The sequence below is a fragment of the Nycticebus coucang genome, chromosome 12 (assembly GCF_027406575.1).
Source record: "Nycticebus coucang isolate mNycCou1 chromosome 12, mNycCou1.pri, whole genome shotgun sequence".
NCBI classification, from domain to species: Eukaryota; Metazoa; Chordata; class Mammalia; order Primates; family Lorisidae; genus Nycticebus; species Nycticebus coucang.
In genome coordinates, this window is record NC_069791.1 from 94,668,963 (window position 1) to 94,741,051 (window position 72,089).

Here is a 72,089-nt window from a genome sequence, read left to right on the forward strand (position 1 = left end):
TTATCAGGCCTCACCTCCCCCTGCCGGATAGTGGCAGACAGCAGCAGCCTGGCTGAAGAGACATAGATCACCCTGTGACTCAGTCAGGTGCAAACCCCTGGAGCATCTGCTCATTGGAAGAAACTGGGTCACAGATCTGTGGGGTTACCAGTGACTAGGTGTGACCAAGGTGCAAGGTGCGGAAGGAGGCATCCACCTTCCCAGACTAATTTATTTGCTGGGTGGGTCCTTCTGACCTCACAGAGCACCGGAGCAAGTCATACTTGAGCTACCAGTAGACCCCTGCTATCTAGGTGCCAGAGACCTTTTGAACTCTCCCACATAAGACCTGTGCTGTCTAGGACAATTTATTTGGGCCTATTGAACCGGGCCAATCACCTGAGGACCATCCAAAGTGGTACCCTGGGTGTGTGGTTGTGGGACAGTTTGATTTTCCTTTTCTAATTGCTGCCTATTGGGGGTAGGGTGACTTAATTTCTGGTATTTCTCCACAGCTGAGACCTCAACCCAGAGTAAATGATTCACAAGGGTAGGACAGAGACCAGCTGAAAACAAGACACAGCCACTTAGCCCCACCACACCAAGCAGATGCCCTGTCTCTCAGGCCATAGCACTGTACAGGTCCTTGGCAAAGCTCTAGGAGAAATGGTACAGACACCAGTCCCAGCTTTTGGGCAAAGGGCTAGCTAATCACTATTCCTGGAGGCCCCAACCCAACTTCTCCTTATCTGCTCATCTAGCCAAACAGTGTAAAATAATCATGGGGTGGAGTCAGCACAAAAACTCCAGTAACATGAATAACTACAGTAGATCAATCCCACCCCGAAGTAAGGATATGGCAGACATAACTAAAGATCCCATTCATAAACAGATGGCTGAGATATCAAAAATTGAATTCAGAATTTGGATTTCAAATAAGATTAATAGAGGAAAAGTTGGAAGTAGAAATTCAAGGAGCATTTCAAAAGTTGTCTCAAGAAGTCAAAAAATTCAAAGACAAAGTCACCAAAGATTTTGACACATTGAGGCAAGAATATGCAGCCCTCAAAGATCTGAGAAATACAGTAGAATCCCTCAGTAACAGAATGGAGCAAACAGAAGGAAAGATTTCTAACATTGAAGACAAAGCTTTTGAATGCTCCCAAACTCTTATAGACAAAGAGAAATGGAGAGCAAAAACAGACCATTCCTTCAGAGAGCTCTGGGATAATTCAAGGAAAACTAATATTCATCTTATAGGAATTTCTGAAGGCGATGAAGTGGCTTTGCAAAGCACAGAGGCTCTTCTTCATACGAGTATGAAAGAAAACTTTCCAAACATGCCCAGAGATTCTGAAATTCAGATAGAAGATAGTTTCAGAACCCCAGCAAGACTCAACCCAAATAAGATAACCCCCAGACACATCATAATTGACTTCACTAAAGTTAATATAAAGGATAAATTCTTTTTTTTTAATTTTTTAAAATTTCAGTGTGCATACATTTTATTTTCAAATTCAGTGTTTTAGGAATTAAAAATGAAAATTAGGTAATTTTAAATCAGATCACCCTGAAAAATCCCCTAAATAACACATTGTCAAGATAAATGCATTAGAATTAGCTATCATATTTGTATTTTACTTAGTCTTTATGATAGCAGACATATCAAGGTTGAAATTAACATAACAATTTGTCTCTGAATCCCAGGTCCCCCAATCATTAAGTGAACATGTCAACATCAAATTTCTCATTTTTCTCATAGTTATAGGTTATTGAAAGTTTAACATGTGCCAAGTTATTTTACACATAATCTAAGAATAGCTTTAGATCTGAAAATGCCTGGTAGTATTCCCACTTCACAAATATGTCAGAGAAGCCAACCAAGATAATATGATAATTCCATAGAATGTGGTTAGAGACAGACCTTTCTAGTTCCAAATTCCCTTTCCACTCCACTCTGCCATTTCTTTTCAATTGCGGGAGTCTACTGAGCTTATCTTTGCCAGCACTTTCTTAAATCATAAAGTTAGCAGTAATCCAGATGCCTGATCTCCTTGTTTTTCTGCTTTTGTCTAAAAGTAGAATAACAATAGCCTATTAAGGTTAGTAAATTTCTGAAAGCAGCCAGATGTAAGAAAATCATAACCTACAAGAAGAAGAATATTAGAATGACTGCACATCTCTCTCATAAAACCTTTCGAGCTAGAAGAGGATGGTCATTGACTTTTAATCTCCTAAAACAAAATAACTTTCAACCCAGGATCCTGTATCCAGCTAAACTGAGTTCCATTTATGATAAAGAAATGAAATACTTTAATGACATTCACATGTTGAAGAAATTTGCCATAACTAAACCAGCTCTCCAGGATATTCTCAGACCTATCCTCCATAATGACCAGTGCAATCCTCCACCACAAATGTAAACTCACTCAGAAACTTTTGATCAAATTCCAACTTCCACAGTGGCAAAAGGATTAAAAATATCTACTGGACTTTCAAAAAACTCAATACCTAAAATTCTACCAGGCTTATAGATATTCTCAATTAATGTGAATGGCTTAAATTGTCCTCTAAAGAGGGACAGGATGGCTGACTGGATACAAAAACTCAGCCAGATATATGCTGCATACAAGAATCTCTTCTTACCTTAAAAGATAAATATAGACTCAGGGTGAAGGGATGGTCATCTATGTTCCAGGCAAATGGAAATCGGGAAAAAAGAAGGTGTTGCAATTTTATTCGCAGGTACACTAGGCTTTAAACCAACAAACGTAAGGAAAGATAAGGATGGTCACTTCATATTTGTTAAGTGCAATACTCAATATGATGAAATTTCAATTATTAATATTTATGCACCCAACCAGAATGCCTCAATTTATGAGAGACTCTAACAGACATGAGGAACTTGATTTCCTCCAGCACCATAATAGACAGAGATTTTAACACTCCTTTGGCAGTGTTGGATAGATCCACCAATAAGATCCTCCAATAAGAAGCTGAGCAAAGAAATTTTAACCATTCAATTTAACCATTCAACATTTGGATTTAACAGACATCTACAAAACATTTCATCCTAACAAGACTGAATACATATTCTTTTCATCAGCCCACGGAACATACTCCAAAATCTATCACATCTTAGGTCACAAGTCTAACCTAAGCAATTTTAAAAGAATAGAAATTATTCCTTGCATCAGACCATCATGAAATAAAAGTTGAACTCAGTAACAACAGGAAGCTGCATACTCATACAAAAACATGGGAACTAAATAATCTTATGCTGAATGACAGCTGGGTCATAGACAAGATTAAGAAGAAAATTACCAAATTTATGGAACAAAATAACAATGAAGACACAAATTATCAGAACTACTGGGATACTGCAAAGGCAGTCCTAACAGGGAAATTTATAGCACTGTAAGCCTTTCTAAAGAGAACAGAAAGAGAGGAAGTTAACAACTTAATGAGACATCTCAAGCAACCGGAAAAGGAAGAACATTCCAACCCCAAACTCAGTAGAAGAAAAGAAATAACCAAAATTAGAGCAGAATTAAATGAAATTGAAAACAAAAGGATTATACAACAGATCAATAAATCAAAAAGTTGGTTTTTTGAAAAGGTCAATAAAATAGATAAACCTTTGGATAACTTAACCAGGAAAAAAAGAGTAAAACCTCTATTTTCATCAATCAGAATTACAAAGATGAAATAACAACAGACTTCTCAGAAATTCAAAAAGCCTTAATGAATATTACCAAAAAGAACTTTATTCTCAGAAATATGAAAATCTAAAGGAAATTGACCAATACTTGAAAGCACATCACCTTCCAAGACTTAGCCACAATCAGGTGGAAATGTTAAACAGGCCTATATCAAGTTCTGAAATACCATCAACCATACAAAATCTCCCTAAAAAGAAAAGCCGAGGACCAGATGGCTTCACGTGAGAATTCTACCAAACCTTTAGGGAGGAATTAGTACCTATATTACTCAAACTCTTTCAAAATATAGAAAAAGAAGGAATACTACCCAACACGTTTTATGAAGCAAACATCACCCTGATCCCCAAACCAGAAAAAAGCCCAACAAGAAAAGAAAATTATAGACCAATATCACTAATGAATATTGATGCAAAAATTTTCAACAACATCCTAACAAACAGAATCCAGCAACACATCAAACAAATTATACACCATAACCAATTGGGTCTTTCTGAGGGTCTCAAGGCTGATTCAATATACATAAATCTATAAATATAATTCAGCACATAAACAAATTAAAAAACAAAGACCATATGATTCTCTCAATTGATGCAGAAAAAGCTTTTGATAATATCCAGCATCCCTTCATGATCAGAACACGTAAGAAAATTGGTCTAGAAGGGACATTTCTTAAACTAATAGAGGCCATCTACAGAAAACCCACAGCCAATATCATATTGAATGGAGTTAAATTGAAATCATTTCCACTCAGATCAGGAACCAGGCAAGGTTGCCCATTGTCTCCATTGCTCTTTAACATTGTAATGGAAGTTTTAGCCATTGCAATTAGGGAAGAAAAGGCAATCAAGTGTACCTATTTAGGGTCAGAAGAGATCAAACTTTCACTCTTCGCAGATGATATGATTGTATATCTGCAAAACACCAGGGATTCTACTACAAAACTCTTAGAAGTGATCAAGGAATACAGCAGCGTCTCAGGTTACAAAATCAACATTCATAAATTGGTAGCCTTTATATACACCAACAATAGTCAAGCTGAAAAAACAGTCAAGGACTCTATTCCATTCACAGTAGTGCCAAAGAAGATGAAATATTTGGGAGTTTATCTAACAAAGGACGTGAAAGATCTCTATAAAGAGACGTATGAAACTCTAAGAAAAGAAATAGCTGAAAATGTTAACAAATGAAAAAGCATACCATGCTCATGGCTGGGAAGAATCAACATAGTTAAAATGTCCATACTACCCAAAGCAATATACAATTTTATTTTTTTTTTTTTAATTTTTTTATTAAATCATAAGTGTATACAATGATATGATTATGGGGCATCATACACTCACTTCATAAACCATTTGACACATTTTTATCCCAGTGGTTAACATAGCCTTTCCGGCGTTGTCTCAGTTACTGTGCCAAAACATTTATATTCTACATTTACCAAGTTTCGCAAATACCCCTGTAATATGCACCACAGGTGTGATCCCACCGATTCCCCTCCCTCTACCCACCCCCCCCTTTCCCACTTCCCCCTATTGTTAAGTTGTAGTTGGGTTATAGCTTTCATGTGAGAGTCCCAAATTAGTTTCATAGTAGGGCTGTGTACATTGGATATTTTTTCTTCCATTCTTGGGATACTTTACTAAGAAGAATATGTTCCAGCTCCATCCATGTAAACATGAAAGAGGTAAAGTCTCCATCTTTCTTTAAGGCTGCATAGTATTCCATGGTATACATATACCACAATTTATTAATCCATTCGTGGATCGATGGGCACTTCGGCTTTTTCCATGACTTAGCAATTATGAATTGGGCTGCAATAAACATTCTGGTACAAATATCTTTGTTATGTTGTGATTTTTGGTCTTCTGGGTATATGCCCAGCAGAGGAATTACAGGATTGAATGGCAGATCTATTTTTAGATCTCTGAGTGTTCTCCATATATCCCTCCAAAAGGAATGTATTAATTTGCATTCCCACCAGCAGTGCAGAAGTGTTCCCTTTTCTCCGCATCCACGCCAACATCTCTGGTCTTGAGATTTTGTGATATAGGCTAGTCTCATTGGAGTTAGATGATATCTCAAAGTAGTTTTGATTTGCATTTCTCTGATGATTAAAGATGATGAGCATTTTTTCATATGTCTGAAGGCCGTGCGCCTGTCTTCTTCAGAGAAGTTTCTCTTCAAATCCCTTGCCCAGCCTGCGATGGGATCCCTTGTTTTTTTCTTGCTGATGCGTTTGAGTTCTCTGTGGATTCTGGTTATTAAACCTTTGTCAGAGTTATACCCTGCAAATATTTTCTCCCATTCTGAGGGCTGTCTGCTTGCTCTGCTTACTGTGTTCTTAGCTGTGCAGAAGCTTTTTAGTTTGATCAAGTCCCAGTAGTGTATTTTTGAAGCTGCTTCAATTGCCCGGGGGGTTCTCCTCATGAAATACTCACCCAGACCAATTTCTTCAAGGGTTTTCCCTGCATTCTCCTCTAGTATTTTTATAGTTTCATGTCTTAAGTTTAAATCTTTAATCCAATGAGAGTCTATCTTCGTTAATGGTGAAAGGTGTGGGTCCAATTTCAGTCTTCTGCAGGTTGCCAGCCAGTTCACCCAGCACCATTTGTTAAATAGGGAATCTTTTCCCCACTGAATGTTTTTAATTGGCTTGTCAAAAATCAAATAGCGGTAAGTAGCTGGATTCATCTCTTGGTTCTCTATTCTATTCCAGATATCTACTTCTCTGTTTTTGTGCCAATACCATGCTGTTTTGATCACTATCGATTTGTAGTAAAGTCTGAGGTCTGGTAGTGTGATTCCTCCTGTTTTGTTTTTATTTCTGAGTAATGTCTTGGCTATTCGAGGTTTTTTCTGATTCCATATAAAACGAAGTAATGTTTTTTCAAGATCTTTAAAATATGACAGTGGAGCTTTAATAGGGAGTGCATTGAAAGTATATATTGCTTTGGGTAGTATGGACATTTTGATAATGTTGATTCTTCCTAGCCATGAGCATGGTATGTTTTTCCATTTGTTAACATTTTCAGCTATTTCTTTTCTTAGAGTTTCATAGTTCTCTTTATAGAGATCTTTCACGTCTTTTGTTAGGTAAATTCCTAAATATTTCATCTTCTTTGGCACTACTGTGAATGGGATAGAGTCCTTAACTGCTTTTTCAATTTGACTGTTGTTGGTGTATATAAAGGCTACCGATTTATGAATGTTGATTTTGTAACCTGAGACGCTGCTGTATTCCTTGATCACTTCTAGGAGTTTTGTAGTAGAGTCCCTAGTGTTTTCCAGATACACAATCATATCATCTGCGAAGAGCGAGAGTTTGATCTCTTCTGACCCTATATGGATACCCTTGATCGCCTTTTCTTCCCTAATTGCAGTGGCTAAAACTTCCATTACAATGTTGAAAAGCAATGGAGACAATGGGCAGCCTTGTCTGGTTCCTGATCTGAGTGGAAATGATTCCAATTTAACTCCATTCAATATGATATTGGCTGTGGGTTTGCTGTAGATAGCCTCTATCAGTTTAAGAAAAGTCCCTTCTAGACCAATTTTCTTGAGTGTTCTGATCATGAAGGGATGCTGGATATTATCAAAAGCTTTTTCTGCATCAATTGAGAGAATCATATGGTCTTTGTTTTTTAATTTGTTTATGTGCTGAATTACATTTATAGATTTACGTATATTGAACCAGCCTTGAGACCCTGGGATAAAACCAACTTGGTCATGATGTATAATTTGTTTGATGTGTTGCTGGATTCTGTTTGTTAGGATCTTGTTGAATATTTTTGCATCTATATTCATTAGTGATATTGGTCTATAATTTTCTTTTCTTGTTGGGTCTTTTCCTGGTTTGGGGATCAGGGTGATATTTGCTTCATAGAACGTGTTGGGTAGTCTTCCTTCTTTTTCTACATTTTGGAACAGGTTGAGTAATATAGGTACTAATTCCTCTTTAAAGGTTTGGTAGAATTCTGACGTGAAACCATCTGGTCCCGGGCTTTTCTTTTTAGGGAGGTTTTGTATAGTTGATGCTATTTCTGAACTTGTTATGGGTCTGTTCAACATTTCCACTTGATTCTGGTTAAGTCTTGGAAGGTGGCGTGCTTCCAAGTATCGGTCTATTTCCTTCAGATTTTCATATTTCTGAGAATAAAGTTTCTTGTAATATTCATTAAGGATTTTTTGGATTTCTGATGAGTCTGTGGTTATTTTGTCTTTGTTGTTTCTGATTGATGATATTAGAGATTTTACTCTTTTTTTCCTGATTAGGTTGGCCAGAGGTTTATCTATTTTATTGACCTTTTCAAAAAACCAGCTTTTTGATTTATTGATCTGTTGTATTATTCTTTTGTTTTCAATTTCATTTAATTCTGCTCTAATTTTGGTTATTTCTTTTCTTCTACTGGGTTTGGGGTTGGAATGTTCTTCCTTTTCCAGTTGCGTGAGATGTCCCATTAAGTTGTTAACTTCCTCTCTTTCCGTTCTCTTGAGGAAGGCTTGCAGTGCTATAAATTTCCCTCTTAGAACTGCCTTTGCAGTGTCCCAGAGGTTCTGATAGCTTGTGTCTTCATTGTCATTTTGTTCCAAAAAATTGGTGATTTCTTTCTTAATCTCATCTCTGACCCAGCTATCATTCAGCATAAGGTTATTTAACTTCCATGTTTTTGTATGGGTATGCAGATTCCTGTTGTTACTCAATTCAAGTTTTATTCCATGATGGTCCGAGAAGATGCATGGAATAATTTCTATTCCTTTAAATTTACTGAGGTTAGACTTGTGACCTAAAATGTGATCAATTTTGGAGTAAGTTCCGTGGGCTGATGAGAAGTATGTGTATTCAGTTTTGTTGGGATGAAATGTTCTGTAGATGTCTGCTAAATCTAAATACTGGATAGTTAGGTTTAAATCTAAGATTTCTTTGCTCAGCTTCTTTCTGGAGGATCGATCCAACACTGCCAAGGGAGTGTTGAAATCTCCAACGATTATGGAGCTGGAGGAAATCAAGTTACTCATGTCTGTTAGAGTTTCTCTTATAAATTGAGGTGCATTCTGGTTGGGTGCATAGATATTAATAATTGAGATCTCGTCATATTGAGTATTACCCTTAACAAATATGAAGTGACCATTCTTGTCCTTCCTTACTTTTGATGGTTTAAAGCCTACTGTATCTGCAAATAAAATTGCAACACCTGCTTTTTTCTGATTACCATTTGCCTGAAATATGGATGACCATCCTTTCACCCTGAGTCTGTATTTGTCTTTTAAGTTGAGATGTGACTCTTGTATGCAACAAATATCTGGCTTAAGTTTTTGTATCCAGTCAGCTAACCTATGCCTCTTTAGAGGACAGTTTAAGCCATTCACATTGATGGAGAGTAAGGATAAGTCTGGTGGAATTTTGGGTATCGAGTTTTTCAAAGGTCCAGTGGACATTTTTAATCCTTTCGCCAGTGTGGAAGTTGGAGTTTGATCCGAAGTTTCTGAGTGAGTTTACTTTTGTGGTATAGGATTGGGTTGGTCATTGTGGAGGATAGGTCTGAGAACATCCTGAAGAGCTGGTTTACTTATGGCAAATTTTTTCAACATATGAATGTCATTGAAGTATTTAATTTCTCCATCATAGATGAAACTCAGTTTAGCTGGATACAAGATCCTGGGTTGAAAGTTTTTTTGCTTTAGGAGATTAAAAGTTGATGACCAGCCTCTTCTTGCTTGAAAAGTTTCAGCAGAGAGATCTGCAGTTATTCTAATATTCTTACCTTTGTACGTTATAGTTTTCTTTCGCCGGGCTGCTTTGAGAATCTTCTCTTTCATGTTAACTTTAGTGAAGCTAATTATGATATGTCTGGGAGATGGCTTTTTGGGGTTGAATCGTGCTGGGGTTCTGAAGCTGTCTGCTATCTGAATTTCAGATTCTCTAGGCATGTCTGGAAAATTTTCTTTCATAATTTCATGTAGAAGGGCCTCTGTGCCCTTGGCTGCCACATCATCAGCCTCCGAAATTCCTATAACCCTTATGTTATGTTTTTTCGAATTATCTGAGAGCTCTCTGAGTGAGTGATCCGTTTTTGCTCTCCATTTCTCTTCCTCTTTGAGAGATTGGGAGCGTTCGAAGACTTTATCTTCAATGTCAGAAATCCTTTCTTCTGCTTGCTCCATTCTGTTACTGAGGGATTCTACTGTATTTTTCATATCTTTGAGGGCTGTAAGTTCTTGTTTCAGTGTGTCTAAGTCTTTGGTGGTTTTGTCTTTAAATTCGTTAAATTCTTGAGACAACTTTTGAATTTCTCCTCGAATTCCTAATTCCATTTTATTAATCTTGTCTGCAAACCAAATTCTGAATTCGACTTCTGACATCTCAGCCAGTTGTTTATGAATGGGATCTTCAATCACATCTGCCGTATCTTTTCTTGGGGGGGTTGATCTATTCTGGTTATTCATGTTACCAGAGTTTTTCCGCTGATTCCGCCCCATGGTTTACTCCCTTTGGTTTTTCCCCTGGGGTTTTATCGAGGGCCCGTACAGTGTTGTGGCCTGAGAAACTGGGGCCCTGTCTGGTGTGGTGGAGCAAAGTGGTTCTGTCTTGTTTTCAGCTGGTTTCTGTTCGATCCTATTGCAACTTCTACTCTGGCTTGAAGTCTCAGCTGTGTGAAAAAATCAGCAATTAAGTCACCCCGCCTGCCCACCTCTGGCCCCAGTTGGAAAAGGAGAATCAAACCTTCCTACAATCGCACACCCAGGGCACCACCTGAAAAGTCCTCAGTCTATTAGCCCAGTTCAAAAGGTCCGAATCAACTGTCTCAATCGGCACTTGTCTCGGGTGGAAGGGTTCAAGAGGTCTCTGGGAACTGGATCACAGGGGCCTGGTGACTCCTCTGAGACAGCTCACCCCAGTGCAGCGTGGAGTCAGGAGGAGCCACCCCGCAAACAGAGCAGTCTGGGAAGGTTGACGTCTCCTTCCCCACTTTGCCCCTCCGTCGGACCCAGTCACTGGTATCTCTGCAGATGGCTAACCCAGTTGCCTGCAGTGAACAGACACTCCAGGGGTTTGCACCTGCCTGAATCGCGAGGAAGTCTGCCAGGCCCCCGCAGACTGCCGCTATCTAGCAGGAGGAGATGGGGCCTGACATCTTTGAGTGTTTGATGCAGGTGTTGGGAAGGAGGTGTTCACTCAGGCTTAGCCCCGTCCCTGATGGATGCTGCTAACAGAACAGAACAGAACAGACAACTTTGTGAGGTTCTGTCTCTGTTCCTGTCATCGCCTACAGGAGACGGGCTGTTTTGAGTTCAAACGTCTTTGCTGCTGGAGAATTGCGTCTGAACACCTCTCTGGGTCGGCCCCGCCCTGGAGGCTTCTGGGTTTGTGAGCCGTGACACCGGTGGCCTCCTCTGGTTGCCCAGGGAGACAGGGGGTGTGGCCTCAGAATATCCAGAAGTGAGCGTTCTGCCGTTAAAGAAAAAACGGCTGTTGATCTACCTCCAGGGAACTGCTGCTCTGGTGTGGGCACTCAGGCGACCCTTTTCTCCTCTGTCCCGCGCACCAGAGTCAGCACTGAGCGGCTGCAGTTTGTGCTGGGTCCACACCCCTTAAGAGATCCCCCAAGAATCAGAACTCTTGGGGGATGGGCCCCCAGACCCGGATTGGGAGTGGGGCGGGGGGAAGCTAGAGTTTCATTCAGTTTCACGCAATACTACGGTCCGGGGAGGGCTCCTGCACTGCACCGCAGGGAAGTGCCGCCAAGGCTTGATTTCCCCTCAGCGGAGTGCCCTCTCCTTGCTCACGTGTCCCAGAGTCAGCGCTGACCTGACGCAGCTCAGGCACTGTGCACTCCCCTCGAGAAATCACCCAAGGAGCCGAACTCCGGAGGGATAGGCCCTCAGACCCCGAGTGAGAGTAGGGGCTCTCAGCTCTCAGCAGGGAGGCCAGAGTCTTATTCAGTCTTGTGCCCGGGGAGGGCTCCTGCACTGCACCGCAGGGAAGTGCCGCCAAGGCTTGATTTCCCCTCAGCGGAGTGCCCTCTCCTCGCTCACGTATCCCAGAGTCAGCGCTGACCTGACGCAGCTCAGGCACTGTGCACTCCCCTCGAGAAATCACCCAAGGAGCCGAACTCCTGGGGGATAGGCCCTCAGACCCCGAGTGAGAGTAGGGGTTCTCAGCTCTCAGCGGGGAGGCCAGAGTCTTATTCAGTCTTGGGCCCCGTATGCCCGGGGAGGGTTGGTGCACTGCACCGCAGGGAAGTGCCGCGAGGCGTGACTCCCCCTCAGCCCGGTGCCCTCTCCTTACTCGCGGGCCTCAGAGTCAATGCTACCAGTCGCAACTCGGGGACTGTCCACTCCCCTTGAGAAATCACCCAAGGATCCGAAGTCCTGGGGGACAGGCCTCCAGACCTCAGTGGGCGGGAGGGGAGCGCCAGGGATTCAGGGTTGCCGGCAAAGGATTCCCAAAGTTTTATTCAGCCCTATGTCCGGCAGGAGAACGCCACGGCACCCCAGTAGGGGAGGTAGGTCCAGTTTTTAGAAGGTCTTTCCCGTGGAGTGTAGTGGGAGGGCCTTTAATTTCTGCCCGCTTGTTAAATTGTGGGGCTCCAGAGCCGGTCTCATGGGGGAGGGGGACTCCCGTCCGCTTGGTGGTGGATTTTGTACCTTTTGTTTGCGTCCTTGTGATCACAACTTGCCTCAGCGGTGTTGATGTGCGTTCTTCAGCCTTCTCTCTTGGTGAGGCTCAAGTCCACCAGGATACTTACTAAATTCCTGTCCCTTAACTCTCCTTCTGGACGGGAGCCTTTGTTGAAAGCTGGCTTCAGTCCGCCATCTTGTCTCGCAATATACAATTTTAATGCAATCGCTATTAAAGCTCCACTGTCATAATTAAAGATCTTGAAAAAATAATACTTCATTTTATATGAAATCAGGAAAAACCTCGAATAGTCATTACTCAGAAATAAAAACAAAGCAGGAGGAATCACGCTACCAGACCTCAGACTAAACTATAAATCGATAGTGGTCAAAACAGTATGGTATTGGCACAAAAACAGAGAGGTAGATGTATGGAACAGAATAGAGAACCAAGAGATTAGCCCAGCTACCTACTGTTATTTGATCTTTGACAAACCAATTAAAAACATTCAGTGGGGAAAATATTCCCCATTTAACAAATGGTGCTGGGTGAACTGGCTGGCGACCGTAGAAGACTGAAAATGGACCCACACCTTTCACCATTAATGAAGATAGACTCTCACTGGATTAAAGACTTAAACTTAAGACATGAAACTATAAAAATACTAGAAGAAAGTACAGGGAAATCTCTTGAAGAAATTGACCTGGGTGAATATTTTATGAGGAGGACCCTCCCACACCAGGCAATTGGAGCAGCTTCAAAAATACACTACTGAGGCCCAATCAAACTAAAAAGCTTCTGCATAGCCAAGAACACAGTAAGTAAAGCAAGAAGACAGCCCTCAGAGTGGGAGAAGATATTTGCAGGTTATGTCTCTGACAAAGATTTAATAACCAGAATCCCCAGAGAACTCAAACATATTAGCAAGAAAAGAACAAGTGATCCCATCTCAGGCTGGGCAAGGGGCTTGAAGAGAAACTTCTCTGAAGAAGACAGGCGCATGGCCTATGACATATGAAAAAATGCTCATCATCCTTAATCATCAGAGAAATGCAAATCAAAACTACTTTGAGATAATCATCTAACTCCAGTAAGTTTAGCCCATATCACAAAATCTCAAGACCAGAGATGTTGGCGTGGATGTGGAGAAAAGAGCACATTTCTACACTGCTGGTGGGAATGTAAACTAATACGTTCCTTTTGGAAAGATGTTTGGAGAACACTTAAAGAACTAAAAATAGACCTGCCATTCAATCTTATAATTCCTCTACTAGGTATATACCCAGAGACCAAAAATCACATCATAACAAAGATATTTGTACCAGAATGTTTATTGCAGCCCAATTCATAATCGCTAAGTCATGGAAGAAGCCCAAGTGCCCACTGACCCACGAATAGATCAATAAATTGTGGTATATACACACCATGGAATATTATGCAGCCTTAAAGAAAGATGGAGACTTGCCTCTTTCAAGTTTACATGGACGAAGCTGGAACATATTCTTCTTAGTAAAGTATCTCAAGGATGAAAGAAAAAGTATCCAATGTACTCAGCCCTACTATGAAAGCTATAACCCAATTATAGCCCAAGAATATGGGGAAAAGGGAGAGGGAGGGGAGGGGCGGAGGATGGGTGGAGAGAGGGTAATTCATGGGGCCACACCTATGGTGCATCTTACAAGGGTACATGTGAAACTTACTAAATGTAGAATATAAATGTCTTAACACAATAACTAAGCAAATGCCCTGAAGGCTATGTTAACCAGTTTGAAGAAAATATTTCAAATTGTATATAAAACCAGTGCATTGTATCCCATGACTGCATTAATGTACACAGCTATGATTCAATTAAATAAAAATCAACATGTGGTACCCCATAATTACATTAATGTACACAGCTATGATTTAATAATAAAAAATAGTAAGAGGGTCAAAAATAAAATTGTATATTACATGTACAAATAAAAAATAAATAAATAAAAACACCTAATACTAATACTTTGGGAGACTGAGGTGGGAGGATTGCCTGAGGCCAGCAATACTAGGTCTCTACCAAGAATAGAAAATTGGATTAGCAGCTACTTGGGAGGCTGAGGCCAGAGGATCACTTTGATCCCAGGCATATGAGGCTGCCGTGAGCTATGACGAATGCCACTGCACTCCAGCCTGGGCAACAGAGGGAGACCCTATCTCAAAAACAGTAATTAAAAAAAAAGCTTCCTCATGTAATGTTCAAGCTTCCCCTTTGGGATTGCCCTTTCAAGATATTTCCTCCCTTACTTGCTCAAATCTAGAACCTCTTACTCTCAAATCAGCCACTGAGAGGGTTCTGGTCTTTCTCTCCTTCTCATTTTTGATTATACTTTTAGATTAACTTTGCTCCTCTAACTTCTATAATTCACCACTCCTTCTGTCATTCAGTACTTAGAAAACTTAACATCCTTAGGAAGCAGGAAGAAAAGGGGAAACAGTGAATACACACTCAGTTCTCCCTCACCATTATCCCTTACAAGCAGCCAGAGAGGTCTTTTAAAACAGTGGTCCCCAACCTTTTAGCACTAGGGACTTGTTTCATGGAAGACAGTTTTTCCATGGACTGGGGAGATGGCTTTGATATAAGTCTGCAAGCAATTGATTTATTATAGTCTCTATGCATCAAACCTCTCTGCTTATGATATAATCTGTGTTTGCAGCCCCTCCTCAGGGCTGGTCACATCACCACCTCAGCTCCATTTCAGATCATCAGGCATTAGATTTTCATAAGGAGCACACAACCTAGGTCCCTTGCATATACAGTTTACAGTAGAATTGCACACCTATGAGAATATAATGTCACCACTAATCTGACAGGAGGTAGAGCACAAGTGGTGATGTGAGCAATGGGGAGTGGCTGTAAATACAGATGAAGCTTCACTTACCCTCCTCCCGCTATATGGCCCGGTTCCTCACAAGCCACTGACTGGTACTCAGGGCTTGGAGACCATACGGCAGCCCCCTGTCTTGTTGGCTTGTAGTTTATCTCAGCAAAGAGGCTCCAGGTCAGCTGGAAGCAACCACATGTTATCTATATTTCTTAACGCTCCGCGTAAGCCTGAAGCTTTGGGTGGGCTAGACAATGTGCTGATTTCTGAACATGCACTAGTGAATGCAGTACTCTTTTGGTCTAATGGGATTTACTAAAAAGAAGTTGAGGAAAGATTAGATCATTACCCACAGCCCTACACTCCTGACCACACTGCCAAGGTTCTCAGTAATCTCACCCCTGCTACTTTATTCTTCTCTTTGTCATTTTATCTCTAATCGTTCTTTAACCACTGCCTTTCTTTTGAATGCACCTGTTCCTGGCAACCTCAGGGCCTTTGCATGTGTTATTGCCTTTGCTGCTTTTAGTTAATCTCACATCTCAGCTCGAGCATCCATCTCTTCCTCAGAAAAGTTCTTCTTAAACACTCCCTCATGCACTCCAGCTAGATCACTCCTCCCTATCATATCTTGCATTTCCCTTTATATTTCCATTTCTTTCTCATTGCACTGTTGCCACAATTTATTCATGTGATTAATGCTTTCCTCAATTTCTTCCCAGCAGATCCCATTAGAGCAAAAGGGTATACAGTCACTACTGCATATCCAAAAATCAGCACAGTGTCTAGCTTATCAAAAGGTTTGGGCTTAAGCTGAGCTTTGAGAAATTCAGATATCCATGTGGGTGCTCCCAGCTGGCATGGATAAAATAGAGCTTCTTTGCTGAGGTAAACTACAAGCCAAAAATGCAGGTGGCTGCTGTAGGGGTCATAAGAGACTACATGTGAATAATGCATACTTTAGAATATGGGAAAATCCATGTGGTAGAACAGAGTAGAACTCAAGCCTTCAAATCAGGCATACCTGGGTTCAATGCCAATTCATCCATTTCACTAGCCCTTGTTGACCATGGGCAGCTTACAAAGAGGATCTAGGACTCAGTATCCTTATCTGTAAAGTGGGGATAACAATAGCCCAGGCCTTGAGGACTTGTTGCAAGGATTGAATGAGATAACACATATAATCCCCTATGCTTGGGGCATGCACGAACCCATTGTTAATGACAGTTTATCAAACCAGATCATCTGTATCAGTACCGTCCAATAGAACCTTCTGTGATTATGGAAACAATTCTTCTGTGCTGTCTAACACAATAGCCATTAGCCACATTTAGCTACTGAGCACTGGAAATATGACCAGTGTGACAGAGGAACTTAATTTTTAATTCATGGCCAGCGGCCACTGTATTGTGTAGCATGCCCCCCTAGATTGCACTCTTCATCTGGGGTAGTAGTGCTTGTCTGCTACAGAGGCTGCCACACTGTTCCCTAAGGTTCTCAGCATTCATATTACACTGATGCCAATGGTTTGGGTCTGAACAATTTAGTCCCATGGATGAAGAAAGCACTTCTTGGTAAGTAGTCCTGATGGCTTTCATATCAGTGGACAATGCCTGTCCCCAGGCTCCCGAGAGAACCTTGGAGTGGGCACAAAGGGTGTGAAATAAATCTTCCCTGCCCTTCTGTATTTCCACATTCTTGTCACGGTAATAGTCAGCATTTATTGAATTCTTGCTTTGTGACAGAGCCCATTTTAGAGAATTGGCTCACTTAATCCTCTTGAAATTCTCTACTGTAGAGCCTGTCATAATTTCCTTTTATAGATGGGTAAGTGGAACCTTAAAAAGTAGTCTGTGTAGAGGCCCACAACTGGGAAGTGGCAGATCCCAGGTTTGAACCTAAGAAGTCTGATTTCAGAATCTGTGCTAAAACCACTGGACAGGCAGCTTCCTCTAATAGGTTCCAAGTTACAAGCAACAGAAATGGACTCTAACTTAAACAAGATAGAGATTATTAGGAGATTACCCAACAGCTCATGAGCCAAAGAGAAAACAGAAAATTAGACTTTGAAAATGGGAAAGAATCAAGGGAAACCAGGTGACAAATATCAGCTAAAATCTTTCCCCAAGAGGAGTCCACCAACAGTGTCTCTGTCTCTTCCGCACTCTACTTCTTCAGGTACTGAGAAGACTTAGGTCTGGAGCCATACACTAATTCTGGCCCTTAAGCTTTTACAGCAGAAGCAACAGTCAGGCATGTCTCTGAAGCAAGTTGTAGATGATTCCCTAAACATAGCAAGGGATGTGGGCACTGAGCAACCAAAAACTTGCAAATATCCATGACCCATTATGATTACCTAGCATCCTTATAAATGTTACCATTAAGAGCATGTTTTTTTTCTCTGAAGAAGACAGGCGCATGGCCTACAGACACATGAAAAAATGCTCATCATCTTTAATCATTAGAGAAATGCAAACCAAAACTACTCTGAGATACCATCTAACTCCAGTAAGAGAAGCCCACATCACAAAATCCCAAAACAACAGATGTTGGCATGGATGTGGAGAAAAGGGAACACTTCTGCACTGCTGGTGGGAAAGCAAGCTAGTATGCTCCTTTTGGAAGGAAGTTTGGAGAACACTCAGGGATCTAAATGTAGACCTGCCATTTGATCCTGCAATTCCTCTTCTAGGTGTGTATCCAAAGGACCAAAAATCATTTGTCAATAAAGATATTTGCACCAGATTGTTCATTGCAGCTCAATTCATAATTGCCAAGTCATGGAAGAAGCCCAAGTGCCCATCGACCCATGAATGCATTAATAAATTGTGGTATATGTGTACCATGGAATACTATGCAGCAGTAAAAAAAAATGGATACTTTACCTCCTTTAGGTTTACATGGATGGAGATGGAAAATATTCTTCTTAGCAAAGTATCTCAGGAATAGAAAAAAAGTATCCAATGTACTCAGTACTACTGTGAAACCAATTTATAATAACTCACACTTGCATATGAAAAATGAAACACAACTTTAGTCTATGATGAAGGAGGGAAGGGGAGGGCAATGGATGGGTAGGGGGTAGGAGGGATAGTAAGGGGACCACACCTATGGAGCACATTGCAAGTACAAGTTGGTTCTATCATGCGTAGAACACAAATGTCCTAATGCTATAATTGGGTAAATGAGATGAAAGCTATGCTGATTAGTATGATGTAAGCACTCCAATTTGTACAAATAATCAACATACTGAAATGGGCATAAATGTATTAATGATCTATGTACAAAAGACTTAATAAAAAAAATTATAAAATAAAAAAAGAATGTGCTTTTTATTTCAGGCTACAAAGTGCTGCTTCTAGCCAGCTAAGTGCAACCAAAGTCCAGGCTCCTAATCTGGGTATGTTTAAAATGTAATAGAAAGTATCACTCAAGATTTTCAAAGAGAATAGGCCTATAAATTCTAACACTCTGGGATTCCAAGGAGGGTGGATCACTTGAGCTCAGGAGTCCATGACCAGCCTGACCAAGAGTGAGACCCTATCTCTAAAAACTAGCTGGATGTTGTGGCAGGTGCCTGTAGTCCCAGATACTCAGGAGACAAAGAAGCAAGAGGATTGCTTGAGCCCAAGAGTTTGAGGTTGTTGTGAGCTATGATGCCAGAGCATTCCACCAGGGCAACAAACTGAGACTTTTGTCTTCAAAAAACAAAAAGAGAGAGAGAGAGAGAATATTTTCCATGCTTTAATCATGGCGTATCACCTGCTCTATTATTTCCTTAGTATTTCTCTCTAAATAGACTTTACATTTCTATTTACTTTAAAAGAAAACTGCTAGACTGGGTACAGTGGCTCATGCCTGTAACCCTAGCACTCTAGCACTCTGGAGACAGAGGTGGGAGAATTGCTTGGAGTTTAAGAACAACCTGAGCAAGAGCAAGATGTGGTCTCTACAAAAAATAGAAAAATTAGCTGGGTGTGTGATGCATGCTTGTAGTTCCCAGCTACAGGAGGAGAATTGCTTGAGCTCAGGAGTTTGAGGTTACAGTGAGCTATTATCATGCCACCGCTCTCCAGCTGAGGTGACAGAATGAAGCTCTGTCTTAAAAAAACAAAAAACAGGAAACCACTGGGCAGCACCTGTGGCTCAGTGAGTAGGGCATTGGCACCATATACTGAGGGTGGTGGGTTCAAACCCAACCCTGGCCAAACTGCAACAACAAAAAGGAAACTGTTAAGAACATGGGATTGGGTGGTGCCTGTGGCTCAAAGGAGTAGGGCACCAGTCCCATATGCCAGAGGTGGCAGGTTCAAACCCAGGCCCGGCCAAAAACTGCAAAAAAAAAAAAAAAAAAAAGAACATGGGGTTAGTGTGCTAGCTCTGTTTTGTCTTCTAATAATCATCTATAATAAACAAAATTCTGAACAAGTTCCTAGGAACCATCCAAAAGCATTCTCTGCTCCAGAGACACTGCTTCAATATAAGTAGCCACCTTCTATTAATCGTTCCTCATAACGTTTCAGTGATGGGAAATGAATAGTGATGTCTGGAGACAACAGAGGAGGCTCAGCTTTTATCACTAGAATTTGGAGCCAGGGACCTCTGGGAAATCTGCCTTCATGTTCTCTCTTCTTTATTCTTTGGGCTCAACCAAGCCCCACGGTTCCTTTGTTTCTTGGTCCACTTAATCCTGGCACTTGAGTAACAAAGATGTAATGTAGGCACAGCGCCCCCCTCCCCTGCCCAATTTCAGTCTCCTCTGCGTTTCCCAAAATCCTGTTTAGAATTAACATTTATTTCTTTCTGAGAAGCAGAAATCAAAGTCTAATTTCTCTCACCCCCTTGTGTACTTGCTTTATTCCAGCCCAACAGATTAACATACTAATCAAATAAACAAACAAGCAAACAAACAAACCTGATCCTTCAAGAAAATTTTAAAAAAAGAGGAACAGGGAGGAAAGGGGAAATAGAGACAATTTTGTTCAGGAATAGACTCTATTCCTTGCAGTTAAAGTGGTGAGCAAATTTATTTATGCAATTTATATCCACGTAGGACTACCTTTGCCCTGCATAGATATAAAAGCTGCCTAAAAACTACCTTCTCTTTGCACAGAATGTCCTGTAAACAGACCCGTCATGAATGCAAAGCAAGAGACTCAGCTGGAAGGAGAAAGACCTTTGGAGGAGCCTGTAAAGCATATGCTATACATCCCTGTCCTGTTCTCATACCTGCTCCTTACCTGTCTTCTTCCCTGCACCTCCCCCTCACTCTCTTCCTTTGCTTTCCCACCTCCTCCTCCCTTCCTCTCCTAGAAGAGCCAGGTAAGCAGGAGGGCAGGATTCAGAGCCTGGAGAATTCTGGATAACATTCCAAAGGTGCTTCCTTGGAGGGAGCTGCTCTCAACATCTCTGATCTTCCACCCAAGAATCCGGCAAGCCACAGGAAATTCTTTCAGAGAATTTAGCTCTAAGTTCTCATGTTTAATATAGTTGAATGAATCATTAATCAATTAATTAATAAGTTTCCCTGCTCTAGATTAATACATATGCCAAAACAGCAAGAGATTTCAAAGGCATAAGGGAACTAAAGAAAGTGAAGTGGCTTCTTCTGCAATACTGGAGTATTTACTTTGAGTGCAGTGCAAGTTCAGCAAACATCTGTTTATACAGAATAAGAGCAACCAGGGAACTCAAAGTAATTAGAAAGATTTCTCAGAATTTTAAAAGAACAGTTGATGCTCTTAACCATAAGATGATCAGACCTGGGGGGAGGAGACAAGATAGCTGACTGAAGCCAGCTTTCCGCAGAGGCTCCCATTCAGAAGGAGAGTTAAAGGACAAAAATTCAGCAAGTAACCTGGTGGATTTGAGGTGCACTAAGAGAGAAGGTTGTAGAACGCACATCAACCCCGCTGAGGTGAGCTGCGACCACAAGGATACAAACAAAAGGTACGAAATCCATCACCAAGCAGACAGGAGTCCCCTCCCCCATGAGAATGGCTCAGAGTGCCCCACAAACAACCGGGCAGAGTTCAAAGTTCCTCCCACTACACTCCACAGGAGAGACCCTCTAAAAACTGGACCTACCTCCCCTACTAGGGTGCCACGGCATCCTCCTGCCAGGCATAAAACTGTATAAACTATATATAGTCTCTTCCTGGAATTCTGAGCTCCCAGCACTCCCCTTCGCTCACACTGGGGTCTGGAGGCCAGTCCCGGTTGGTCGGTGGAGAGGGGACTGCACCGGAGTGGCAGTTCCCTGAGGCACAGTGCGACATCTGTCTTTTGGTGACAATACGGCCAGGCATAAAACTGTGTAAAGCTATGTGTGTTCTCTGCCCACAACCCCAGGCTTCCAGCGCTCCCTGCGCTCGCCTCTGCTCTCACTCCAAGGTCTGGAGGCCTGTCCCCCAGGGGTCAAGACTCTTGGGCAATTGCTCGAGGGGTGTAGACAGTGCTGGGCTGCAGCCGGTCGGTGCAGACTCTGGGATACGGGAGCGGAGAGAGGACGGTTGGCCAGAGGGGAGCTACACCGGAGCAACGGTTGCCTGAGCCATAAGACAGCAGCCCTCTTTTGCTAGCAATATGGCTCACTACAGAATATTCTGAAGCCACACCCCCTGTCTCCCTGGGCAACCAGAGACTCTGAGTTTGCCTGAGGCAACTCCAAACTGCAAACCAGGGAAACTCCCAGGGCAGGGCTGACCCAGTGGTCCCCTTTACTAAACCTAAGATGCACCCGGCCCTCAGGGGATCGTCAGCCTATAGACAATACAAGAGCAAAGACAAGCTGATTTGGAACTCAATTCAGCTTCTCTTCTGTAGGGGGAACGCAGAGTTGTTCTGTTCTGTTCTGTCAGTAACATTAATCAGGGGCGAGACTGGACCTGAGTGAAAACCCCTCAACCTTCATCTAGCGAACGAGATTGTCAGGCCTCACCTCCTCCTGCTGGAGAGAGGCAGAGCGCAGTGGCCTGGCAGACTTCCTTGTGATTCAGGCAGGTACAAACTCCTGGAGTACCGATTCACTACAGGCAACTGGGTCAGCAACTACAGGGCTATCAGTGACTGGGTGTGAAGTGGTGCAAGGTGGGGAAGGAGGCAGCAACCTTCCCAGACTGATTTATAGGCTGGTGGCTTCTCCTGACACCACACAGCACTGGAGCAAGCCACACCAGAGTAGTCACCATACCCCTGTGATCCAGTTCCCAGAGACCTCTTAAACTCTCTCACCCGAGACAGGTGCAGACTGAGACAATTGATTTGAACATTTTTGAACTGAATCAATCACCTGAGGACAAATCAGGTGGTGCCCTAGGTGCATGGTGGTAGTAAGGTTTGATTTTTCTTTTACAATTGTTTGCCAGTGGGGGGTGGGGTGACTTAATTGCTGATATTCCTCCACAGCTGAGACTTCAATCCAAAGTATCTGTTTACTAGGGGGGAATAGAAACCAGTTGAAAACAAGGCAGAACCATTTAGCCCCACCACAACAGACAGGGCCCCAGTTTCTCAGGCCACAACACAGTACGGGCCCACGACAAAGCCCCAGGGGGAAAAATCAGAGGGAGTAAAACAACCATGGGGCGGAATCAGCGGAAAAACTCTGGTAACATGAATAACCAGAATAGATCAACCCCCCCAAGGAAAGATATGGCAGATGCAATTGAAGATCCCATTCATAAACAACTGGCTGAGATGTCAGAAATCGAATTCAGAATTTGGATTGCAGACAAGATTAACAAAGTGGAATTAGGAATTCGAGGAGAAATTCAAAAGATGTCTCAAGAATTTAACGAATTTAAAGACAAAACAAGCAAAGACTTAGACACACTGAAGCAAGAATTTGCAGCCCTCAAAGATATGAAAAATACAGTAGAATCCCTCAGTAATAGTATGGAGCAAGCAGAAGAAAGGATTTCTGACATCGAAGATAAAGCCTTTGAACGCTCCCAAACTCTCAAAGAGGAAGAGAAATGGAGAGCAAAAACGGATCACTCACTCAGAGAGCTCTGGGATAATTCGAAGAAGGTGAATATCCGAATCATAGGAGTTCCAGAAACAGATGAAGTGGCCTCGCTGGGCACAGAGGCCCTTCTGCATGAAATTATGAAAGAGAATTTTCCAGACATGCCTAGAGATTCTGAAATTCAGACAGCGGACAGCTTCAGAACCCCAGCATGACTCAACCCCAATAAGACATCCCCAAGGCATATCATAATTAACTTCACTAAAGTTAATATGAAGGAGAAAATCCTCAAAGCTGCCATGAGAAAGAAAACCATTACCTTCAAAGGGAAGAATATTAGAATGACTGCAGATCTCTCTGCTGAAACTTTTCAAGCCAGAAGAGGGTGGTCACCGACTTTTAATCTCCTAAAGCAAAATAACTTTCAACCCTGGATCTTGTATCCAGCTAAACTGAGTTTCGTTTATGATGGAGAAATTAAATACTTTAATGACTTTCATATGTTGAAGAAATTTGCCATAACCAAACCAGGTCTTCAGAATATTCTCAGACCTATCCTCCATAATGACCAACCCAATCCTATACCACAAAAGTAAACTCACTCAGAAACTTCAGATCAAACTCCAATTTCCACACTGGAAAAAGGATTAAAAATGCCCACTGGACTTTTGAAAAACTCGATCACTGGACTTTTGAAAAACTCAATACCCAAAACTTCATCAGACTTATCAATTTCTCCATTAATGTGAACGGCTTAAACTGTCCTGTAAAGAGGCTTAGGTTAGCTGACTGGATACAAAAACTCAGGCCAGATATTTGTTGGATACAAGATTCACATCTTAACTTAAAAGACAAATACAGACTCAGGATGAAAGGATGGTCATCCATATTTCAGGCAAATGGTAATCAGAAAAAAGCATGTGTTGCAATTTTATTTGCAGATACAATACGCTTTAAACCAACAAAAGTAAGAAAGGACAAAAATGGTCACTTCATATTTGTTAATGGCAAAAGTCAATATGATGAGATCTCAATTATTAATATCTATGCACCCAACCAGTATGCACCTCAATTTATAAGAGAAACTCTAACAGACATGAGCAACTTGATTTCCTCCAGCTCCATAATCGTCGGAGATTTCAACACTCCTTTGGCAGTGTTGGATTGATCCTCCAACAAGAAGCTGAGCAAAGAAATCTTAGATTTAAACCTAACCATCCAATATTTGGATTTAGCAGACATCTACAGAACATTTCATCCCAACAAAACTGAATACACATACTTCTCATCAGCCCATGGAACTCACTCCAAAATCAATCACATCTTAGGTCACAAGTCTAACCTCAGTAAATTTAAAGGAATAGAAATTATTCCATGCATCTTCTCAGACAACCATGGAATAAAACTTGAGCTGAGTAACAACAAGAATCTGCATACTAATACAAAAACACGGAAGTTAAATAACTTTATGCTGAATGATAGCTGGGTCAGAGATGAGATTAAGAAAGAAATCGCCAATTTTTTGGAACAACAATAATGAAGACACGAACTATCAGAACCTCTGGGACACCGCAAAGGCAGTTCTAAGAGGGAAATTTATAGCACTGCAAGCCTTCCTCAAGAGAATGGAAAGAGAGGAGGTTAACAACTTAATGGGACATCTCAAGTAACTGGAAAAGGAAGAACATTCCAACCCCAAACCCAGTAGAAGAAAAGAAATAACCAAAATTAGAGCAGAATTAAATGAAATTGAAAACAAAAGAATAATACAACAGATCAATAAATCAAAAAGCTGTTTTTTTGAAAAAGTCAATAAAATAGAAAAACCTTTGGCCAACCTAATCAGGAAAAAAAAAGTAAAATCTCTAATTTCATCAATCACAAACAACAAAGACAAAATAACAATAGACTCCTCAGAAATCTAAAAAATCCTTAATGAATATTACAAGAAACTGTATTCTCAGAAATTGAAAATCTGAAGGAAATTGACCGATACTTGGAAGCACGTCACCTTCCAAGACTTAGCCAGAATCAAGTGGAAATGTTGAACAGGCCCATATCAAGTTTGGAAATAGCATCAACCATACAAAACCTCCCTAAAAAGAAAAGCCCGGGACCAGATGGTTTCACATCAGAATTCTACCAAACTTTTAAAGAGGAATCAGTACCTATATAACTCAACCTGTTCCAAAAGGTAGAAAAAGAAGGAAGACTACCTAACACGTTCTATGAAGCAAACATCACCCTGATCACCAAACCAGGAAAAGACCCAACAAGAAAAGACAATTATAGACCAATATCACTAATGAATATAGATGCAAAAATATTCAACAAGATCCTAACAAACAGAATCCAGCAACACATCAAACAAATCATATATCATGACCAAGTTGGTTTTATCCCAGGATCTCAAGGCTGGTTCAATATACGTAAATCTATAAATGTAATCCAGCACATAAACAAATTAAAAAACAAAGACCATATGATTCTCTCAATTGATGCAGAAAAAGCTTTTGATAATATCCAGCATCCCTTCATGATCAGAACACTTAAGAAAATCAGTATAGAAGGGACATTTCTTAAACTGATAGAGACCATCTACAGCAAACCCACAGCCAATGTCATATTGAATGGAGTTAAATTGGAATCATTTCCACTGATATCAGGAACCAGACAAGGCTGCCCATTGTCTCCATTGCTTTTTAACATTGTAATGGCAGTTTTAGCCACCACAATTAGGGAAGAAAAGGCAATCAAGGGTATCCATATAGGGTCAGAAGAGATCAAACTTTCACTCTTCACAGATGATATGATTGTATATCTGGAAAACACTAGGGACTCTACTACAAAACTCTTAGAAGTGATCAAGGAATACAGCAGCGTCTCAGGTTACAAAATCAACATCCATAAATCAGTAGCCTTTATATATACCAATAATAGTCAAGTTGAAAAAACAGTTAAGGACTCTATCCCATTCACAGTAGTGCCAAAGAAGATGAAATATTTGGGAATTTATCTAACAAAGGATGTGAAAGATCTCTATAAGGAGAACTATGAAACTCTAAGAAAAGAAATAGCTGAAAATATTAACAAATGGAAAAACATACCATGCTCATGGTTGGGAAGAATCAACATTGTTAAAATGTCCATACTACCCAAAGCAATATATAATTTCAATGCAATCCCTATTAAAGCTCCACTGTCATACTTTAAAGATCTTGAAAAAACAATACTTCGTTTTATATGGAATCAGAAAAAACCTCAAATAGCCAAGACATTACTCAGAAATAAAAACAAAGCAGGAGGAATTACGCTACCAGACCTCAGACTATACTACAAATAAATAGTGATCAAAACAGCATGGTATTGGCACAAAAGCAGAGAAGTAGATGTCTGGAATAGAATAGAGAATCAAGAGATGAATCCAGCTACTTACTGTTATTTAATCTTTGACAAGCCAATTAAAAACATTCAGTGGGGAAAAGATTCCCTATTTAACAAATGGTGCTGGGTGAACTGGCTTGCAACCTGTAGAAGACTGAAAATAGACTAAATTTTTCTGATTCCATATAAAACGAAGTATTGTCTTTTCAAGATCTTTAAAGTATAACAGTATGACATTAACTAAAATGGACTCTCACTGGCTCAAAGATTTAAACTTAAGACATGAAACTATAAAAATACTAGAGGAGAGTGCAGGGAAAACCCTTGAAGGAATCGGTCTGCACAAGTATTTTATGAGGAGGACCCCCCAGGCAATTGAAGCAGCTTCAAAAATATACTACTAGGACTTGATCAAACTAAAAAGCTTCTGCGCAGTCAAGAACACAGTAAGTAAAGCAAGCAAACAGCCCTCAGAATGGGAGAAGATATTTGCAGGTTATGTCTCCGACAAAGGTTTAATAACCAGAATCCACAGAGAACTCAAACGCATTAGCAAGAATAGAACAAGGGATCCCATCGCAGGCTGGGCAAGGGATTTGAAGAGAAACTTCTCTGAAGAAGACAGGCATGTGGCCTTCAGACATATGAAAAAATGCTCATCATCTTTAATCATCAGAGAAATGCAAATCAAAACTACTTTGAGATACCATCTAACTCTACCAAGACCAGAGATGTTGGCGCGGATGTGGAGAAAAGGGAACACTTTTGCACTGCTGGTGGGAATGCAAATTAATGCATTCCTTTTGGAAAGAGATATGGAGAACACTTAGAGATCTAAAAATAGATCTGCCATTCAATCCTGTAATCCCTCTACTGGGCATATACCCAGAAGACCAAAAAGCACATCATAACAAAGATATTTGTACCAGAATGTTTATTGCAGCCCAATTCTTATTTGCTAAGTCATGGAAGAAGCCCAGTGCCCATCGATCCATGAATGGATTAATAAATTGTGGTATATGTACACCATGGAATATTACGCAGCCTTAAAGAAAGATGGAGACTTTACCTCTTTCATGTTTACAAGGATGGAGCTGGAACATATTCTTCTTTTAAAGTATCTCAAGAATGGAAGAAAAAGTACCCAATGTACTCAGCCCTACTATGAAACTAATTTAGGGTTTTCACATGAAAGCTATAACCCAGTTACAACCTAAGAATAGGGGGAAAGGGGAAAGTGAGGGGAGGGAGGGGAGGGAGGGGGGAGGTGGGTAGAGGGAATGGGATTGGTGGGATTACACCAGCGGTGCATCTTACAAGGGTATATATGAAACTTGGTAAATGGTCTGTGAAGCTAGTGAATGATGCCCCATGATTATATCAATGTACACAGCTATGATTTAAGAAAAAAAAAATAAATAAAAATAAAAAATAAAAAAATATTTTGATAAAAAAAACTCCAAAGGCAATCATAGCAACAACAAAAATTAACAAATAGGACTTGATTAAGTTAAAAATCTTCTATACAGCCAAAGAAATAATCAATAGAGTGAATAGACAAACTGCAGAATGGGAGGAAGTATTTGCATGATATACATTTAATAAAGGATCGATAAGCAGAATATATAAAGAACTGAAACAAGTCAGCAAGAAAAAATCAAACAGTCCCACAAAATAGTGGGCAAAAGACATGAACAGAAGATTTTCAAAAGAAGATAGACTAATGGTCAATAAACATATGAAAAATGCTTAACATCTCTAATCATTAGGGAAATGCAAATCAAAACCACTACAAGATTATCACCTAGCTCTAGTGAGAATGGTGTTTATCAAAGAGTCCCAAAACAATAGATGCTGGCACAGATACAGATAAAACAGGAATATTTACAAACCACTTGTGGAACTGCAAACTAGTACAATCTCTGTGGAAAACAGTATGAAGATACACCAATGAACTAAAAGTGGACCTACCATTTGATCGAGAAATCCCTCTATTGGGTATCTACCCAAAGGGGAAAAAATGTTCTTTTATCAAAAAGACAGGTACACTCAAATGTTTATTGTAGCAGAATTCACAATTACAAAGATGTGGAACCAACCCAACTACCCATTAATATGTGTGTGAATTAATAAAATGTGGTGGCCAGGAGTGGTGACTCACACCTGTAATGCTAGCACTCTGGGAGGTGGAGGAAGGTGGATCACCTAAGCTCAGGAGTACGAGACCAGCCTGACCAAGAGCAAGACCCTGTCTCTAAAAAAATAGCTAGATGTTGTGGCGTACAGGGTGCCTGTAGTCCCTGCTACTCAGGAGGCTGAGGCAAGAGGATTACTTGAGCCCAGGAGTTTGAGATAGCTGTTAGCTATGACACTATGGCACTCAAACTCAAGGCAACTGAATGAGACTCTGTCTCCAAAATAAATAAATAAATAAAGTATATGAGGTCGGCAATTAAGTTCACAAAAGTATCCTAGAAAAAGCACTACATACCTCATTGCTGAATATATCACCATGGTTGCTTTTGAAGTACTCCCCTTGGGAAGCTATATACCCACAACCAGAGCCTAGTCCACCCTTCAAGGCAATCTTGGAACTCTTTTTCTGGAATGTCCATCAAAGGTCTTCATAGTATGCTTGATGTACTGAATGTCATCAGAATTTTTTCCTTTCAATATTTCCTTTACTTTCAGGTAAGGAAAAAGTTATCAGGGGCCAAGTCACTTGAGTACAGAGGGTGTTCCAATATAGTTATTTGTTTACTGGCTAAAAACTCCCTCATAGACAGTGCTGTGTGAGCTGGTGCATTGTCATGATGCAAGAGCCATGAGTTGTTGGCCAGGATTTTCCTATTTCTCTGTCAATGTTTACTTGGTTTGCTGTGCTTCTCACAATCAGCTAATGATTTTGATGCACAATTTGAAAATTTTTGGCAATGTTTTCATTCTGGTTCTACTCATTACTGGCTGCCCTGACCTCTCTTCATCAATGACTCTTTCCTTCAGAAAAACCTTTAATCTATTTGTATGCTGCCATTTTCTTCGTGGCATTATCCCCCCACACTTGGACTAACATGTCCCTGATTTCATTTTCACTCCTACAGAGTTTAACAAGAAATTTAACATTGCTCTAATTCAAGCTCTGACAGTCTCAGAATGACAGCACACAAAAACATGGAACAATAATGAATGCCACTCAGCATGACATTGACACCTGTCAACATGAGCACAGCTATGAGACACTGATATATCAAGGTTACAAAACCTTACTGAGCAGCTTTTACATGCTGCCAATATAAGTGCATGGTGGCAAGTTTGCGAACTTAATTATAAGACCTCACATGTATACCATGGAATACTACTCAACCATAAAAAAAAAAATGGTGAACTAATACCTTTTGCAACAACCTGTATGGAACTAGAGACCATTCTTCTAAGCAAAGCATTGCAAGAATGGAAAAACAAACAGCACGTGTACTCACTATTAAATTGGAACAAATTCATGAACACACATGTGCACATATGATAGCAAAGCTCAACTGAAACAAAGCAGAGGGGAGGACAGAGGGGTAAATTCACACCTAATGGGTACAATGTACATTGTCGTGGTGATGGGCACACTTATAACTTTGACTCAAACTGCACAAAAGCAATCTATGTAACCAAATTGTGTATAGCCCTGTAATATTATGGAATTTTTTAAATGAAAAATATGCAATAGAGCTGATTTAAAAGAAACCTCAGAAATAATCTTATCCCATCTTCTCATTTTTAAAGAGTAAACCACCCTTACCCCAGGTTACAAGGCAAATACTGCAATTGTTATTAGTAAGAGCTAATGTGCATTAGGTACCTTCTATGTATCAGGATTTGCACTAAGCTTTCTAAGTGCACTATCTCATTAATATTCCCAGGACAATCAGAATGGTGATCTAACAGATAAGGAAACTGAGGCTCAGAAAAGTAAAGCAACTTGCCCAAGGTCATTCAACTGGTAAGATACAGAGACAGATTTGGAACCCAAGGGATGCACTGAGCTTCACTGAACCCAAGATTCTTGGTTTCAGATCTAGTACAAGTTCCCTTTATAAACTTTAGTATGAAATTTTAATTTAAAGTGTTTCTTTCATTCCACGGGTAATTGGAAAAATTCACTTTTTAAATGAACTTGCAAAATATAATTACCTCCCCAAATTACGCATTCCCTTTTTTCTAATGAAATCGATTGCTAGCACTGAGGACTTGTTCATCTGGGGCCAGGCCGCCCCATAAATAAGTCATGCCCAGGTTCATCTGTGCGGCTGTCACTGTATATATAATGGAGGAGACAGTGTCAGGAAGCAGCCAACACACACCTCCTTGAGCACATGTTTCTAAATTGCCCTTGACAGGTTATGAGCAGAGCATTTCAAAGGGATACATTAAATATCGGCACAAGTGTTCTGAGAGTCTTCCTTTCCAGGTCCTGTGGCTGGCAGTTTGATTTCTTCCAATTCCATTTGGTTTTGCCCTTACTACCAGAAGGAAGGAAGCTGAGGGCAACTCTTGGGGCATCTGGTCTGGCTGCAGGGTTACTCTCCTGGCCTCTGAGTATTAGGAGAACAGATTTATGAGATGATGAGGTAAATAAATCTCTGCAAGGTGGGTTTAGCTCCTGGATCTACCATCACATCTCAAGCGATATGGGTTCAAATCCTGGATCTACCATTTACTAGCCATGTGGTGCTCAGAAGCCTCTCAATTTTTGAACTACAGATGGGAATAATAAATAACCCTGTCCCCCAGAAGGTCACAGTGAGGATTAAATAAGTATGTTAACAATAGCTAGTGTTCATTCAGTACTCATTTGGAACCAAATGCTTCATTAAGCACTGAACATGTATATATTACTTATATAATTCTCAAAAAGAAGTAGTATCCATGTTATAGATAAGAAAACTAAGGCACAGAGCAGGTATATAACTGGCCCATTGCTGTATAGTGGGTTTTTCACCAGGCAATCTGGTTCCAGACTGAAATCCCTTAGCAACTACCTTGCTGTTAATAATAAAAAGCCTGGCACATAGTAAGTGCTCAATACATTTTAGTTACTTTTTTGTCATTGAGATACCTCCTAATATCTTACCTATTCAGAAAAGATAATTGTCAGTGTTTTATGAAAGAATAACAGAAATACCATTTCCTGAACTTGTGGTTTGCACCAGAGCTTTTACTTACATTTTCAGCATCCCTGTTCTATTTTCCCCCATTGACTAAATGAGGGAAGCTGAAGCATTAAAAGGCCAAGGGACTCTCACATGCAATACAGGATAGCCAGGACTGAAGTCCCAGTCTATTAACTCCAAAGTTCACACCACACCAATGACCTGGTCAAACCCTCCTTGCTTGTATCATCAAACTCTAACAGACCATTTCCACCTTCCTTCATCACAGACATGCAAGACAGAACTTTGCAAAGTTTACTGCTTACGCAGATCACCTGGGGATCTTATTAAGTGCAGATTCTGACAGGGCAGGTCTGGGTGGGAGCCGAGATTTTGCATTTCTAACAAGCACTCTGGTAGCTTGATGGTGTTCTCATGAGGACACTTGGCATAGTGAGGCTGGGAGAGAGTCTTCCAGCCCTTCCACATTTTCTCTTTGCCACTCAAGACTCAAGAGGCCTCTGAGGTTGTGGGATTGGGACAGGGAATTAATTCCACTTTCTTTAGTTCTATGGAGTCCGATTTCCCAAAGCACCCCTTTGCCATACTAACACCAGCCTCTCCACCCGAGTCAGCGCCACACACAAACACATGCACGCATGCTCTTGCGACCTCTCTTAAATTTTTCTCTTCTTGTCACGTGGTTATTGTGCACATTTCCTATTAGATCACCCTCAATGTTGAATGAAAACTCAGATTGTTACTGCACCTCTTTAACTCCAAAGGAGAATCCTGCCATAAGGAGAAAGGCAGCGGTACGAGCAATTTATGACTGAACAATGACTCCAAGTAATGATAATGAGCCTGGTGACATTTGGTTGTACGTGGTTAAATCTTTCACAAAATAGTCCCTTCCTGCTTTCCAATTTAAGCCTGCTCAAGTATTCGAAAGGTTCTTTGTGAAGTGGCTCTGTCTCGCTGGCCCATGATTTTCCTGCTGTGCCCCTTTCCTGTTCAGCCTCATCTTGCTGTACCTTCTCCCAATACTCTGGTTTCCATGCTGGGCAGGTCTTTCTAGTCCTTGATTGTCCTGTTCATACGTTAGGGCCTTTGACTATGCTCATCCTTCCTCCTGGATTCTCTTCTCCCAACTATAATTCCCTGGAAATCCCTCTGTCTTCAAGCCCAGATTTTTCTTCCACAAAGAAATTTTGAGGTCAGGACACACTCACTGGCTATGCTCACCATTCCAAGGTATTGACTTCATATCCTATGCAGGCACCCCCTGGAAAGAATAGGAACAATAACCTTCTTTTCCCAAAACTACAGATGTTGGCGTGGATGTAGAGAGAAGGGAACACTTTGGCACTGCTGGTGGGAATGCAAACTAATACGTCCCTTCTGGAAAGAAGTTTGGAAAACACTTGGGGAACTAAAAGTAGACCCGCCATTTGATCCTACAATTCCTCTACTAAGTATATATCCAGATGACCAAAAATTACTTTACAACAAAGACATTTGCACAAGAATGTTTACTACAGCCCAATTCATAATTGCCAAGTCATAGAAGCAGCCCAAATGCCCATTGACCCATGAATGGATTAACAAATTGTGGTATATGTACACCATGGAATATTATGCAGTCATAAAAAAGATGGAGACTTTACCTCTTTTATGTTTACATGGATGGAGGTGGAACATATTCCTCTTAGTAAAGTATCTCAAGAATGGAAGAAAAAGTATCCAATGTACTCAGTACTATTATGAAAGCAATATATAATCACCCACACTTTCATATGAATGATAAAACATAATTATAGCCCAGAAAGAAGAGAAGGATGAGGGAAGGGGAGGGAGGTGGCCGAATGGAGGGAGGGTAATCAGTGGGACCTCACCTATTGTGCATATTGCAAGGGTACATGTCAAATATATTAAGAGTAGAGTAGAATTGCCTAAACACAACAATTAAATAAGTGAGGTGAAGGCTGTTAACCAGTTTGATATAAACATTCCAAATTGTATATAAAATCAACACATCACACCCCATAAATGCAGTAATGTACACAGTTATGATCTAATAAAAAATAAAAAAATCTATAAAAACAAAGAAAAACAAAAAATAACCCTCTTTCACAGGTTACAGTGAAGATGAAATAAGTAATAGTTATGTCTACTCAGTACTCTTGATGTGCCAAACATTTAACTAGGCACCAAACAAGTATGTATTACTCACATAATTCTCACAAAGACTTATTATGCCCATGTCACAGATGAGGAAACTGAGGCACAGAGAGGCTATACAACTGGCCCATTGTCTCATAGGCTCTACAGACAAGCTGTGGAGGAGAGAGGGAAGACCAGTTTGGGCTTATGCTTCAGAGGTGAAAGGAAGGCCAGTTGACGTGCTCCTTGACAGAAACGGAGCTGAATGATAGAATACTAGAGTGGAGGGCAGAATCGTGGAGAGCAAAGGGAAGAAGGGAAATGAGGGAACCCCTGACCTTCACAACACACCTGTTGTTTCCTCCCCAGGCCCTCTCCCACCTTTCCCTTCCGTCACCCGGAATAGAATTGTAGAGAAATAAAGCTGCTCGTCTGACAGATGAAGAAACTAAGGGCCGGCGTGGGTGAGTCACGCCAGCAGATGGCTCCATATTTGTTGTCTCTGCCTTTTTATCCTTCTAAACCACCCAGCAGATGGCTCCATATTTGTTGTCTCTGCCTTTTTATCCTTCTAAACCACCCAGAGGAAACTCTCAAGGGCTGTGAGGCACAGAAACATCACCAATTCAGCACAGAGTCTCAATTCATTCCAATCCCTTTAATAGGTCTTGTTCAGACAACCTTGTAAAACTGCGGAAGATGGCTTTTCTTTCTTTTATACTAGAAGTGTCAGGAGCCTCTCTGGCCATTTATTTGATGGAGAGGTTGCTAAGTGTTACAGCAAACGGCCATATCAATCTGGTTAATAGTTGAGCATTGGTGTCTGCGGAAACCCTAAGACCTCACCCACCTGAGAGGAAAAGTTTTCCTGGCCTCCAGACCATGTTTTGCATGAATACTAGGAACAGAAAAGTCGGGGGATGCCATGGACTCTGGGCGGAAGGGGTGTCCTATCTTCATTCTGAAGCCAACTCATGAGACCTTGAGGAAATCACTCTCCATGGTGGAAACTCTTACTAGAAGAGAAAAGGAAGGTAATATAAATAGTCCCAAACTTGTCCACACAGACTTTAGGAGCACATGCATCCTTTCGGAATTTGGGGATGCCAGTAAATTCCCTCACTCCTCTCTCAGTTATGACTACAATATTGCCTACTACTGTGTAACAACCACAAAATCCCAGAGGCGCCCAATAATAAGAATTTATGTAGCTTGTGCATCTGCAGTGTGGCTGGGGCAGGCTCAGCTGGCCTGGCTGAGTTAGCACAGGCTTGGCTGGAGTGGCTGGCTCTGTCCCAGGTGTGTCTGGTCTTGGAAAGCTATCCCAGGTGATTGTTTCTCATGATGACGTCAGAGACACAAGAGAGCAGACAGAAACATGTGAGGCCTCTTAGGGCTCAGGCTTGGAACTGAAACACTGTACTCGCACCTCATTTACGTGGCCAAACCCAAAGTTAAGGGGCAGGGAAAGATTTGTACCCCGTCTTTTGGTGCAAGGAACTACAAGTCATGTGGGACAGAGCAGGTGCAGAGGAACAGACCAGTAGCTGGATCCACCCGTCCTCCTACAGGAAATGTGGATCCCCACTGAGCCAGTTTCCTCACAGTTCCCCCTTTATATCTTTGCTTATGCTGTGCCCCCAACTCCTCACCTGGAGCGACCCCCATCCACCTATCTAAAACTCTATTCTACATCACCCTGACCAACAGCTCCCTCCACCATGGAAGCTTCTCCAGCCCCATGGTTGGCCTGCAGAGCTGTCCCAATCCCCTGGTTGTCAGTAGGTGTCTCCTAGCTCTCTAGCCAGCTAGTGGTTAACTCCTAGAAGCCTATGTGTAATAATACATTCCTTACAGCATCTAAGGCACTGGCCATACCCCAGAGCACCAACCACAGGGGTTTGTTGGTGGATTAAACTGTCTATGACAGGCAACATTCAATTTCCCCACTAACTGGTATTGACGCTTAGGTTTCCTTAGAAGGGAAGGAAGTTGACTATCTCTTATATAACTGCCCTACTAGGTAAAACCCTTGAGGACTTAAAGGACATGATTTCCCCTTTGGTTCCCTGAGTTGGAAGGTGTGGTGTACTTTGTCACATTAGCCTCTGGCAGCCCTATTTGTACTCAAATCTCGCATGCCCCCTTCAGCTAATTTATTTTAGTTTTTTTTTTTCAGATTAATATGAAGGTACAGATGACTAGTTACATTGTTTGTGTTTCTAAGGTAAAGTTCAAGTTGTAGTTGAGCGTGTCACCGAGAGGGTGTGCTGTATACCTTACACTGTGCACCTTAGGTGAGAACTTACTAGTCCTTCTTTCCTCCTCCCCTTTTTTCTTTACCTCCTTCCCCTCCTCCTTGTGTTTTTCTCTCACGTGGGCTTGTAGTTGTTTTTCTATTGATTTCATATTAGTATTGAGTACATTGGATACTTGCTTCTCCATTCTTATGATACTTTACTAAGAAGAATGTGCTTCAACTCCATCCAGGTAAATACAAAAGATGTAAAATCTCCATTATTTTTATGGCTGAATAGTATTCCATGATACACATATGCCACAGTTTGTTAATCCATTCATGACTTGATGGGCATTTGGTTTGCTTCCACTTCTTAGCAACTGTGAATTAACCTTTCAGCCAATTTAAAGAACCTTCATCCTCCCTAGAGCCTAGATGTAGTCCATAAAGTAGGCAGAACAGACATCATAGGGTTCTTGGGAGGACCCTGAGTCTTTTGGGTCAGCCACAATACCCAAAACTTACTCCTTGAGGAACCCTTCCCACTATAAAAATCAACTCATGCACAAAGACAACTGCAGATTTAAGACCCACACACCCAGACCTCAAGTTAGATTTATCTAACTATCTATCCCCACATGTAATTTTTGTTAAGTGAGGAAATTAGGTAGGTGTGAAAACAAAGGTAAAAAAAACACAAGATAAAGTCAAATACTCAAAGTTAATTAATGATGTTGCTCTTTTTTTTTTTTTTTGAGACAGAATATCACTATATCACCCTCAGTAGAGTGCTGTGCCATCACAGCTCACAGCAAACTCAGACTCTTGGGCTTAAGCGATTCTCTTGCCTCAGCCTCCCAAGTAGCTGGTAGTAGAGGCACCCACAACAACACCCACCCAGCTATTTTTTTGTTGCAGTTGTCATTGTTGTTTGGTAGGCCTGGGCTGGGTTGAAACCTGCCCACCCTGGTGTATGTGGCCAGCACCCTAGCTACAGGCACTGAGCCTATATTGCATGTTTTTTTTACATATACATGTGTTTATTAGGTTTCCATTATTTTTGCCTTCACAAAATTAAAAAGGCTTAAAATTTAATAACAATAACAATGTTGGGCGGCGCCTGTGGCTCAGCGGGTAGGGCGCCGGTCCCATATGCTGGAGGTGGCGGGTTCAAACCCAGCCCCGGCCAAAAAAATAACAATGTTTAAGATAAGGACTAGAAACAAAAAACTCATAAAGAATGAACGAACATAAATACATTCAAAAAAGAAAACAGACAATTGCTGCATGGAAATATTAAGCAATAATAATAATAATACAAAGAAAGTAACTTTTTTTACATATACATGTGTTTATTAGGTTTCCATTTTTATTGAAATAAATATGATTATGTCTATTATAGAATGCTTTGACTCTGAGATTCAATATGGAGTCATCAGTTAACTTATTATTTTTTTAAGTCTCAAAACATAGACAACTAATATTTACAAATAAAAGTAAAAGATAATTTCAAACAACAGATCATGCCAAATCTTATAGACAATAGAAAAAAAGAAATACTTCAGAATCATTCTACTTGATCTGGATACCCCTGATAATTAAAATTAGAGAAAATATATTATTATAAAGGGGAAATTACAAACATATTTTACTAATAAATGAGGATGCAATATCCTAAACAACATATTAACAAGTTGAATTAGAAATTAATGTTTAAGTAATGCACTTTGATCAAAATTAAATCCAATTTATGTGAGAATTAGTCACTATTTTCTTTTCTTTTTTCTTTTCATTTGCATTTTTAATAATTTTCATTACATTTTTAATAATACCTGGTGTATTAAGGGTCTGCAGAGAAACAAAACCAGTAAGATACATTTGGAGGGGCAGAGGTGGAGAGAGAGAGAAAAAACCAGTGGTAAAATTTGATCTAAGCCCAAAGGCCTAAGAACCCAAAGCATTGATTACTGAGGGCAGAAGAAGATCTGTGTCCCAGTTCAAGAAAAAAAGAATTCAATTCACTCTGTCTCTGCCTTTTTGCTCAATCTGGACCTTTACAGAATTACTCAGTGCCAGCCCACATTGGTGAGTGCAGATCTTCCTTATTTGGCTACCAATTCAAATGCTAATCTCTCCTGTATACACCCTCACAGACACACCCAGAAATAATGTTTTACTAGATATCTGGGCACCCCTTAGTCCAGTGATGTGATAAACCAACCACACAAATTGATTTGTGTCCATTTGTTAAGTTTATACACAAATTGATCATCACAACTACCTTTAGGGTTGTTAGGAGAAGTCAAAGATAAACTATGTGTGAATGAATCTAGGTTTCATGCCCAACTGGTGCCCAATAGATGAGTTTCCCTTAGTCCACTCTCAGGATCTTCCTTAGACTCCTGAATTTTCAAGGTCTCACTCACCTCTGGCTATAGGACCAGGCTTGGTGTATCTCAAAATAAACCCATCTGACCCCCACATAGGTTCCTTCCCATCCACCAGGGCTCTCTGTCAAAGTCAGAGGCAACCCTGCCCCATCCCCTGAATGCTAAGCCAGAGATTCTTTCCTCCTCTTCCTTTTAAGTGCCTAGGAACCATTTTGCACATGCACTTCTCAGCAGTGGCTCCAGCAGATGCTGCTGACCTGTGAGCAGGATTCATTAGCTCCATAACAGGTCCTGTTACTCACCCTCCTGAGCACACTTGTGTCTGAGAGGCAACTGTGTGCTCTGGCAGAGAAAGGGAGAGAGAGGCCAGCATCCCCTGGTGCCCTGCCTTGGCTCCAGTGCCACGTGAAGTACATGAAAACAAGCTTCTGATGTTGCAGGCAGAAATGAGAGTCTGGTGGATACACTTTAGGCCTGGCCATGTCCTCTCTGCTTAGAGCACAATTTAGCAAAATTTTTCCACACTGCTCTGGAAAAAAGGGAGACCTACAGAGATTTGGTAATTGGCATCCCACATCCTCACATGCTCTGATCTCTGCAACATTTTGTTTCTCTAATTGCTTGGAGACCCATTTTCCTATCCCAGGACCAGGGTCCAGAAACATTGTAATTACCTGAAGGCAAGAGATATTAAACTTCCTCTTTGCCTCTGAACAGAATGAAGTTTTTGATTTCAGCCTTATTGGTAAGGTAAGACCATTTTAGGGACACCTTTGATCTCAGAAGTTTCCTAAATAGGTCAGAGTTCCTAGGGAGAAGGATTTCAACAGGAGTTATCCAATTATGGAATGGGCTGGTTTGGGGTGTCACCAGTGCTGGTGGGGCTCCAACTGACTCCATCTATCAAGCCACGAACGTGGGCATCGTCCATGGTTCTTCTCCCTCTGTCCTTCAGGGACCCATGGAGCAGCAACCACTGACAATAATGTCTGACTACCTCTTGAATCTGTCCCACCTTCCCCATTAACAGCACCTTAGTTCATCTCTTACCAGGACTATTCTCCAAACTCATCATCCGAGTTCAAGTCTCCAGCCCTCAAAACCAAGAATCACCAATGAGCCAAATCAACCCCATCACCTAGCTTTATTTTTTAATAATTATTTATTATTATATCATAGCTGTGTATATTAATGCAATCATGAGGCACCATATGCTGCTTTTATATATCATTTGACGTATTTTCATGACATTGATTAACATAGCCTTCCTGGCATTTTCTTAGTTATTGTGTTAAGACATTTATATTCTACATTTACTAAGTTTCACATGCACCCTTGTAAGATGCACCGTAGGGCGGCACCTGTGGCTCAGTGGGTAGGGTGCCAGCCCCATATGCCGAGGATGGCAGGTTCAAACCCAGCCCTGGCCAAAACTGCAAAAAAAAAAATAAATAAATAAGATGCATCGTAGGTGTGATCCCACCAATCACCCTACCTCCACCCATCCTCCCCCCTCCCTTCCCCTCCCCTTCCTTATTCCCTTTCCCATATTCTTAGGTTATAACTGTGTTATAGCTTTCATATGAAAGCCATAAATGAGTTTCATAGTAGGGCTGAGTACATTGGATATTTTTTCTTCCATTCTTGAGATACTTTACTAAGAAGAATATGTTCCAGCTCCATTCATGTAAACATGAAAGAGGCAAAGGCTCCATCATTGTTTAAGGTTGCATAAAATTTCATGGTGTACACATACCACAATTTATTAATCCATTCATGGATCGATGGGCACTTGGGCTTGTTCCATGACTTAGCAATTATGAATTGGGCTGCAATAAACATTCTGGCACAAATATTTTTGTTATAATGTGATTTATGGTCTTCTGGATATATACCTAGTAGAGGAATTGTAGGATCGAATGGCAGGTCTATTTTTAGAACTCTAAGTGTTCTCCAAACATCTTTCCAAAAGGAACGTATTAGTTTGCATTCCCACCAGCAGTGTAGAAGTATTCCCTTTTCTCCACATCCACGCCAACATCTCTGGTCTTGGGATTTTGTGATATGGGCTAATCTTACTGGAGTTAGATGATAACTCAAAGTAGTTTTGATTTGCATTTCTCTGATGATTAAGAATGATGAGCATTTTTTCATAAGTCTATAGGCCGTGCGCCTGTCTTCTTCAGAGAAATTTCTCTTCAAGCCCCTTGCCCAGCCTGAGATGGGATCACTTGTTCTTTTCTTGCTAATATGTTTGAGTTCTCTGTGGAGTCTGGTTATTAAACCTTCGTTGGAGACATAACCTAAAAATATCTTCTCCCATTCTAAGGGCTGTTTGCCTGTTTTACTTACTGTGTTCTTGGCTGTGCAGAAGCTTTTGAGTTTGATCAGGTCTCAGTAGTGTATTTTTGAAGCTGCTTCAATTGCCCGGGGGGTCCTCCTCATAAAATACTCACCCATCCCGATCTCTTCAAGGGTTTTCCCTGCACTCTCCTCTAGCCTTTTTACAGTTTCATGTCCCAAGTTTAACTCTTTAATCCAGTGAGAGTCTATCTTCGTTAATGTAAAAGGTGTGGGACCAGTTTCAGTCTTCTACAGGTCACCAACCAGTTCACCCAGCACCATTTGTTAAATAGGGAATCTTTTCCCCACTGAATATTTTTAATTGGCTTGGCAAAGATCAAATAACGGTAAGTAGGTGGGTTCAGCTCTTGGTTCTCTATTTTGTTCCATACATCTCCCTCTGTTTTTGTGCCAGTACCATGCGTTTTTGATCATTATCAATTTATAGTATAGTTTGAGGTCTGGTAGCGTGATTCCTCCTGCTTTGTTTTTATTTCTGACTAATGTCTTGGCTATTCAAGTTTTTTTCTGATTCCATATAAAATGAGGCATTATTTTTTCAAGATCTTTAAAATATGACAGTGGAGCTTTAATAGGGATTCATTAAACTTGTATATTGCTTTGAGTACTATGGACATTTTAACAATGTTGATTCTTCCCAGCCATGACCATGGTATGTTTTTCCATTTGTTAACACTTTCAGATATTTCTGTTCTTAGAGTTTCATAGTTCTCTTTTTTTATTATTATTAAATCATAGCTGTGTGCATTAATGCAATCATGGGGCACCATACACTGATTTTATAGACCGTTTGACACATTTTCATCACACTGGTTAACATAGTCTTCGGGCCATTTTCTTAGTTATTGTGTTAAGACATTTATATTCTACACTTACTAAGTTTCACATGCACCCTTGTAATTTGCACCGTAGGTGTCATCCCACCAATCACCCTCCCTCCGCCTATCCTCCTCCCTCCCTCCACTCCATCTCTCCCTTTCCCATATTCTTAGGTTATAACTGGGTTATAGCTTTCATATGAAAGCCATAAATTAGTTTCATAGTAGGGCTGAGTACATTGGATACTTTCTCTTCCATTCTTGAGATAATTTACTAAGAAGAATATGTTCCAGCTCCATCCATGTAAATATGAAAGAGGTAAGTCTCCATCTTTCTTTAAGGCTGCATAATATTCCATGGTGCACATATACCACAATTTATTAATCCATTCATGGATCAATGGGCACTTGGGCTTTTTCCATGACTTAGCAATTATGAATTGGGCTACAATCAACATTCTGGTACAAATATCTTTGTTTTGATGTGATTTTTGGTCTTCTGTGTATATGCCTAGTAGGGGAATTATAGGATTGAATAGCAGATCTATTTTTAGATCTCTAAGTGTTCTCCAAACATCTTTCCAAAAGGAATGTATTAATTTGCATTCCCACCAGCAGTGTAGAAGTGTTCCCTTTTCTCCACATCCACGCCAACATCTCTGGTCTTGGGATTTCTGTGATATGGGCTAATCTTACTGGAGTTAGATGATAAAGTAGTTTTGATTTGCATTTCTGTGATGATTAAAGATGATGAGCATTTTTTCATAAGTCTATAGGCCGTGTGCCTGTCTTCTTCAGAGAAGTTTCTCTTCAAGTCCCTTGCCCAGCCTGTGATGGGATCACTGATTCTTTTCTTGCTTATACATTTGAGTTCTCTGTGAATTCTGGTTATTAAACCTTTGGTGGAAACATAACCTGCAAATATCTTCTCCCATTCTGATGGCTGTTTGCTTGCTTTACTTACTGTGTCCTTGGCTGTGCAAAAGGTCTTTAGTTTGATCAGGTCCCAGTAGTGTATTTTTAAAGCTGCTTCAATTGCCTGGGGGGGTCCTCCTCATAAAATACTCGCCCAGACCAATTTCTTCAAGGGTTTTCCCTCCACTCTCGTCTAGTATTTTTATAGTTTCATGTCTTAAGTTTAAATCTTTAATCCAGTGAGATTCTATCTTAGTTAATGGTGAAAGGTGTGGGTCAAAGGTTGCCAGCCAGTTCACCCAGCACCATTTGTTAAATAGGGAATCATTTCCCCACTGAATGTTTTTAATTGGCTTGTCAAAGATCAAATAACAGTAGGTAGCTGGATTCATCTCTTGGTTCTCTATTCTGTTCCAGACATCTACTTCTCTGTTTTTGTGCCAGTACCATGCTGTTTTGATCGCTATCAATTTATTGTATAGTCTGAGGTTTGGTAGCATGATTCCTTCTGCTTTATTTTTATTTCTGAGTAATGTCTTTGCTATTCAAGGTTTTTTCTGATTCCATATAAAATGAAGTATTATTTTTTTAAGATCCTTAAAGTATGACAGTGGAGCTTTAATAGGGATTGCATTAAAATTGTATATTGCTTTGGGTGGTATGGACATTTTATTTTATTTTATTTTATTTTACCTTGGTGGGCAAATTGTTTACTGAACTGCTTCATATTTCATTTTTATTTATTTATTTTTTTATTAAATCATAACTGTATACAATGATATGATTATGGGGCATCATACACTCACTTCATAAACCATTTGACACATTTTTATCACAGTAGTTAACATAGCCTTTCCGGCGTTATCTCAGTTACTGTGCCAAAACATTTACATTCTACATTTACCAAGTTTCGCAAATACCCCTGTAATATGCACCACAGGTGTGATCCCACCGATTCCCCTCCCTCTACCCACTCCCCCCTTTCCCACTTCCCCCTATTGTTAAGTTGTAGCTGGGTTATAGCTTTCATGTGAGAGTCCCAAATTAGTTTCATAGTAGGGCTGTGTACATTGGGTATTTTTTCTTCCATTCTTGGGATACTTTACTAAGAAGAATATGTTCCAGCTCCATCCATGTAAACATGAAAGAGGTAAAGTCTCCATCTTTCTTTAAGGCTGCATAGTATTCCATGGTATACATATACCACAATTTATTAATCCATTCGTGGATCGATGGGCACTTGGGCTTTTTCCATGACTTAGCTATTATGAATTGGGCTGCAATAAACATTCTGGTACAAATATCTTTGTTATGTTGTGATTTTTGGTCTTCTGGGTATATGCCCAGCACAGGAATTACAGGATTGAAAGGCAGATCTATTTTTAGATCTCTGAGTGTTCTCCATATATCTTTCCAAAAGGAATGTATTAATTTGCATTCCCACCAGCAGTGCAGAAGTATTCCCTTTTCTCCGCATCCACGCCAACATCTCTGGTCTTGAGATTTTGTGATATAGGCTAGTCTCATTGGAGTTAGATGATATCTCAAAGTAGTTTTGATTTGCATTTCTCTGATGATTAAAGATGATGAGCATTTTTTCATATGTCTGAAGGCCGTGCGCCTGTCTTCTTCAGAGAAGTTTCTCTTCAAATCCCTTGCTCAGCCTGCGATGGGATCCCTTGTTTTTTTCTTGCTGATGCGTTTGAGTTCTCTGTGGATTCTGGTTATTAAACCTTTGTCAGAGATATACCCTTCAAATATCTTCTCCCATTCTGAGGGCTGTCTGCTTGCTCTGCTTACTGTGTTCTTAGCTGTGCAGAAGCTTTTTAGTTTGATCAAGTCCCAGTAGTGTATTTTTGAAGCTGCTTCAATTGCCCGGGGGGTTCTCCTCATGAAATACTCACCCAGACCAATTTCTTCAAGGGTTTTCCCTGCACTCTCCTCTAGTATTTTTATAGTTTCATGTCTTAAGTTTAAATCTTTAATCCAATGAGAGTCTATCTTAGTTAATGGTAAAAGGTGTGGGTCCAATTTCAGTCTTCTGCAGGTTGCCAGCCAGTTCACCCAGCACATTTGTTAAATAGGGAATCTTTTCCCCACTGAATGTTTTTAATTGGCTTGTCAAAAATCAAATAGCAGTAAGTAGCTGGATTCAGCTCTTGGTTCTCTATTCTGTTCCAGATATCTACTTCTCTGTTTTTGTGCCAATACCATGCTGTTTTGATCACTATCGATTTGTAGTAAAGTCTGAGGTCTGGTAGTGTGATTCCTCCTGTTTTGTTTTTATTTCTGAGTAATGTCTTGGCTATTCGAGTTTTGTTCTGATTCCATATAAAACGAAGTAATGTTTTTTCAAGATCTTTAAAATATGACAGTGCAGCTTTAATAGGGAGTGCGTTGAAATTATATATTGCTTTGGGTAGTATGGACATTTTGATAATGTTGATTCTTCCTAGCCATGAGCATGGTATGTTTTTCCATTTGTTAACATTTTCAGCTATTTCTTTTCTTAGAGTTTCATAGTTCTCTTTATAGAGATCTTTCACGTCTTTTGTTAGGTAAATTCCCAAATATTTCATCTTCTTTGGCACTACTGTGAATGGGATAGAGTCCTTAACTGCTTTTTCAATTTGACTGTTGTTGGTGTATATAAAGGCTACCGATTTATGAATGTTGATTTTGTAACCTGAGACGCTGCTGTATTCCTTGATCACTTCTAGGAGTTTTGTAGTAGAGTCCCTAGTGTTTTCCAGATACACAATCATATCATCTGCGAAGAGCGAGAGTTTGATCTCTTCTGACCCTATATGGATACCCTTGATCGCCATTTCTTCCCTAATTGCGGTGGCTAAAACTTCCATTACAATGTTGAAAAGCAATGGAGACAATGGGCAGCCTTGTCTGGTTCCTAATCTGAGTGGAAATGATTCCAATTTAACTCCATTCAATATGATATTGGCTGTGGGTTTGCTGTAGATAGCCTCCATCAGTTTAAGAAAAGTCCCTTCTAGACCAATTTTCTTGAGTGTTCTGATCATGAAGGGATGCTGGATATTATCAAAAGCTTTTTCTGCATCAATTGAGAGAATCATATGGTCTTTGTTTTTTAATTTGTTTATGTGCTGAATTACATTTATAGATTTATGTATATTGAACCAGCCTTGAGACCCTGGGATAAAACCAACTTGGGCATGATGTATAATTTGTTTGATGTGTTGCTGGATTCTGTTTGTTAGGATCTTGTTGAATATTTTTGCATCTATATTCATTAGTGATATTGGTCTATAATTTTCTTTTCTTGTTGGGTCTTTTCCTCGTTTGGGGATCAGGGTGATGTTTGCTTCATAGAACGTGTTGGGTAGTCTTCCTTCTTTTTCTACATTTTGGAACAGGTTGAGTAATATAGGTACTAATTCCTCTTTAAAGGTTTGGTAGAATTCTGACGTGAAACCATCTGGTCCCGGGCTTTTCTTTTTAGGGAGGTTTTGTATAGTTGATGCTATTTCTGAACTTGATATGGGTCTGTTCAACATTTCCACTTGATTCTGGTTAAGTCTTGGAAGGTGGCGTGCTTCCAAGTATCGGTCTATTTCCTTCAGATTTTCCTATTTCTGAGAATAAAGTTTCTCGTAATATTCATTAAGGATTTTTTGGATTTCTGATGAGTCTGTGGTTATTTTGTCTTTGTTGTTTTTGATTGATGATATCAGAGATTTTACTCTTTTTTTCCTGATTAGGTTGGCCAGAGGTTTATCTATTTTATTGACCTTTTCAAAAAACCAGCTTTTTGATTTATTGATCTGTTGTATTATTCTTTTGTTTTCAATTTCATTTAATTCTGCTCTAATTTTGGTTATTTCTTTTCTTCTACTGGGTTTGGGGTTGGAATGTTCTTCCTTTTCCAGTTGCGTGAGATGTCCCATTAAGTTGTTAACTTCCTCTCTTTCCGTTCTCTTGAGGAAGGCTTGCAGTGCTATAAATTTCCCTCTTAGAACTGCCTTTGCAGTGTCCCAGAGGTTCTGATAGTTTGTGTCCTCATTGTCGTTTTGTTCCAAAAAATTGGTGATTTCTTTCTTAATCTCATCTCTGACCCAGCTATCATTCAGCATAAGGTTATTTAACTTCCATGTTTTTGTATGGGTATGCAGATTCCTGTTGTTACTCAATTCAAGTTTTATTCCATGATGGTCCGAGAAGATGCATGGAATAATTTCTATTCCTTTAAATTTACTGAGGTTAGACTTGTGACCTAAAATGTGGTCAATTTTGGAGTAAGTTCCGTGGGCTGATGAGAAGTATGTGTATTCAGTTTTGTTTGGATGAAATGTTCTGTAGATGTCTGCTAAATCTAAATATTGGATGGTTAGGTTTAAATCTAAGATTTCTTTGCTCAGCTTCTTTCTGGAGGATCGATCCAACACTGCCAAGGGAGTGTTGAAATCTCCGACGATTATGGAGCTGGAGGAAATCAAGTTGCTCATGTCTGTTAGAGTTTCTCTTATAAATTGAGGTGCATTCTGGTTGGGTGCATAGATATTAATAATTGAGATCTCGTCATATTGAGTATTACCCTTAACAAATATGAAGTGACCATTCTTGTCCTTCCTTACTTTTGATGGTTTAAAGCCTACTGTATCTGCAAATAAAATTGCAACACCTGCTTTTTTCTGATTACCATTTGCCTGAAATATGGATGACCATCCTTTCACCCTGAGTCTGTATTTGTCTTTTAAGTTGAGATGTGACTCTTGTATGCAACAAATATCTGGCTTGAGTTTTTGTATCCAGTCAGCTAACCTATGCCTCTTTAGAGGACAGTTTAAGCCATTCACATTGATGGAGAGTATTGATAAGTCTGGTGGAATTTTGGGTGTCAAGTTTTTCAAAGGTCCAGTGGACATTTTTAATCCTTTCGCCAGTGTGGAAGTTGGATTTTGATCCGAAGTTTCTGAGTGAGTTTACTTTTGTGGTATAGGATTGGGTTGGTCATTGTGGAGGATAGGTCTGAGAACATCCTGAAGAGCTGGTTTACTTATGGCAAATTTTTTCAACATATGAATGTCATTGAAGTATTTAATTTCTCCATCATAGATGAAACTCAGTTTAGCTGGGTACAAGATCCTGGGTTGAAAGTTTTTTTGCTTTAGGAGATTAAAAGTTGATGACCAGCCTCTTCTTGCTTGAAAAGTTTCAGCAGAGAGATCTGCAGTTATTCTAATATTCTTACCTTTGTACGTTATAGTTTTCTTTTGCCGGGCTGCTTTGAGAATCTTCTCTTTCATGTTAACTTTAGTGAAGCTAATTATGATATGTCTGGGAGATGGCTTATTGGGGTTGAATCGTGCTGGGGTTCTGAAGCTGTCTGCTATCTGAATTTCAGATTCTCTGGGCATGTCTGGAAAATTTTCTTTCATAATTTCATGTAGAAGGGCCTCTGTGCCCTTGGCAGCCACTTCATCATTCTCCGGAATTCCTATAACCCTTATGTTGTTTTTTTTCGAATTATCTGAGAGTTCTCTGAGTGAGTGATCCGTTTTTGCTCTCCATTTCTCTTCCTCTTTGAGAGATTGGGAGCGTTCAAAGACTTTATCTTCAATGTCAGAAATCCTTTCTTCTGCTTTCTCCATTCTGTTACTGAGGGATTCTACTGTATTTTTCATATCTTTGAGGGCTGTAAGTTCTTGTTTCAGTGTGTCTAAGTCTTTGGTGGTTTTGTCTTTAAATTCGTTAAATTCTTGAGACAATTTTTGAATTTCTCCTCGAATTCCTAATTCCATTTTATTAATCTTGTCTGCAAACCAAATTCTGAATTCGACTTCTGACATCTCAGCCAGTTGTTTATGAATGGGATCTTCAATTGCATCTGCCGTATCTTTTCTTGGGGGGGGGGGTTGATCTATTCTGGTTATTCATGTTACCAGAGTTTTTCCGCTGATTCCGCCCCATGGTTTACTCCCTTTGGTTTTTCCCCTGGGGTTTTATCAAGGGCCCGTACAGTGTTGTGGCCTGAGAAACTGGGGCCCTGTCTGGTGTGGTGGAGCAAAGTGGTTCTGTCTTGTTTTCAGCTGGTTTCTGTTCTATCCTATTGCAACTTCTACTCTGGCTTGAAGTCTCAGCTGTGTGGAAAAATCAGCAATTAAGTCACCCCGCCTGCCCACCTCTGGCCCCAGTTGGAAAAGGAGAATCAAACCTTCCTACAATCGCACACCCAGGGCACCACCTGAAAAGTCCTCAGTCTATTAGCCCAGTTCAAAAGGTCCGAATCAACTGTCTCAATCGGCATTTGTCTCGGGTGGAAGGGTTCAAGAGGTCTCTGGGAACTGGATCACAGGGGCCTGGTGACTCCTCTGACACAGTTTACCCCAGTGCAGCATGGAGTCAGGAGGAGCCACCCAGCAAACAGAGCAGTCTGGGAAGGTTGACGTCTCCTTCCCCACTTTGCGCCTCCGTCAGACCCAGTCACTGGTATCTCTGCAGATGTCTAACCCAGTTGCCTGCAGTGAACAGACACTCCAGGGGTTTTCACCTGCCTGAATCGCAAGGAAGTCTGCCAGGCCCCCGCAGACTGCCGCTATCTAGCAGGAGGAGATGGGGCCTGACATCTTTGAGTGTTTGATGCAGGTGATGGGAAGGAGGTGTTCACTCAGGCTTAGCCCCGTCCCTGATGGATGCTGCTAACAGAACAGAACAGAACAGACAACTTTGTGAGGTTCTGTGTCTGTTCCTGTCGTCGCCTACAGAATACGGGCTGTTTTGAGTTCAAATGTCTTTCCTGCTGGAGAATTGCGTCTGAACACCTCTCTGGGTCGGCCCCGCCCTGGAAGCTTCCCGGGTTTGTGAGCCGTGTCACCCGGTGGCCTCCTCTGGTTGCCCAGGGAGACAGGGGGTGTGGCCTCAGAATATCCAGAAGTGAGCGTTCTGCCGTTAAAGAAAAAACGGCTGTTGATCTACCTCCAGGGAACTGCTGCTCTGGTGTGGGCACTCAGGCGACCCTTTTCTCCTCCGTCCCGCGCCCCAGTGTCAGCACTGAGCGGCCGCAGTTTGTGCTGGGTCCACACCCCTTAAGAGATCCCCCAAGAATCAGAACTCTTTGGGGATGGGCCCCCAGACCCCGATTGGGAGTGGGGGGGGAAGCTAGAGTTTCATTCAGTTTTACGCAATACTATGGTCCGGGGAGGGCTCCTGCACTGCACCGCAGGGAAGTGCCGCCAAGGCTTGATTTCCCCTCAGCAGAGTGCCCTCTCCTCGCTCATGTATCCCAGAGTCAGCGCTGACCTGACGCAGCTCAGGCACTGTGCACTCCCCTCGAGAAATCACCCAAGGAGCCGAACTCCTGGGGGATAGGCCCTCAGACCCCGAGTGAGAGTAGGGGTTCTCAGCTCTCAGCGGGGAGGCCAGAGTCTTATTCAGTCTTGTGCCCGTATGCCCGGGGAGGGTTGCTGTACTGCACCGCAGGGAAGTGCCGCGAGGCGTGACTCCCCCTCAGCCCAGTGCCCTCTCCTCACTTGCGTGCCTCAGAGTCAATGCTGACCAGTCGCAACTAGGGGACTGTCCACTCCCCTTGAGAAATCACCCAAGGATCCGAAGTCCTGGGGGACAGGCCTCCAGACCTCAGTGGGCGGGAGGGGAGCGCCGGGGATTCAGGGTTGCCGGCAAAGGATTCCCAAAGTTTTATTCAGCCCTATGTCCGGCAGGAGAATTCCACGGCACCCCAGTAGGGGAGGTAGGTCCAGTTTTTAGAAGGTCTCTCCCGTGGAGTGTAGTGGGAGGGCCTTTAATTTCTGCCCGCTTGTTCAATTGTGGGGCTCTTGAGCCGGTCTCATGGGGGAGGGGGACTCCCGTCGCTTGGTGGTGGATTTTGTACCTTTTGTTTGCTTCCTTGTGATCACAACTTGCCTCAGCGGTGTTGATGTGCGTTCTTCAGCCTTCTCTCTTGGTGAGGCTCAAGTCCACCAGGATACTTACTAAATTCCTGTCCCTTAACTCTCCTTCTGGACGGGAGCCTTTGTTGAAAGCTGGCTTCAGTCCGCCATCTTGTCTCCCCACTGCCTGGACATTTTAACAATGTTGATTCTTGCCAGCCATGAGCATGGTATGTTTTTCCATTTGTTAACATTTTCAGCTATTTATTTTCTTAGAGTTTCATAGTTCTCTTTATAGAGATCATTCATGTCCTTTGTTAGATAAACTCCCCAATATTTCATCTTCTTTGGCACTACTGTGAACGGAATAGAAGCCTTGACTGTTTTTTCAGCTTGACTATTGTTGGTATATATAAAGGCTACCAATTTATGAATGTTGATTTTGTAACCTGAGACACTGCTGTATTCCTTGATAACTTCTAAGAGTTTTGTAATAGAATCCCTGGTGTTTTCCACATACACAATCATATCATCTGCAAAGAGCAACAGTTTGATCTCTTCTGACCCTTTATGGATACCCTTGATCTCATTTTCTTCCCTAATTGTGATGGCTAAAACTTCCATTACAATCTAAAAGAGCAGTGGAGACAGTGTGCAACCTTTCTGGTTTCTGATCTGAGTGGAAATGATTTCAATTTAACTCCATTCAATACGATATTGGTGGTGGGTTTGCTGTAGATGGCCTCTATCAGTTTAAAAAATGTCCCTTCTATACCAATTTTCTAAAGTGTTCTGATCATGAAGTGATGCTGGATATTATCAAAAGCTTTTTCTGCATCAATTGAGAAAATCATATGGTCTTTGTTTTTTAATTTGTTTATGTGCTGACTTATATGTATAGATTTATGTATATTGAACCAACATTGAGACCCTGGATACAACCGACTTGGTCATGATGTATAATTTGTTTGATTTGTTGCTGGATTCTGTTTGTTAGGATCTTGTTGAATATTTTTGCATCTATATTCATTAGTGATATTGGTCTATAATTTTCTTGTTTTGTTATGTCTTTTCCTGATTTGGGGATCAGGGTGATGTTTGCTTCATAAAAAGTATTGGGTAGTCTTCCTTCTTTTTCTATATTTTGGAAAAGGTTGAGTAATATAGGTACTAATTCCTCTTTAAAGGTTTGGTAGAATTCTGACGTGAAGCCATCTGGTCCCAGGCTTTTCTTTTTAGGGAGATTTTGTATGGTTGATGTTATTTCAGAACTTGATATAGGCCTGTTCAACATTTCCACTTGATTCTGGCTAAGTCTTGAAAGGTGATGTGCTTCCAAGTATTGGTCAATTTCCTTCAGATTTTCATATTTCTGAGAATAAAGTTTCTTGTAATATTAAGGATTTGTTGAATTTCTGAAGAGTCTGTTGTTATGTTGTCTTTGTCATTTCTGATTGACGAAATTAGAGATTTTACTCTTTTTTTCCTGGTTAGGTTAGCCAAAAGTTTATCTATTTTATTGACCTTTTTGAAAAACCAACTTTTTGATTTATTGATCAGTTGTATAATCCTTTTTTTTTTTTCAAGTTCATTTAATTCTGCTCTAATTTTGGTTATTTCTTTTTTCTACTGGGTTTGGGGTTGGAATGTTCTTCCTTTTCCAGTTGCTTGAGATGTCCCATTAAGTTGTTAACTTCCTCTCTTTCTGTTCTCTCGAGGAAGGCTTGCAGTGCTATAAATTTCCCTCTTAGGACTGCCTTTGTGGTATCCCAGAGGTTCTCATAATTCGTGTCTTCACTGTTGTTTTGTTCCAAAAATTTGGTAGTTCCCTTCTTAATCTCCTCTATGACCCAGCTATCATTCAGCATAAGGTTATTTAACTTCCATGTTTTTGTATGAGTACACAGATTCCTGTTGTTACTGAGTTCAACTTTTATTCCATGGTGGTCCAAGAAGATGCAAGGAATAATTTCTATTCATTTAAATTTACTGAGGTTAGACTTGTGACCTAAGATGTGATCGATTTTGGAGTATGTACCATGGGCTAATGAGAACTATGTGTATTCAGTTTTGTTGGGATGAAATGTTCTGTAGATGTCTGTTAAATCCAAATGTTGGATGGTTAGGTTTAAATCTAAAATTTCATTGCTCAGCTTCTTATTGGAGGATCTATCCAACACTGCCAAAGGAGTGTTAAAATATCCGACGATTATGGAGCTGGAGGAAATAAAGTTGCTCATGTCTGTTAGAGTTTCTCTTATGAATTGAGGCACATTCTGGTTGGGTGCAGAAATATTAATAATTGAATTCTCATCATATTGAGTTTTGCCCTTAACAAATATAAAGTGACCATTCTTGTCCTTCCTTACTTTTGTTGGTTTAAAGCCTATTGTATCTACAAATAGAATTGAACGCCTGCTTTTTTCTGATTTCCATTTGCCTGAAATATGGACAACCATCCCTTTACCCTGAATCTATATTTATCTTTTAAGGTAAGATGAGATTCCTGTATGCAGCGAATATCTGGCCTGAGTTTTTGTGTCTAGTCAGCCAACTTGTGCCTCTTTAGAGGATAGTTTAAGCCAGGCATCCTCAAACTTTTTAAACAGGGTGCCAATTCACCGTCCCTCAGACCATTGGAGGGCCAGACTATAGTTTAAGAAAAAAACTAGGAAGAAATTCCTATACACACTGCACATATCTTATTTTGAAGTAAAAAAACAAAACAGGAGCAAATACAATCACACCACTTCATGTGGCCTGCGGTCCACAGTTTGAGGACCTCTGGTTTAAGCCATTCACATTAATGGAGAAATTGATAAGCCTGGTAAAATTTGGGGTATCAAGTTTTTCGAAAGTCCAGTGGGCATTTTTAATTCTTTCACCACTGTGGAAGTTGGAGTTTGATCAAAAGTTTCTGAGTGAGTTTACTTTTGTGGTAGAGGATTGGGCTGGTCATTATGGAGGATAGGTCTGAGAATATCCTGAAGAGCTGGTTTGGTTATGGCAAATTTCTTCAACATATGAATGTCATTAAAGTATTTAATTTCTCCATCATAAATGAAACTCAGTTTAGTTGGATACAGGATCTGGGGTTGAAAGTTATTTTGCTTTAGGAGATTAAAAGTCAATGACCACCCTCTTCTGGCTTGAAAAGTTTCAGCAGAGAGATCTGCAGTCATTCTAGTATCCTTCCCTTTGTAGGTTATGGTTTTCTTATGCCTGGCTGCTTTCAGAATTTTCTCCTTTATATTAACTTTAGTGAAGTTAATTATGATGTGCCGGGGGATGTCTTATTCAGGTTGAGTCATGCTGGGGTCCTGAAACTGTCTGCTATCTGAATTTCAGAATCTCTGGGCATGTCCGGAAAATTCTCTTTCATAATTTCATGGAGAAGAGCCTCTGTGCCTTGTGAAGCCACTTCATCACTTTCAGAGATTCCTATGTGGTGGATATTAGCCTTCTTTGAATTATCCCAGAGCTCTCTGAGAGAATGATCCATTTTTGCTCTCCATTTCTCTTCCTCTTTGAGAGTTTGGGAGCATTCAAAAGCTTTGCCTTCAATGTCAGAAATCTGTTCTTCTGTTTGCTCCACTCTTTTACTGAGGGATTCTACTGTATTTTTTGGATCTTTGAGGGCTGCAAATTCTTGCTTCAATATATCAAAATCTTTAGCAATTTTGTCTTTAAATTCGATGAATTCTTTTTTATTATTTTTTCTTTTATTGTCATTTACATTCTACATTTACTAAGTTTCACATGTACCCCTGTAAGATGCACTACAGGTGTAATCCCACCAATCACCCTCCCTCCGCACACCTTCCACCTCCCTCCCTTCCAACTGTTGCATGTGGGGGTTGGTGGTGACTTACTTGCTGGTATTTCTCCACAGCTGAGACTTCAACCCAGAGTAGCTAATTCACTAGAGTAGGACAGACCCAGCTGAAAACAAGACAGAGCTACTTGGCCCCACCGCACCAAGCAGGTCCCCAGTTTCTCAGGCCATAGCACTGAATGGGTCCTTGGAAAAGCTCCAGGGGAAAAGGTACAGACACCAGTCCCAGCTTATTCTTAGACTATAACTGGGTTATAGCTTTCATGTGAAAACCATAAATTAGTTTCATAGTAGGGTTGAGTACATTGGATACTTTTTCTTCCAAGAATCTCAAGTATCTCAAGAATGGAAGAAAATTCATTTAATTCTTGAGACAACTTTTGAATTCCTCCTCAAATTTCTAATTCCACATTTTTCTCCATTCTATTAATCTTATTTGCAATCCAAATTCTAAATTCGATTTCTGACGTCTCGGCCATCTGTTTATGAATGGGATCTTCAGTTACGTCTGCCCTATCTTTCCTGGGAGGTGGTGGTTGATCTACTCTGGTTATTCATGTTATCAGAGGTTTTCTGCTGATTCCGTTCCATGATTATTTTATAGCATTTGACTAGATGAGTGGATAAAGAAAAGTTGGGTTTGGGGCTCCAGGAGTAGTGATTAACCAGCCCTTTGCCCAAAAGCTGGGACTGGTGTCTGTACCTTTTCCCCTGGAGCTTTGCCAAGGACCCATTCAGTGCTATGGCCTGAGAAACTGGGGACCTGCTTGGTGTGGTGGGGCTAAGTCGCTCTGTCTTGTTTTCAGCTGAGTCTGTCCTACTCTAGTGAATCAGCTACTCTGGGTTGAAGTCTCAGCTGTGGAGAAATACCAGCAAGAAAGTCACCACCACCCCCCACATGCAACAGTTGGAAAAGGAAAATCAAGCCTTCCCACAACCACACACCCAGGGTACCCCTTGTATAGTCCTCAGGTGATTGGCCCAGTTCAAGAGGTCCAAATCATTTTTCTCAGTCAACACCTATCTCAGGTAGGAGAGTTCAAAAGGTCTCTGGCTACTAGATCACAGGGGTCTGCTGATAACTCAAATATGACTCACTCTGGTGCTCCATGAGGTCAGGAGGACCCACCCAGCAAATAGATTAGTCTGGAAAGATTGATGCCTCCTTCCTCACCTTGCACCTCTGTCACACCCAGTCACTGATAACCCCACAGGCCTGTGGCCCAGTTGTTTCCAATGAGCAGATACTCCAGGGGCTTGTACCTGCCTGAATCATAGGGAGATCTGTGTCTCCTCAGCCAGGCCACTGCTATCTGCCACTATCCAGCAGGGGGAGGTGAGGCCTGACAACCTCAGGTGCTTAATGGAGGCTGGGACTATTCACTCAGTTCCAGCCCCACCCTTGATTGATGTTGCTGACAGAACAGAACAACTTTGCAGAATTTATTTCTGTCCCGGCTATCTTCCCCTGCAAAAGAGACTCTGTTAGAGTTCACAGAATCTGCACCTCAGGCCCTATCTGTGCCACTGCCCAGTCTCACTGCCGTTTGTATTCCAGCGGCACATGGTTAGCCATCAGCTCCAGTCTCTGCCTTCCCTCCTTTGTCTGGGCTAATGATCCCCTGAGGGCCAGGTGCATCCCAAGCTCAGTAAAGCCGTCCTCTGGGTCAGCCCCACCCTGGGAATCAGCCGGCTCTGCATGTGCATTTTCTAGTCTCTGAGCACCACCCAGGCCGGTACATCCTCAGGCAAACCCTTTACTCACAGGGCCTGTGTTTCCATCCAAGATCTGTTCTGCCTGTGGCTGCCACCTGAGAAGATGCCCAGCCTCCTCTAGTTGCCCAGAGAGACAGGGGGTGTGACTCCAGGATATCCAAGGGTGAGCCCTATTGTTGCCAAAAACAGCTGCTGCTCTGTGCCTTGGGGCACCGCCACTCCTGTGTGGTTCCCTCTCAGCCAACCATCCTCTCCTCACTCCCATGCCGCAGATTCAGCACTGACCAGCAGTAGTCCCTGCCCTGTCCACACCTCTCAAGAAAATACCCAAGAATCTGGACTCCCGGGGGACAGGCTTCCAGACCTCTGAGTGAGAGTGGAGGGGAGTGCTGGGAGCTCAGAATTGGAGGTAGAGAATATATACAGTTTTATACAGTTTTATGCCTGGCAGGAGAGCACCATGGCACCCTAGTAGGGGAAGCAGGTCCAGTTTTTAGAGGGTCTCTCCCGTGGGATATAATGGGAGGACTTTTGAACTCTGCTCTTTTGTTTATGGAGTACTCTGAGCCATTCTCATGGGGGAGGGGACTTCCGTCACTTGGCGATGAATTTTGTATCTTTTGTTTGTATCCTTGGGGTTGCAGCTCGCCTCAGCAGGGTTGATGTGCATTCTTTAACCTTCTCTCTTGGCACAGCCCTAATTGGCCAGGTTACTCGCTAAATTTCTGTCCTTTAACTCTCCTTCTGGCGGGATCCTCGGTGGAAAGCTGGCTTCAGTCAGCCATCTTGCCTCTGCCCACCCAACCACCCCCCCCCATCACCTAGCTTTGTATGTAAATTTGTTTGGAATGCAGCCAGGCCAGTTTGCTTCCAGACTCTCCATGGCTGTTCTATATTGCACCAACAGAACAGAACAGTCACCAAAGAGACCTTGTAGCCTACAAAGTCAGCAATATTTACTCTCTGACCCTTCAGGAAAATACTTGCCACCCCAAGCCACCACCAGCATAAGTTCATGTGACTTCTCTCCTTCGAAATTTACCAACTATTCCCACTGCCATTTAGGGAAATTTGAAATTCCTTGCCACACCTGCAACATCCTTCATGAATCGGTCCTTAGCTAGCTCAGGATTATGAATTGACAACCAGCTCACAAGCTTCATCTAGTTCATACATGTGTAATTCTTTTCTGGTCTACATAGAGTTTAAAATATTAAATGAGCTTTTATCTTTGAAAAATCGTAAAATTCTATGCAAAAATTCACATCTGTCACTTATCTTCAAAAATAGAGAACTCCAGCAACACTTGGCCCCATTCCCACATGGCAAGGAGCAGCCCGAATCAATACACATCTGACCTTAGATGGAGCCCGTGTTTGCGAGTTCACCACAGAGTCCACCCCCTCCCTGTCATCCTCCTCCTTCCCTGCTCCACTCGGGTAAGCATGTGAGTTTGAGAACTCCTACACTTCCTTCTTTCTCTACCAGTGGACCTTCTTCTTAGAACTATTTGACTATAGTTATATCAAAAGACAACATCCCCAAAGAAGCCACACCCCCACACACCTCCACACCTTTGTGTGTGCCATCTATCATCTTACATTAGTATGCTCAGGTGTCCATAACAAGTACCGCTGACTGGGTGCCTCAGCCAATGGAAATATATTTTCTCACAGCTCTGGAAGCTAGAAGTCCAAGATCAGAGTTATGTCTTCTGAGGCCTTTCTCCTTGGCTTGGAGATAGCTGTCTTCTCCCTGTATCTTCATGTGGTCTTCCCTCTGTGTGCGTTTACCCTAATCTCTCTCTCTTTTATTTTTTTGGCCAGGGCTGGGTTTGAACACATCATCTCTGCTATATGGGGCTGGCACCCCACTCCTTTGAGCCACAGGCGCCACCCCCAATCTTCTTTTCTGATAAGGACACTGTTCACAGTAGACCAGAGTTCAGTCCAATGACTTCACTTAATTCTTATTAGCTCTTTAAGGACCCCTATCTCCAAAGACAGTCACATTCTTTTATACTGAGGGTTAGAAATCCAAGATGGGAATTTGATAGGGGGAGACACATAACACCCCTCTTCTGGGAGTCCTTTGCCTACCTTATTCACCTAACGAACATGCATGTGCTCTTACTTTAAGAATCAGATCAAGCACAGGCTTCTCTGGCAGCCCCTGCAGGGTTTCCTGTCTCTGTGCAACTCACGCGCTCCTTCACTAAAGAACCCTCATTGTCTTGTGCTTTAACAACTTACATTTTCCCTTTCTACCACTAAACTGTGAGCTTCCAGGTAGTGGTAACTATTCTGTTGAATCTCTGTTTATCCACTAAATATCCCCCTGGGAGCCTATCACATGCCAAGCACCATGAAAAACCCACTGAAGAGAGATTCAGCAATGAATGAGACAGGCAATGCCCCTGCCTGTACAAAGCTTACATTCTAGAGAGGGGCAATGGATAAGTCAATACACAATAGTGATAAATTGCACACTGCCATGCTGAACCCACAGTAGATGTTCAAAAGGCATTCAGTTAATGCTATGGCTGTGGGAGGGAACACATTCCCCTGGGAAGAAAGAAGGATCTAGACCCCATAGAACATTTTCAAAGCTGGAACTCTGGACTTTTTTGAGCCTGAGTTGCGGAGCCAGTTATTATATAGACTGTCAAGGGAGGCTCCCTTGTCTTGAAAGCTCATGTCACCTAATGACCCTGAACCTTGGGTGGCTGCATCCCTATATCCGTCCTTAAATCACAAGACCCCCACAGCAGCACTGGGAAGAGAGGTGAGGACAGAGACAAAGCCCCCTAGCATCTCCCACCCCCTGCCTCAAAGTCCTCAGAGACGAGGTCTGATTGCCAGTGGCCAGACCCAGAGATAGTCTGTATTTTCTTATATGCAACTTTTGGGTAAATGTAGAGGATAGGAGGAGAGGGAAGGGCAAGCATCTAGGCCTAAGAGGACTCCCTCTGGGTAAATGCCCATTTCAGGTGCATCACAGCCCATCTCAGCCTTTAAGGAAGGGATGGGCCATTTTTAGAAATTCTCTAGTAATAACATGAGAAGTGGTACCAACCACACTGAGATTCCCACTCTGCTAAAAGCACAAAGCCAGCAGGAACTCAGCACAGCCACCATAATTTCCCTTCTTATCTGTTTTCCATGATTTTTTAAAAGTCAGGGCAATTTGGATATAAAAAATGCCCATTATGGAAGGCTTAAAACGGATTAAAATGTAGGCACAAAATTCATCCATAGAACGCTGTGTCCTCACATATTTATTTGTACCAATAAAATTTAGACTCATTGTTGTCACATAAAAATTCCTATTAATTTTATAGATTATTTTGGTGGGAAGCAACTTAAGACTACTGAGTATCTCATTCAAAAACACACCTAGTGGGCTTTTAAAATGTTCAATATACTTAAAAAATATATTCTGATATGTCCTGCATGTCAATTATCTATTTCCAGGTGGTTTATATTGTTGGTGATGACTCGCAATGAAATCTTTTTAAATGATTCTATCTTCCACCTGCTTATTGTTGGTTAGAAAAATAAATAAATAAATAAAATTCAGACAAACTACTGAATTCCCTTATTACTTTTCAGTTGGCTCTATGATTCGATTAGATTTTCTATATAGATATTCTTATCATTTGAAGTGATGATTATTTTTCCATGTTCATTTCCACCATTTATGCCTAGTCCATTTTCTTCTATAATTACATTGGTGAGCAACCCCAGAGCCCTTGTAAATAATAACAGAGAAAGTAGTTTATTCCCATATTCAATAAAAGTGCCTTTAGTGTCTCCCCACATCAACACACATAATATTGGTTGTCTGTTGGTTTAGATTTTTTTATGTTTAAAAAATGCATTTTCAGAGTCCAGTCTTCCTATTTTCAATTGATAGAGGTCAGATATTAAAAATATTTTTAGGGGTCTACCAAGATCATCTTAAGATTTATATAGCAATATCTTCCATGCAGTCGATTTCTATAACCCTTTATTTTCCAACATGTTACAGGACCAACAGTGGAATTATTAGATCAAAGATATAAACATTTGAAAGTTCTTCATGCATTTTGTTAAACTCCATCCTCAAAGGATTAAGCCAACTGACACTCCCCACCCAGCAGTAGATGAAAGATGCCCAGGACATTCATCAGTTGTGTTTTAATAACTAAAATCTTTGTCTTTTGAAGGTTAGCTAAAAAAATACACAAGATATGCCACCTCTTTCCCACTTTCTGCCTGCACCCCTTAAACAATAATTTTTGGTCTTCAGGTTTATGTTACCTATGGACATTTCATAAAGATTTTAACACAATTCCTCTGAAAGAATGATTATGGAATATCTTAGTGCAATGATTCAGAAACATTTTGAGGTCACAAAACTGTAAAAGTCTGGAAAAGCTATAGGAATAGGACCCACCCCAATGACCTCAGTGAAACTCTTTAAAGACCCTATCTCCAAAAACAGTCACCTTCTTGGTGTCAAGACTTCAGCATAGAAATTTAGGGAGCATGAAACTTACCCTATGACAGCCCTCTTCCAGAAATGCCCTTCCCTGCCTTATTCACCTAAAAAATATCACCGGCTCCTACTTTAAGAATCAGATCAACTACAGCCTTCTCTGAAACCAGAGAATCCACGTTTCCTCTGATAGCCACATCTTCTTTCCAGAAAAAACGATGCGTGCACTCGATTTTTTTTTCATTAATTTGAGAAGATGCCCTTATCTCTTGAAGCTCATCAGTGGGAGCATCAGACCCACAAAGAAGAAATGTGACCTATTGTGACACCCCTGTTTTACAGATAAGGAAGCAGAAGCCAAAAAAATTTGCTTTTGTTAGACATTAAAAACCTCTTTTTTTTGGGGGGGGGGTCTTGTCTTAAAGGTCTTTTCCCGAGTGGCGCCTGTGGCTCAAGGGGTAGAGTGCCAGTCCCATATGCCGGAGGTGGTGGGTTCAAACCCAGCCCCGGCCAAAAACCAAAAAAAAAAAAAAAAAAAAAAAAGGTCTTTTCCCAAAATATTTGAGGAGAAAAGCATATATTGCTTTTCTACTGAAAAATAACATTTGCATTTTGAGAGGGAAAAGCACGAGGAGAAACAGCAGCACAATCAGTGTAAATGCAGAGCCTGCCTGGGTGAGCACTGCAAGGGAGTCCATATCCGTTGTCATGGAGTGAGCTGGAGAAAGCACCTCCATGGGGGTGTGAAGACCCCGGACCCCGTCCTGAGAGCACAAAGACTGCATGCCCCTCCTTGAATAGCTCACACACTCTGGGAGCCTCACTTTGTCCACCCATAAAATAGGGTAATAGTGTTTGTCCAACCAATGTTCTGAGGAGAAATGAAATTTCTGGACGTGTAAGGAAACGCTATATAGGGAAGTTGCTGCTGTAGACAGAAGATATGTTGCTATTGTTGTCAAAAGATTATTTTCAAATAAATTCCACAAATGCTCACTGGGCACCTGTTTTATGCAAGGCACTGCGCTAGGTGTGAGGAATAAATGGTAGACAGGAGAGTGAGGGGGGCTGCCCTGCAGGAGTCTACGGTCTGCGAGCACGGGGGATCTCACCCCGGGGATTCAGATGGGATAACTGCCAGGGACAAGGCAGCACCAGGCGCTGGGGGTGTGTATATGAAGGGAAACCAGCCCCATCGGTCCTGGGTGAGATGTCCCCCCTGAGGAGACTGGAGTTCAACTGAGACTTGGGGGGTGAGGATGGATTTGCCCAATGAACATAACACCACATTTTAGGTCAGGAATTAAAAAGGAACTTTCATGTTAGATGAAGTAAAATATAATCTAGTAGGGGGCGTGTGTGCCAGCTGGGGGTCTGCCTGTGCTCCGGTTGCACGTGGGTCTGAGGCTGTGTGAGGGGCGATGGGGTGTATGTGCGTGCGTCCATGAGAGCGAGTATGTATGTCGCGAGTTACGTGTGAGCATGTGTGGGCTGTGCTAGGGTGCTGTGGGTCACATGCATTGCAGGCTGTGTGCATGTGGGTGTATGGATTCCCCTGTGGGTTATGTGGGGGGGGGTGCAAGGTTGTGTTTCTATTGTGAGTTGCGGGTTGCAAGTTGTGTTGGGGGAGTTGTGAGTTATGTGTATGGTGCAGGGTGTGTGTATGTGTTGTAGGTTGCATGTTTTGGGGGTGTGTCTGAGGGTGTGTGGGAGGGCTTGTGTGTGTATATGGGCTGTGGATTGCACTGACAGGGTGTCATGGGTTGGGAGTGCACCTGTCATGATGGTGTTCTTGTAAGTTGCAGGCATGTGGGCATGTATCTTGGATTTCCTAGCAGAGGCTGTAGGTTGTGAGGGGTGTACGTATATGCGGTGCCTGAGTGTGGGTGATGGCATGTGGTAAGTTGTACACATGGTAGTGAGTTTTGTGTGGGGCTACGGGTTGTATGTGTACCTGGGAGGCTGCACGTGTCTGTGTGTGTTTGGGGTTGGGTGGGGAGTTGCAGGTTGTGTGTATATTGACTGTGGGGTGTGAGCGTGTGTGTGTGGTGTGTGAGATAAGGCTGACAGGACAGGCTGAGCTGGGCTGCAGATGATGTGGCTGGCTATCACCTAACATCCCTTCAATGCAAGACCCCTGACCTCCAGGGACCAGCACCTGCACTGCTCTGCCTGGGTCCCATCTCTGGCTCTGGGTCCTACTCCACCCCCACTCTCAGCAGTGGGGAATTCATACTCCCCACCCTCAGAAGCTTTCGATCCCTGACTGAGGCATGTTGGTGGGCATGTTGATACCCCAGCTCCCTCACCCCTGCCGGGAGAGAACTCTAAAGGGCATGTTCTGTATCATTCCTCAGCATCGCCAGGCAGGAATGAACTCCAGCTGCCCACACCTGTCACTTGCCTGACAGTGACCCTGTATTGATTCTTTCCCTTCCCTATTTCACTGCCACACCCCTATATGGTTGTTTCCTGAACTCCTTCCCAAAGAAAAGACCGGGTATCACATCTGTTACCTCCTTAGTCTACTTCTGCATCACCCATCCTGCTTCACCCTGAGGGCAACAGGCAGCCATGAGGGTCATTAGCAGGGAAGCCCACCATCTGTGAAGTGTTTTAAAAACTAAATGAATGAGACAGACTCTAGGAATTTTCTACAGCCCCTAACTCACACCCTGGAAGAAAGTGCTTATTCTGACCATCTGTGAATATCCCTAGCCAAGGAAAGTTACTTGCCCACCTGGTAGGCAGAGGTGGCCCCACCTCCACCACCTAAATTCCAGAGCATTTAGGTGACTCATCCGGTGCCACACAGCCAGGGAGCCACCAAGCCCAGACCAGAGTCCAAGCCTTCTGCATCTCAGCCCCCTTTCTCCCCAGGATTCTTTCGCAGTAAAACTTTCAAAGTTGTTTTATCCAAACCTGTCAAGATTGGGACCCTTGGCCAACTCAAAACCTGTCAGTCAGAGCTGCTGTGTGGGGCAGATGCTGTCACATCCACTAAACCTCCACTCAGAAAGCCAGGACCAAAGCCATGCCCTGCCCTGGGACAGGAGCCAGGGGCCTGTTTCCTTTGCAAGTCAGGCATCTGCTCACAGACCTTCTGTAAAGGAGGGTATCTCGGCAATTACAAGCTTCTGGTCCTGCCCAGCACAGCTCTCCTGGGGACCATTGTCACCGTCAGATGAGTGAAGCACGCAGAGTCTGTCAGTCTCTAAGCGTGATGGACAGGGCAGCCCGCCTCCCTGGGGCTCCTTTGAAATTTTTCTGTGTCAGTTTCATCCTTCGGTGTGAATGAGAAAGGACAGAGCTGGAGCCTCAGTACGACTGGCAGGAGGATGTCAGAGCACACACATACAGAAGGAAAAGGAAACCAAACCGGAGATGAGGGGCCTCTGGCCCAACAGGACGGACAGAACCCCCACCTTTCCTGCTTCCTAGAGATCCCAGGAGGGCTGGCATTGCTGGAGCAACAGACATATGTCGCCAACCCTACATATTCTTCCTGTGCACACATTCTTGGACAAAGCAACCTCTTCATGCCTCAGTTTCCTCTTTTATAAAACAGGGCTAATAATACCTTATTGCATTGCTGGGAGACGTAAATGAGACAATGTGTGTGAATGCCCACAAGCAGATGCCTAACACGCTGTTCACACATTAACTACCACATTGATTGCATTTAACTTATGCTGGTTTTGAGCCAAGGGCCTTGTGAAGCATATATAACTCAGACATTTCTTGTACATTCACTGCCACACTAGGAAAGAAAATTTTTTCCTTGAGGCCATAGTATTTTATTAGGTCAAGAGACATGTGAGTTATATATGCTTCATGAGGCCCCAGCCTCAAAACTTGTGTAAATTAAAAACAACTCATATGGTAGTTAATGTGTCTGACCTAATAAAACACCATGGCCTCAAGGAAAATAATTTTTTTCTAGTGTGGAAGTCCATGTGTTGAATATTCCTTAGCTTCCCCGTTAGAATTGACATTTAGGGAGTACTTAGTATATTCCAGGCAGTGTTGAAGGGACACCAGGAACCCCATCTCCTTTACTCAACAGGTCTGTGAGGCAGGTCCTATAATTCATCCCATTTCACAGATTAGGAAACTGAGAGAGGTTACCTAATTCCCATGAGCCCTAGCACTTGGTGGGAGCAGTGACAAAGTTGCAACCAAGGCAAAGCCAACTCCAGAGCCCAACCTCTGAACCCCTCCACCTTCCCCTACACTTGTAAGGAAAACAGAATTCTCGCCTTTCTCAGGAAGTGCACTGACGTGCCCTCTGGTGTCAGTCACATTAACTGATCGTTTGTGGCATGTTTTAGTGGCATAAAGCTACAGTTGTGTCATTGGTGATATATTGGACAGCCCTGGCTTGAAAATAATAAATCAAACTAATGATGCTGTACAGCAGTGGTTTTCAAAGGGTAGTCCGCAGACTGCAGTGTCAGCCTCACCTGGGGATGTGTTCCTGGCTCCCACCGCAGACCTACTGAACCAGGAAATGAGGGGGTGGAGCCCGGCAATCTGTGCTTCACCAAGCCTTCCAGGTGGTGCTGCTGGACACTCATGTATGAGCACCACTGCCATAGTAGGGTATGTATTTACACTCTCCAGTAACTGCAAAGCATGAAGGAAGTTGTCAGTCTATAATCAATAAATTAGAGAAGTTTCTCTTCAAGTCCCTTGCCCAGCCTGAGATGGGATCACTTGTTCTTTTCTTGCTTATACATTTGAGTTCTCTGTGGATTCTGGTTATTAAACCTTTATCAGAGACATAACCTGCAAATATCTTCATCCATTCTCAGGGCTGTTTGCTTGCTTTACTTACTGTATTCTTGGCTGTGCAGAAGCTTTTTAGTTTGATCAGGTCCCAGTAGTGTATTTTTGAAGCTGCTTCAATTGCTTCAAAAGCAATGGAGGGGTCCTCCTCATAAAATACTTGCCAAGACCAATTTCTTCAAGGGTTTTCCCTGAACTCTCTTCTAGTATTTTTATAGTTTCGTGTCTTAAGTTTAAATCTTTAATCCAGTGAGAGTCTATCTTAGTTAATGGTGAAAGGTGTGGGTGCACTTCCAGTCTTCTTCAGGTTGCCAGCCAGTTCACCCCGCACCATTTGTTAAATAGAGGATCTTTTACCCACGGAATATATATATATATATATATATATATATATATATTTTTTTTTTTTTTTTTTTTTTTGTAGAGACAGAGTCTCACTTTATGGCCCTCGGTAGAGTGCCATGGCCTCACACAGCTCACAGCAACCTCCAACTCCTGGGCTTAAGCAATTCTCTTGCCTCAGCCTCCCGAGTAGCTGGGACTACAGGCGCCCGCCATACCCACGGAATATTTTTAATCGGCTTGTCAAAGATCAAATAATGGTAAGTAGCTGGATTCATCTCTTGGTTCTCTATTCTGTTCTAGACATCTACTTCTCTGTTTTTGTGCCAGTATCATGCTGTTTTGATCACTATCGATTTGTAGTATAGTCTGACGTCTGATAGCGTGATTCCTCCTGCTTTGTTTTTATTGCTGAGTAATGTCTTAGCTATTTGAGGTTTTTTCTGATTCTGTATAAAATTAAGTATTATTTTTTCAAGATCTTTAAAGTATGACAGTGGAGCTTTAATAGGGATTGCATTAAAATTGTATATTGCTTTGGGTAGTATGGACATTTTAACAATGTTGATTCTTCCCAACCATGAGCATGGTATGTTTTTCCATTTGTTAACATTTTCAGCTATTTCTTTTCTTAGAGTTTCATACTTCTCTTTATAGAGATTTTTCACATCCTTTGTTAGATAAACTTCCAAATATTTCATCTTCTTTGGCACTACTGTGAATGGAATAGAGTCCTTAACTGTTTTTTCAGCTTGACTATTGTTGGTATATATAAAGGCTACCAATTTATGGATGTTGATTTTGTAACCTGAGATGCTGCTGGATTCCTTGATCACTTCTAAGAGTTTTGTAGTAGAATCCCTGGTGTTCTCCAGATATATGATCATATCATCTGCGAAGAGCGAAAGTTTGATCTCTTCTGACCCTATATGGATACCCTTGATCGCCTTTTCTTCCCTAATTGTGATGGCCAAAACTTCCATTACAATGTTAAAAGAGCAGTGGAGACAATGAGCAGCCTTGTCTGGTTCCTGATCTGAGTGGAAATTATTTCAGTTTAACTCCATTCAATACAATATTGGCTGTTGGTTTGCTGTAGATTGCCTCTATCAGTTTAAGAAATGTCCCTTCTACAATTTTCTTAAGTGTTCTGATCATGAAGAGATGCTGGATATTATCAAAAGCTTTTTCTGCATCAAGTGAGAGAATCATATGGTCTTTGTTTTTTAATTTATGTGCTGAATTATACTTATAGATTTATGTATATTGAACCAACCTTGATACCCTGGGATAAAAACGACTTGGTCATGATGTATAATTTGTTTAATGTGTTGCTGGATTCTGTTTGTTAGGATCTTGTTGAATATTTTTGCATCTATATTCATTAGTTATATTGGTCTATAATTTTCTTTTCTTGTTGGGTCTTTTCCTGGTTTGGGGATCAGGGTGATGTTTGCTTCATAGAACGTGTTGGGTAGTCTTCCTCCTTTTTCTACATTTTGGAACAGGTTGACATTGGACATTTTAACAATGTTGATTCTTCCCAACCATGAGCATGGTATGTTCCTCTTTAAAGGTTTGGTAGAATTCTAACGTGAAGCCATCTGGTCCTGGGCTTTTCTTTTTAGCAAGGTTTTGTATGGTTGATGCTATTTCAGAACTTGATATTGGTCTGTTCAACATTTCCACTTGATTCTGGCTAAGTAAGGAAAGTAAGAAGACAGGTGCACGGCCTACAGACATATGAAAAAATGCTCATCATCTTTAATCATCAGAGAAATGCAAATCAAAACTACTTTGAGTTATCATCTAACTACAGTAAGATAAGCCCATATCACAAAATCCTAGGACTAGAGATTTTGGCGTGAATGTGGAGAAAAGGGAACACTTCTACACTGCTGGTGGGAATGCAAATTAATACATTCCTTTTGGAAAAATGTTTGGAGAACACTTAGAGATTTCAAAATAGATCTGCCATTCAATCCTATAATTCCTCTACTAGGTATATACCCAGAAGACTAAAAATCATATTACAACACAGATATTTGTACCAGAATGTTTATTGCAGCCCAATTCATAATTGCTAAGTCATGGAAAAAGCCCAAGTGCCCATCAATCCACGAATGGATTAATAAATTGTGGTATATGTACACCATGGAATATTATGCAGCCTTAAAGAAAGATTGAGACTTTACCTCTTTCATGTTTACATGGATGGAGCTGGAACATATTCTTCTTAGTAAAGTATCTCAAGAATGGAAGAAAAAGTATCCAATGTACTCAGCCCTACTATGAAACTAATTTACACTTCACATGAAAGGTATAAACCAGTTATAACCTAAGAATATAGGGAAGGGGGAGAGGGAGGAGAGGGAGAGGGGAGGATAGATGGCGGGAGGGTGACTGGTGGGATTACACCTGCGGTGCATCTTACAAGGGTGCATGTGAAACTTAGTAAATGTAAAATATGAATGTCTTAACACAATAACTAAGAAAATGCCAGGAAGGCTATATTAACCAGTGTGATGAAAATGTGTCAAACGGTCTATAAAACCAGTGTATGGTGCCCCATTATCACATTAATGTACACAGCTATGATTTAATAATCAAAAATCAATATTTATATAATTTATATAATCAATTTATATAATCAATAAATTAATTAGTAAGCATTGTTATTGTATTATTTAGAAAATAGGGGTTGTGAATACGTTTATTGAAAATGAGCAAATTCACACATTCATCCATCCATCCATCCCATATGCATTTACTGAGTATGACATGCCAAACAGCTCCTGAGGACAATAAAATATATTTAAAAAGACACAGAGGTACACAGTTCCTAATTCTTATAACTAATCAGTCTAGTAGGGGAGGCAGGCAGTCATGTAACAGTTACACAATTATTAAATTGTGCTTGTAGTAAAGAACATAAAAGATAAAGAAGGGAGTCAGGAGAGCAGAATGGGACCCCTGGTAGTGTGTTGAAACCTCTCAGAGAGAGAAACAAAGGAGTTGAGACCCTCTCTGGGGAAGTGAGTTGGGATGGGAAGACGGAGCAGCCCGAACAAAGGTGGCACACACGCAGCTGCCCCAGGGTGCTCTGTGCTGCACCTCCTAAACAACTCGGTATTATTGCAAAACTTTGGACAAGTTTTTGTGTTATTCTCTCCACTTTAGGCTCCCCCCCCCCAAAGTCAGGACTTGCCCCCACAGGAGCCCACATGATTCTCACAGAGAGCTCTTTGCCCACCCACAGACCAGACAGAAGCTTGACCTCCGTGCTGTACCTCTAAGCCTGCAAGTGGAGAGTTCTTGTTTGTTTCAAAATAAAATATTCTTTTTTATTTTTTAATTTATTTTATTTCTTAATTTTTTATTTTTTTCCCTTTATTGAATTGTAACTGTGTACATGAATGCATTTATGGGGTAAAATGTGCTTATTTGATATACAATATGAAATGCTTACATCTAACTGATTAATATAACCATCTCCTCACTTAATTGCTGTGGTAAGACATTTATACCCTATTCTTCATAGTTTTGAAATGTACCATTGCATTATGCACATGAGGTGAAGTCCCCCCTCCCTCCTTCCAGTCTCCCACTTCCCCTTCTATCTCCTTCCTCTTCCCTCCTTCTTTCAGGACTATAGTTATGTTTTACTATTCATATGAATGTGTAGGTGATTATATATTGATTTCATGTAGTATTGAGAACATTGGATACTTTTTTCCATTCTTAAGATACTTTACTAGGAAGAATATGTTCCAGCTCCATCCAGGTAAACATAAAAGATGTGAAGTCTCCACCTTTTTATGGCTGTATAGTATTCCATGGTGTACATATACCACGATTTGTTAACCCATTCATGGGTCAATGGACACTTGGGCTGCTTCCAGGACTTAGCCATTATGAACTGTAAACATTCCAGTGCAAAAGTCTTTGTTGTAAAATGATTTTTGGTCATCTGGGTATGTACCTAGAAGAGGAATTACAAGATTGAACAGTTGGTCTACTTTTAGTTTCTTTAGTATTCTCCAAACTTCTTTCCAAAAGGGCCGTATTAGTTTGCATTCCCACCAGCAGTGTAGAAGTGTTCCTTTCTCTCTGTTCTGAGGTCCCATTTCCCTGAAGGCTAAGTTCTGCATGAAGCCAGGAACTCCACTCACACAGGAGACGCTCGGGTCCATGTGTCTGAAGCTTCCTGTTTGTTACTCCAGCTTTCCTGCTGAAGCTCCCCTTTTCCCCCCAAGCTTACCTATGCTTTCTTTTCTTGTTATATTTTAAATGTAGAATATAAATGTCTTAACACAATAACTAAGAAAATTTTTTAGTTGGACATTGCTGTGAGCTGTGCGAGGCCATGGCACTCTACCAAGGGCCATAAAGTGAGATTCTGTCTCTACAAAAAAAAAAAAAAAAAAGAAAAATTTTTTTTTCAAATGGGTTTGCCACCTCAGCTCACTCCACTGTAATTCCCTTTTAAATTTCCCCAAAACCAAATAAGGTATAATTGCAATGTTCTTGCAGAGTGCTGTGTGTTTCCCATCAAAATCTGAACCACATAGGACTGAAATCTCTGCTTTAATCACCTACCAAGCTGCAAACAACATACAGACATGAACCTCCTGGCTAGCTCACCAATATAACCAGCATCTAAAGCGGTCCTCGAAATCGTCAATAAATATTTTTGAATGGGCGAAGAGTTCATTGTTAACCTTCACACACTTTACTAGATAAATTACATTGTTCCCTTTATAAAGATGAGAACACTGTGGTTTGGAGTATTTGGTAACTGTCTGAAAAACGAACATAAAATTATAGATTTTAAATTCAAAAATCAGGGAGGCAGAGCAAGATGGCGGCCGAGTAACAGCTTCCTTGCATCTGGGCACCGTGAGTCTGGGGAGATAGGACTCCAGGCATCTCTGGCCGGTGGGATCTGCCTATCATCACCCCTGTGAGGATACAGGGAGTCAGCAAGAGATTTCTGGACCCCAAGGGGAGGACTAAAACAGTGGAATAACGGCAAGTGGTCTACGTGTGTTCAATCCATCTAAACCCACCCGCAACTGTAAGTTCAGTAGCAGCAAGACTGCAAACTGGAAAGGCCTTACCCGTGAACTGTTTTGGTGTCTTTGGACTTGGCACTCAGTTGAACTTCCTTGGGGAGAGCCTGAGCGGGAGTGCAGAGAACTTTGGCCGTTGTCTAGGGCCCCAGTCTGAGCCGCTGAGCCAGATGGAGCTAATAGTGTTTGGCTGTGGGTCGCAGGGAGCCATTATGAGCGATGTGCCCCGGCAAGCTCCGCCCTCAGGGTCACAGAGCTAGAATCGGGTGGGAGCTGGTAACCCAGCAACCAAGTAGCCTAAGGGTGGGGTCTGAGCCACCTTACAGCCCTAACCATCAGGGGCAGAGTGAGACAGGTTTTGGCACACTGGGTAAGTAGATAGCCACTTCAGCAGTGATTCCAGCGACAAGCACTTTCCCGGGAAAGCTTCTGCTCAGCAAGTTTACAAGTTCAAAGTGCCTTTTAAGTGGGCTGAAGAGAGCTTTAGGGTGTCTACTTGCTGGGGTTTGAGAAATCAGCAGCCTCCAGTCGTATCAGAACTGTGATCAACATCTCATACCCCAGAAGACCACGTGTTGCCCAGACAATATTCAATAACATATACATACTGCTTTGTTTTTGGTTGTGTTTTTTGTTTGTTTCTTTTTGTTTATTTTGATGTTGTTGATGTTGTCTTGTTTTTTAATTTTAACCTTTCCCATACAGATCCTTTTTCTTTCTCAATTTTTCTAGTTTAATTATAATTTCGCATTGCTGCCTTTTTCAATAACTAGAACTTCACTTTTGCTAGTGTTTCTACCACTATTATTTGGTTTCTCACCCAATTTTCTCCCGTAAAGTTTTCTGTTTGCTTGTTTTGGTTTGATTTATAGCATTTTTGTCTTTCCTCTCTACTTGGTGGAGGTGGGGTACTGTGTCTGATCAGGTTAGCAAAGAGCTGCTGACCTCAAGGGAACTACCCAAATGGGCACCCCCAGAAGATGGTTTTTATTTTTATGGTTGTGTCAAAGTACCCCACTGTACACCTATATTGCTCTGTCTCCCTCTTTCTGTGCCTCTCTTCTTTTTGTCAATATTCCTTTTACCCACCCCCTCTCCTTTCTCTATTTTTCTTTTTTTTTTTCTTATCACTCGGTACTCCTTTCTTTCATCCCTTTTTTGCTCTTCAACCTTATCACCCTTCTGGTCCTGTAACCCTTAGTCCACAGGCATGAGAACTTAAAGAGCAAGAGGAAGTGAAAGGAAAATTAGGGCAAGGAAACAGATAAAAGAAATCACTCATGAGGAAGAATCAAAAGAAAACTCCAGGCAACATGAAGAACCAGTCCAGAACTACCCCGCCAAGGGACCATGAGGTAGCTACTGCAGAGGATTCCACCTACACAGAAATGTTAGGAATCACAGAAAGGGAATTTAGAATACACATGTTG